At 38.8% G+C, this 72,089-nt stretch overlaps 1 protein-coding gene and 1 long non-coding RNA gene across 2 annotated transcripts; both read left to right on the forward strand.

The window, feature by feature from the left end:
* The first annotated feature begins 26,303 nt into the window (after nucleotides 1-26,303).
* Nucleotides 26,304-28,655, forward strand: LOC130461487 (uncharacterized). Its single transcript, XR_008921753.1, has 3 exons — nucleotides 26,304-26,603; nucleotides 26,733-26,834; nucleotides 28,115-28,655. It is a non-coding gene; the product is annotated as an uncharacterized lncRNA (long non-coding RNA).
* A 13,042-nt stretch (nucleotides 28,656-41,697) lies between these two features.
* LOC110777049 (uncharacterized) lies at nucleotides 41,698-42,661 on the forward strand. Its single transcript, XM_056829238.1, has 3 exons — nucleotides 41,698-41,866; nucleotides 41,965-42,144; nucleotides 42,232-42,661. Exons 1-3 carry the CDS (start codon nucleotides 41,728-41,730, stop codon nucleotides 42,525-42,527), a joined length of 615 nt encoding a protein of 204 aa, XP_056685216.1. The 5' UTR covers nucleotides 41,698-41,727; the 3' UTR covers nucleotides 42,528-42,661.
* The last annotated feature ends 29,428 nt before the right edge of the window (nucleotides 42,662-72,089 follow it).

The raw sequence follows: 72,089 nt of genomic DNA on the forward strand, positions 1-72,089 counted from the left end.
GATACGCTTCCGATTAAATTCTCGATTCCGGAATTCATTTCCGATACGAACAATATTTAATATTTCCGATTCCGGAATTAATTTCCGTTTCGAACAAATATTTAATATTTCCGTTTCCGGAATTATTTTCCGATTTCGATAATATTTCCGATTCTGACAATATTTCCGTTTCTGGCAATATTTCCAATTCCGGCAATATTTCCATTTCCAATAATATTATCCGATACGTACCATGTTTCCGTTTCCGGCAACATCTACGACTTGGATAATATTTATATTTCCGATACGATCCATATTTCCGTTTCCGGCAACATCATCGTTTCCGGAGTATTCATTTCTTGCTTTTGACGATCTCAGCTCCCACTGAAACCAAGATCCGTCGATTCCGAATATCCATAGATGGAGTATTTAATTCCATTAAATACTTGATCCGTTTACGTACTATTTGTGTGACCCTACGGGTTCAGTCAAGAGTAAGCTGTGGATTAATATAACTAATTCCACTTGAACTGAAGCGGCCTCTAGCTAGGCATTCAGCTCACTTGATCTCACTGAATTATTAACTTGTTAATTAATACTGAACCGCATTTATTAGACTTAACATTAAATGCATACTTGGACCAAGGGCATTATTTCCTTCAATCTCCCACTTGTCCTTAGGGACAAGTGTGTATTTCCTAATTCCTTTGTTGCTCGATGCTTGCTCTTGAACATAAGGTAAGAGTTGTCATCCTTATTATGTCCAGAGGTGTTTCTCGGTTTCAGAGTTCAACTGATCAAATAAACAAATAATCATAACCTATGATTCATCTGAGCACGGCCATGCATTTTACAGTTTCTAGCTCTCCGAGTGGCCTTGTACAACTTTTAAGCATCTCATCCCAATTTATGGGAGGACAATCCCAATCTTGCGATCTTGAGAGTAGACTTCGTTTGATAGGTGATTACCTGAGCGTTGCCTTTATAGCCTCCTTTTACGGTGCGACGGTTGGTCAACGTCAAAGTAACCAGTTCTCAAACAAGTAATCTCGAATCACTCAGGTATTGAGGATTTAGTGTCTAATAATTTTAATGAAATTTACTTATGACAGATTTTCATCTCTTACAGTAAAGTTTCATAGGTCTGTGCGATACTAGTCTTCCCAAAGTAAGTATCTATGCAAATGATTACGACATTGCCATGCCCACATAGTTCAAGAAACAGAACTACTAGTTATCTTGCATTCTAGTCGTCTAACGTTTTCTATGCGTCCATCTTTATAGAAAACTCCGACCAGGGACCATTTTCAACTTTTGACATTCAAGTTCACCTGATAGAGATTTCTTAGTCACGGGACTGGTCCTGACAGTCTATCTTGAATATATCGTCAAATTGAAGGGACTCATCATTTAATAAACCACAAATTAAATGGAAAAATGAATTCTATTCATTTATTGTGAATGATTAACCAATAATGTTTTACAAAGAATTAAACTCTAAAACTTTAAAACATTAAACAAGGACATCAAAGCCATTCTCCAATATGCTTGATTCCCATAGCTGCAGTGTGCGAGTTGTGCTTCGCCTGCGGCAGAGGTTTAGTCAATGGATCTGATATGTTGTCATCAGTTCCAATCTTCCTTATCTTGACTTCTTTTCTTTCAACGAACTCTCGTAGAAGGTGAAATCTACGAAGTACATGCTTGACTCTTTGGTGGTGTTTAGGCTCCTTTGCCTGTGCAATAGCTCCGTTATTATCACAATACAGGGCTATTGGTCCTTTAATGGAGGGGACTACACCAAGTTCACCTATGAACTTCCTTAGCCATATAGCTTCCTTTGCTGCTTCATGTGCAGCAATGTACTCCGCTTCAGTTGTAGAATCCGCAATGGTGCTTTGCTTAGCACTTTTCCAGCTTACTGCACCTCCGTTGAGGCAGAAGACAAACCCAGACTGTGATCTGAAATCATCTAATTTGTCGGTTTGGAAACTTGCGTCCGTATAGCCTTTAACAATTAATTCATCATCTCCACCATAGACCAGGAAGTCATCTTTGTGCCTTTTCAGGTACTTCAGAATATTCTTGGCAGCAGTGCAATGTGCCTCTCCTGGGTCTGACTGGTATCTTCTCGTAGCACTGAGTGCGTACGCAAAATTCGGGCGTGTACATATCATAGCATACATTATTGAACCAATCAATGATGCATATGGAATCCCATTCATTCGTCTACGCTCATCAAGTGTTTTTGGGCACTGTGTCTTGCTTAGAGTCATTCCATGAGACATGGGTAGGTAGCCTCGCTTGGAGTCTGCCATCTTGAACCTATCAAGCACCTTATTGATATAAGTGCTTTGACTAAGTCCAATCATCCTTTTAGATCTATCTCTGTAAATCTTGATGGCAAATATGTACTGTGCTTCTCCTAGATCCTTCATTGAAAAACATTTCCCAAGCCAAATCTTGACAGAGTTCAACATAGGAATGGCATTTCCGATAAGCAATATGTCGTCGACATATAATACTATAAAAGCAATTTTTCTCCCACTGACTTTCTTGTATACACAAGATTCGTCTGCGTTCTTGATGAAACCAAAGTCACTGACTGCTTCATCAAAACGTATATTCCAGCTCTTGGATGCCTGCTTTAATCCGTAGATTGATTTCTTTAGCTTGCATACCTTTTTAGCATTCTTTGGATCCTCAAAACCCTCAGGATGTGTCATAAACATAGTTTCTGTTAAAACGCCGTTTAAGAAAGCGGTTTTGACATCCATCTGCCATATTTCGTAATCGTAATATGCAGCGATTGCTAACATTATCCGAATAGACTTTAGTATTGTAACTGGGGAAAAGGTTTCATCGTAATCCACACCGTGGACTTGCCTGTAACCTTTTGCAACCAATCTAGCTTTGAAAACTTCAAGTTTCCCATCCTTGTCCTTTTTCAGTTTGAAAACCCATTTGCTTCCAATGGCTTGGTAGCCATCTGGCAAATCGACCAAATCCCATACTTGGTTTTCAGACATGGAGTCTAATTCAGATTGCATGGCTTCTTGCCATTGCTTGGAGCTAGGGCTCGTCATAGCTTGCTTGTAAGTCGCAGGTTCATCACTTTCAAGTAATAGAACGTCATAGCTCTCGTTCGTCAAAATACCTAAGTACCTTTCCGGTTGAGATCTATATCTCTGCGATCTACGCGGGGTTACATCTCTAGATTGTCCATGGTTCTCACCAGAAACTTCTAAAGATCTCTGAGTTTCAACCTGAATGTCATCTTGAGCGTTCTCTAGAGTTTGTTATTCGACTCGAATTTCTTGGAGGTCTACTTTTCTCCCACTTGTCATTTTGGAAATGTGATCCTTTTCCAAAAAGATACCATCTTGAGCAACAAACACCTTGTTCTCAGATGTATTGTAGAAGTAATACCCCTTTGTTTCCTTTGGATAGCCCACAAGGATACATTTGTCAGATTTCGGATGAAGTTTGTCTGAAATTAATCGTTTGACGTATACTTCACATCCCCAAATCTTAAGAAAAGACACTTTTGGAGGCTTTCCAAACCATAACTCATATGGAGTCTTTTCAACAGCTTTAGACGGAGCTCTATTTATAGTGAGTGCGGCTGTATTTAGTGCATGTCCCCAAAATTCTATTGGAAGTTCGGCCTGACCCATCATTGATCTAACCATGTCTAGCAAGGTTCTGTTCCTCCGTTCCGACACACCGTTCCATTGTGGTGTTCCAGGAGGAGTCAATTCTGATAGAATTCCACATTCTTTCAGATGGTCATCAAATTCATAGCTCAGATATTCACTGCCTCTATCAGACCGCAGTGCCTTAATCTTCTTTCCTAATTGATTCTCTACTTCACTCTGAAATTCCTTGAATTTGTCAAAGGATTCAGACTTATGCTTCATTAGGTAGACATAACCATATCTACTGAAGTCATCAGTGAAAGTGATAAAGTAGCTGAAACCACCCCTAGCATTTGTACTCATTGGTCCACATACATCTGTATGGATTAAACCCAAAAGTTCAGTTGCTCTTTCTCCAACTTTAGAGAAAGGTTGCTTTGTCATTTTTCCAAGTAAACATGATTCGCACTTACCATAATCCTCTAAGTCAAATGGTTCTAGAATTCCTTCCTTTTGAAGTCTTTCCATGCGCTTCAAGTTAATATGGCCTAATCGACAATGCCACAGATAGGTGAGATCTGAATCATCCTTTTTGGCCTTTTCGGTATTTATGTTATAAACTTGTTTGTCGTGATCTAATAAATAAAGTCAATTGACTAATCTAGAAGATCCATAAAACATCTCTTTAAAATAAAACGAACAACTATTGTCTTTTATTAAAAAGGAAAATCCCTTAGCATCTAAGCAAGAAACAGAAATGATGTTTTTAGTAAGACTTGGAACATGGAAACACTCTTCCAGTTCCAAAACTAGCCTAGAGGGCAACGACAAATAATAAGTTCCTACAGCTAATGCAGCAATCCGTGCTCCATTTCCCACTCGTAGGTCGACTTCACCCTTGCTTAACTTTCTACTTCTTAGTCCCTGTGAATTGGAACATAAGTGTGAGCCACAACCTGTATCTAATACCCAAGAAGTTGAATTAGCAAGTATACAGTCTATAACGAAAATACCTGAAGATGGAACGACTGTTCCGTTCTTCTGATCTTCCTTTAGCTTCAAGCAATCTCTCTTCCAATGCCCCTTCGTCTTGCAATAGAAGCATTCGGATTCAGAAGTGGGTTGACTGACCTTCCTCTTTTCAGACTTGGCGCCAGTTTGCTTAGTTGGGCTGGCCTTCTTGCCACCTTTCTTAGCATTCCTCTTCTTTCCATATTTCTTGAACTTTCCCCCACACACCATAAGCACATTTTGCTTATCACTTTTGAGCGTCTTTTCAGCGGTCTTCAGCATACCGTGAAGCTCAGTGAGCGTTTTGTCCAGACTATTCATACTGTAGTTCAGCTTGAACTGATCATGCCCGTTATGAAGAGAATGGAGGATGGTGTCTACAACCATTTCCTGAGAGAACTGCTGATCCAGTCGACTCATATTCTCAATGAGTCCAATCATTTTGAGAACATGTGGACTTAGGGGCTCGCCTTTCTTAAGCTTGGTCTCAAGAATTTTCCTACGAGTCTTGAATCTTTCGACCCGAACCAGATCTTGGAACATGTTCTTTAACTCACTGATGATCGTGAAAGCATCTGAGTTGATGAACGTTTTCTGTAGATCTGCACTCATGGTTGCAAGTATTAGACATTTCACATCCTTGTTGGCATCAATCCAACGATTGGGGGCTGCCTGAGTGACCCCTTCGCCTGCGGCTTCGGGCATCGCCTCTTCCAGGACATACTCCTTTTCTTCCTGCATAAGAACTATTTGCAAGTTCCTTTGCCAGTCAAGGAAGTTTTTCCCGTTCAACTTTTCCTTTTCGAGAATTGATCGAATGTTGAATGAATTGTTGTTTGCCATAATTAAAACTACAATTGAAAAAGAATAAACAAATAAATAATCTTTCACAGTTTCTCTTAATAAACTTAAATTCTAGCATACATGCATAATTCAATGTTCATTAAGCATTTTATTCAAGTTATGTGTTCCGGCAGGTGTGAATAAAATGATTCCAAGATCCTAAAACCCATTGAAGAATTAAGCACATTATGTATTTAGACTCAATTCTAAAATCTTTTAGGTAAGCAAATACCTTTTGCTAATAGTCTAGAAACTACTCTTGGTTGATAGGTATGTCTAAGAACTTATTAGGTAAACCTATCGATTTTGCCACGACATAAAAGGACTCCTTACTTATATCGTTGAGTTTCACCAAAACTAACATGTACTCACAATTATTTGTGTACCTTACCCCTTTAGTATCGATAAGTAACACCTCGCTATGGCGGAAACCTATTACTAAGATCGATGTAAAGGATATCCAAGTAAGTGTTATTTTGGCATGGCACCTTTTAACTCAATTTTTAAGTTTGGAACTTAAGGCTCTTACTATGTTGGTTAGATTTTAAGTGAACTAAAATCCTTAATCATGCAACATAATCAAGCCACAATCTCATGCATATTTAAGACATATTTAAAAAACAATAAATAACTTAAAGCATGCATAAAATAATTGTGATCTAGTATGGCCCGACTTCATCTTGAAGCTTCAACTTCAAAGTCCGTCTTGAAAATGGATTGAAAACTCCGTCTTGAATTTCACCGTGGGAGGCGCCATGTTCTTCAAATAGGATAAGCTATAATTAAACTAATTACAACTATATGATGGTACGCAGACCATTTTTGAATTGAAAAACAAATTTGGTGCTTTAGACCAATTACATTCAAATTAATGGTACGCAGACCATATTTTCTATCCTATTTGGGCCATACTACTCACTTCATAACCTGCAAAACAGTACATATACAATATATACCTTTCACCCATTCATTATCATGAATGGCCCACATAATTGGTTAGTAAAAACACATTGTATGCATCACATAAATATTTGCAGCAATTAATCAAGGGCACCAATAATCTACCAATTATTCAGTCCTTATTAATTCTAATCAAGTTGTTTAACCTTAAAGGATACGTAGACCTAATCAAGAGTTTATGACTAAAATTGCTCCCACTTAAACCAATAAATTCATATGCTTTACTAATTTTAAACATAAAAATGTATTTATAGTCTAACCGGAAACATACAAATTTAATTAAAATTTAAAGCTCATATAAATTTATAATTGAATCCATTTTATTTAATTTATTTTTCAGTTGAATTAAATGAATTTAAATTAATTCAAGGTTTAATTTTAGTAAAATAATTAGTATAAATAAAATTTATAATAATTATAATATTCAAAATTAAAATCCGAGAAAACAATTTAAATTATTAATTTTAAAATTAATTAAAATTATTTCCGAACTGAAAATTTCAAATTAAAATTCAAAACGACTCAATCGTAACACGACGAGCACTTGGGCTTGCGCCCAAGCCCCGTCGAGTGCACGAGGTTAACGCCCCTCGACCGATCGTACAACACCACGCAAGCAGGTCACACGCAACGCAGCAAGCACAGGCCACGCTGCGCGCAGCCCGCCCACTCGTCGCGCCTGCTTGCTTCGCGTCTGCTTGCTTCGCTGGGCGCGGCAGCGCGCGCTGTGGCGCAGCACGCTTGCTGCCCACACGCGTCTGCTCGCTGGCTTGCGCCTTGGCCCATCGCCCTTGCCTACTCGCCCACGCTGCACACGGCACTCGACACAAGGCAGCGTGTGCTCGTGCGCCATGGCCCTTGCTCGCTGCATTGTACCGCACGGGCGACGAGCTCCCTTGCTCGTCGTCGCGTGCCCGCACTATACAACACCCCTTAAGGGTAACACGTAGCGTCCATTTCTTTGTGCGTGCAAGATTTATGGGCGTGTTATATAAAAATTAAAATATTTTAATTCAAAATTAATGACAAATTAATAAATCATATTAATTTCATAATTTTAGGGCGAAAAATCGAAAATTTATTAATCAATTAATTTCCGATTAACATGGATTAAATCTAGGTCATAAAAATTTAAGATTTAACATAAATTAACAATTTTTATGGTGGATTTTAATCATGGATACCTATTTAAATTATTAATTAATTATGAAAAACAAATCAATTCTAAATACTATTTTTGGGAATTTTGGGTTCGGCCGAAAAATACTATTTTTGTCAAAATTTTAGAATGCCTTTTACATGCGGAATTGACACAAAAATCACTCGATTTGGATGAGTAACGAAGAAACTGCCGAAAAACTGCGTACATATAATTAAATAAACGCAATTTGCAATTAATTACGAAAATTAATCACCCCTTTAATTCTTTGCAAATTTGTAAAATTTAACCATGTTCATGCAATTTAGATTATGAAAATAATAAGAGGCTCGTGATACCACTGTTAGGTTATGATACATATGAATAAACATAAATCATGCGGAAAAACCATAAAGCCAGGAAACATATTATTTACACATAATCATTTAGCATAATTCAGATGCAAACACTTTGTAGCGTGCCCTCCCTAGCTGCGCCCGAAACGAACAAGAACAAGTCTTTAGGACTCCAAGTGTCGTCCCTCCGTAGATAGTCCACAGCACGTCCGGATCCGCCTTAAGCTTGACCAACTAGAATCGCCCTTAAGGTACTAGGATTTTCGGCTAAATAGGCAAGTGTTTGTGGCTTATTTTTGCTTAAAAATCTTACCTTTGAATACTTCAATTCTCGATGTAAATATGTGACCCTAGGCACCTATTTATAGAGTTTATGGAAAGGAATTACAATCCTATTAGAATTCAAATCTATTTAATTATAATCCTACTAGGACTCTAATTAAACAAACTTTATCTATTAGGATTAGATTTAATCATATTACGAATCCTGGTAGCCATAGGATCCGAGTAACACACACAAGTGGTGCACAAGCACCGCACGCCCGCACGCAGGCCTTGCGGCCCATGCGGAGCGCACAGCGCAAGGCCCACTGTCGCAGCCTTGTCCGTGCGCGCGCCCAAGCTTCGGCTGGGCCTGGCCTTTGCGCTGGGCCTGGTCGTTTGCTTGGCGTCTGGTTCTTGCGCTTGGCTTGCTGGGCGATGGCCCGGCTTTGTGCTGGGCCTTCGTCTGGCAGGCCTCGTCCGATGCTAATTCGTACGATAGCTTCCAATTAAATTCTCGATTCCGGAATTCATTTCCGATACGAACAATATTTAATATTTCCGATTCCAGAATTAATTTCCGTGTCGAACAAATATATAATATTTCCGTTTCCGGAATTATTTTCAGATTTCGATAATATTTCCGATTCAGACAATATTTCCGTTTCAGGCAATATTTCCGATTCCGGCAATATTTCCATTTCCAATAATATTTTCCGATACGTACCATGTTTCCGTTTCCGGCAACATCTACGACTTGGATAATATTTATATTTCCGATACGATCCATATTTCCGTTTCCGGCAACATCATCGTTTCCGGAGTATTCATTTACTTGCCTTTGCTGATCTCAACTCCCACTGAAACCAAGATCCGTCGATTCCGAATAACCATAGATGGAGTATTTAATTCCATTAAATACTTGATCCGTTTACGTACTATTTGTGTGACCCTACGGGTTCAGTCAAGAGTAAGCTGTGGATTAATATAATTAATTCCACTTGAACTGAAGCGGCCTCTAGCTAGGCATTCAGCTCACTTGATCTCAATGAATTATCAACTTGTTAATTAATACTGAACCGCATTTATTAGACTTAACATTAAATGCATACTTGGACCAAGGGCATTATTTCCTTCAACCCTAGTGTTTTAGGTGATCAGCCTAATTTGGGGCGCTAATCTAGGCCACTCCTCAGGCCGTCAACCGATTAGTCTTTTGTGACACCTTCAAAGGAGAGGATGTCCATATTAAATGACTGCATTGTTGAGTCTTGTTTGCGTTTTCACGTCTTTAATATTGTTGATTGATTTAGGCCACTTCTAAGGCCGTCATTCAATTAACCACTCGTGACGCCGCCAAGTCGGAGGTCGTCAATGTGGAGGGACTTCTTTGATTGAGTCATTTTCTTGCGTTATATGAGCTTGAGTGCTTTTCTCGATGAGTGGCTTTATTGGGCCATAATTTTATCAGAGTTTTCATAGGAGGAATATTATCGTAAAGTTAATATTTAGCTAAACAGCGAAAGTAGATTGGCCGTTTTGTAGGCGCTAATTACTGGCCGTTTTGTTGGCTCCTACAAAATTGCTAGACCGTTTTGTAGGCTTATATTACATAAAGTATTATGACTAGCCTATTGACATTCTACTCTTCAGCCACTTTTCACTATTTTAACTGGGATACCCTCGCCGGCAGTTGGTGGTTCTTCTTCAAATTTCCTTTTGCCTTGGGTCCCAGCCAGACCTTTCCTCCAAGCTGATGGGTTAAGAGTTGTGAGGTAGCAGTCTCTTGCTTGCTGTTGATCTCCGTGTATAGTCCCTATTGCCCCATCGTCACACATATACTTCAGAAGCATGAGATGGGTGACAACCACTGCCTTAATCTTGTTCAAGGTGGGGCGTCCCAAAATGACATTGTATGCTGTCAAATCTTTGACGATTAGGAAGTCCACCCCCATCTTTCGTCCATCTTTTTGCTCTCCAATTCGAATCGGCAAGTTGATGACGCCTACTGGATGTATGATGCTTCCTCCAAAGCCAATGATAGGGTAGTGGATGGTCTCTATAGTCTTAGGGTCGTGAGCTAGGCGGCTTAGGCACTCCATGCTCATTATATCAGATGAACTTCCTGTTTCTATCAAGATGCGTTTTACTCTCATGTTAGAGATCTTGATCTCGACCACGAGAGGATCGTCATGTGGGGTGGCTACACGTCCGCCGTCTGATTCACATATTTCTATCCGAAGGAATGGGTCTACTGGTGATTTCCCTGATAACATTACCTGTCCTAGACGGCGAGCATAATCTTTCTGTCCCCTCATGGTGGGACCACCAGCAGCTGGTCCTCCTGATATGACAGCTACCAAATCCTTATTCGCTGTGATTTCCTTCTGTAGCTGAGACAGGTGACTTGTTTTTCTTGTAATGATTTTTTCCCTTGCCGTGAGTGCTTCTTTGCAGGTAGTTTTTTAGGTGCCCCTTGAAGGCTAGGCCGTCCAGGGCTCTCTTCAGGCTTCTGGAATCATTGGTGTCATGCCCTATATCTTCGTGGAACTAACAATACAACTTAGGATCTCGACTCTCAGCAGGAGATTTTTGTGTTACGTACCAAAAAGCACATGAAAAGATTTTTGTGCAAATACATGTACTTAAAAAATAAAACAAAATTTTGGCTTACGGCAAAGCGGTAGATTAAAATAATAATAAACTTCACTTATTTCACCCTATTTCAAACATTACGATTCCACTCGAACGTACTTGTTTAAAATCAGCATTCTATGAAACCATTTTCTAGGCTAAGAACTACGCAAGACCTGATTCCAAATTAAATTTATTTAAGGTGGATACGTAGGCAATCCATGATTCGGTCCAACCAATTTATAAAAACGTTAAAGCCTATAGAATAACAAGAATAAGAAATGGAGTCCCTTATTGAAATTTAATTACTTTCAACCCAAGTCGAAAGAAAAATTTGAGTCAAAGGAAGAATCCAAGTCATCAAGATGCCAAAATGAGCACACATCAAAAAATAATAAGGGCACGTACCCTTGCCAGAAGGAGCACTCACACTCCTAGGCACTTAGCCAAGACTCAAAAGATCGCTTTGCCTCAATTGAATGGGGGCTAGCGCAAGCGTCCATGACCTCTAAAGTACTCGACTTGACCCTCCCTAAAGCGAACTAACTCACTTAAAGACCTTCTTTCACTACTGGACATAGTCGTTCGCTTAAAGACCTTCTTTCACCACTAGACACAGTCATGATCGCCAACAAGTAGTAAGGGCAGTAAGCTTGCAATAAAGAGGATTGTTCTACGGCATCACCCCTCGAACTCAGGGCACCCGTTCATGGTAATTCAAATGCTTGCGAATCCCCTTTGAAAAGAGAAAAAATCAGACATTGTCAATAGGACTTGGCACTTAACCAAGGCTCACCCTACTCAGACATATGACACGGGCATCTAAAATCGAAATCTGAAAGCATCATCAATGAGAAGACATAATAGCAACTGGGGGCTAAAAATTAAAATGAAAGAACTAGGGAAAGAACTAAGTATACCTTGACCTTTTGTGCAGACATACACCAAGTAAATATAAGTCGATTTGAAAACGGTTTATATTCCCGCAATTCTGGAAAATATGGCCCTAAAAGCCTAAAGCATGTGCCGCACGGGCACAAGTAAAATCTTGGCGCCTGCACCCTGGCTTCCAGCAAATCCTTAGACAGCATTCCAAAAAACATAACAGTATTTTGATTCAATCATGTAGTCCTGTACGAACCCTTCTATAAGTCAACTTACTTAGGACACTTCGGATTGTACAACAGTAGGACTCGGATTTCAAATAATTTTCAAAAGACTTCTTCGAACATAATAAAGTGTCATTAGCTTAATCTAAGTATGCGTTTATCTCGATATTGCAAGTGAGCCAAAGATATTTCTAAATATGATTATGGGTAAAGAAAGGCACCTAGATTTTGGTCAAGGCACACTTCAACATGTGACTAACTTGACCATGGCAATGTCGCACAATACGACATTTAGAAGAAAAGTAGCAAATCACTACTCGAACGTATCTCGCACTAAACGAGTCTGGTTCAAACTATTCATGATCCATGTCACCATGAATGCATAAAAACGTATGCCAAGCATTATAGCACCAAGCCAATCCCGTAGCTACAATTGGGGGCTTGAGAAAAACACTTTAAAAATGCTCGAAATGACGATTTTATCGCAAATTCTCGACGCTAATGCTATACACACGTCCTAGGGGAACAATCCTAGGGTCAATCGTGTAAAACGAATCTTAGAATGGCTACAACCCCTCCCAAATTCTAAGCACTACTTAGAATATATAAAGTCACCCCACTAACAAGGGTAACTGAAAATCGCGAGTCACCAAAACTCCGATCAAACTACTGTACATAACGCTCGCCCTACAAGTGCCCGTTACACAGTCTACCTCGTTCCAAAGCAAAAGCGAAAGAAAAAATCAAGGATAAGAACTGTCAAAATATACCCATAAATCATTTTCAACGCCCAGAGCTGGGCGACGATATCTTTAACGCCCCAGCCTGGGCGCTGAATCTTTCTGCTAGCCAAGTTTTGCCCAGATATAAAAATAAGAAAGAAACACCTATGAATCCTCGCGTCGAACGAAGTAATAAGCCGTGCAAACCCACGCAGAAGGTGCTACACTTGTTCGAGCACCTGAACGAGGCGTGATGAAGTACTCCAATGCAAAAAATAAATAATGATATCCCAACACCTGGAGAAATGTTCTAATACATGTTGTTAGGCCACACAAGCCTACATCGCACCATAAGTTCAACCATCCCACGGTAAAAGTCTAAAAAAGAGAGTAAGGCATATTGCACTAACACGGGCGCGATCAAGAGCATGTGTAAAAGAGGCAAAGACTACTTATCGCCCAAATTCAAAATGCAAGCCACACGACTTCTACATTAAGGATTAAAGGTAGCAAAACATTACCTACCACGACAGGGATAGCTCGCACCTACACGAGCGGAACCCCAAGGCATCTTTCTCGAAAGAACCTACAAAAATCGTACGCCAAAAGGAAGCATCCCAATATGCATGCTTGGGGGATCCAAGCTGCGAAACGACCGTAGCAAAATAAAAAAAATCTCAAAGCAAATGTTTGAACGATCAAAAGGGCACGATGCTTGAGCCCACCTCATGAATGGGCCTGAACCCTATCAAGCTTCTAAGCAAACTATTCAACATCAGTCATTGCTCAAAAAAATGATTCAAGCAAACTAATTAATGGACCGCACACAACGGCCATCCTATGAACGCTCGTTCGCACATACATATCATCATTCTAAGTATCGAACATTCACGAACACGTTCAAAAGAAAAAGTATGTACAAGAGCGATCAAAGTCTTACGTCTCAAGGTATGTTCCTCGGGCCATATAGACTCGCCCAACTATTTCAATAACTGTACGCCTTAAGAACCACAGTTCCTCTAAAATAATCGCCCCAAAGCGACAAACACCGTAGTCCACCAATCGGCTACGGCTTCTCGAGAAAATCATCACGTTCCAAAAAAATAAAAGAAAAAACAAAAGAGAAGAGAATACGTAGAATTTCCAAGTGAAATAAACGAGCGAACAAGAGGCCAACTGTGTCATCAAGAAATCTCGCCAGAAATCATTTTCAGCGCCCAGCGCTGGGCGCTGAAATCTTTAACGCCCAGGCATGGGCGCCGATAATTAACCCAGGCTCAAAAAAGGCCCCTGACTTCTATAGGGCCCTGCCGTATCTGTTCGACTCGAAAATTACCGATTTCTGAAAGTCGCACCTCACGGCTTTGTTAAGAGTAGCACACCACGACAAAGATCGCTCGCACTTACGAGCACAATCCCAAACACGATCAATGACATTACAGAATGCGTATCCCCAAGGAACCTCTTTGACAAGAAATGACCGTCAAGCACGAGTGCTTGGAGGCTCGCGAAAAAATATATACTCCAACAAAGAGTGTGCCCACTTATAGGACACACCTAATCAGGAAATATTGCGACCCACCAACAGGTTGTAAACACAAAAGCCCTTCTACATAGGCAAAATGAAAAGAAAGTAAGAAATTCAAAATAGGCTCGCCCACCTTCAACGGGCGGGGTCTGCGTCACTAGCCGCGCAGGTCCTTAGTTTTCGAAAAATAAAGTCTTCAAATTCAAAATAGGCTCGCCATCTTCAGCCGGCGGGGTCTACGTCACAAACCGCGTAGGTCCTTATTTTCAAAAAGCACAAACAAATTTCAAAACAGATTCGTCCACTTCTATCGGACGGGGTGTCCACCCTTAGCGGACAGGTTCGCCATCTTCAGCCGGCGGGGTCTACGTCACAAACCACGTAGGTCCTTATTTTCAAATTTCAAAAATAGATTCGTCCACTTCTATAGGACGGGGTGTCCACCCTTAGCGGACAGGCTCGCCATCTTTAGCCGTCGGGGTCTGCGTCACTAACCGCGCAGGTCCTTAGTCGCTGCAGCGATAACCTTTATCGGTTTTCCCTTTTTCCAAAAATTAAAGGATTGGTTTTCCGTTTTTCCAAAAAAGAACGATGTGCTGGATTTTCCTTCGTTTTACGTCCCATAAAAACAAGGGGGTTTTCTCGTTTAGCTAGCCCTGAAAATGAGAATCTTTAAAAAACATTTTTTACCTCGTGGTTGGGCTTGGCCAGGCCCAATTACACTTTATAGCTTTAATTTCGAAAACATCTGTAGCTACTCCCAATGACAAAGTGAGGGAGTTTCTACGTCTCTTTAGATACTTCCAATGACAAAGTGAGGGAGTTTCTATACTATCCGTTGACAAATCTCAATGACACGTGAGGGATATGTCGACACTTCAAGTGATGATCCTTAAGTCAAATGTTATCACTCGGGGGCTCGTGAGACCCTCGCAAAAGCAGGTCACCATGACTTGTGTGGCGCACTCCGTCTAATACTTTGACCATCGTCTTACTCCAAGACTCAGTCAAAGTGGGGGCTAACTGTAGACACCTACTTTTGTCCCCATTCCCGAAAGGGAAGGTTCGATGATGAGAACATAAATCTCCACTTGAAAACGCATCTCCTATAAAATAACGGATCTCCATTCCCCTTTTAATTTCACCCGAAACCTGCTATTTATAGAAACCTTCTATTTATGGAAACCTGCTAAAAATAGTAACCGCCGTAATGGGTAGTTGTTAAAAGTGGCAAGTCGTAAAAGATAGAAACCTGTCAGAATTAGGTGTTGCACTCCAACATAAATCCTAAATGAGATAGAAATTGCGAGAGAACCCTATTCCTAATACGATTCGAAAATAAGAGTTACGTATTAATTAAAATCCTAACGAGCCTAGAGTTCGTAACGGGCCCAGATGCATTCCATCATACAATTAATACGCACTAAAAGACTCGATTAAAGTCTCATACCCTCCGGATTTTAAGAATCCTAATCTGACAAATAAACGGCCTAGACCCTATTTTCAACGCCTGGCTCTGGGCGCCGAAATCTTCGGCGCCCAGCCTTGGGCGCTGAAATTACCTGGGACGTGTTCCTTCCTAATTCCTCGTGGATTAGAGTTCTACAATTCTATCTTTCCACGAACTATTTTCTATAAATAGGGCCCTAAGTTCGACGTGAAAAGACAACAACACACAATTATTATTATGAGTATTGACTATAAACCCCTAAGCCTAAGCCTCACGCTGCAAAACTGATCACGCGTTCTGTCGCAATCGATCAAAAATCGAACAGAACGTATCCTGTCCTATAATTTGAGATTCGTTAAATAAAAGGAGAAATAGCAAAGTCAAAGTGGTTAGTTTTTTGAGAACCGTGACGCACCTCTCAAGGGTGCGTCGTAATGTGTCCCTCTTCCATGGTTTAATTGCTTTCCTCGCCCTTTTATGAACTGTTAAACTAATTAAATCTGATTGTTCTATCACGCCTAATAAAGATAATATGTTGGGAAATTGGATTATCATGCTAGGTCCCTTAAAACAACCTAAATCAGATAATCGCGTTCGATCTAGTACTATATGTTGCATATTGTTAAAATCAACTCAGATTAGTTTAATAGTTAACGCATGTCCCTTCAATTATTTATGCTGAGCTAGTAAGGATATCCTGCCTCTGGAGTTATCGAAGAGCGAGTACTCCTCTCGGTAGTTACAGTCCCCCGAACCCTCAATCTCTACCTTGCGGGTGTATGTTGAGAGATCCCCACACCAGGGATCACAAGGGAACCTACGGCCGTCGTGGTCAAACATAATTGCACTCCCTTTATGTCACGATAACCGAGTTTTGTCAGTTTTTCTCATTGTCGTTAAAAACTGAATGGCGACTCCTATATTACTAGTCAATTGGGTGTAAACTCACAGGAAATCCAATTACACTTGATTTGACAAAAAGAAACGTCACACCCACGAGGGACAAGGTCACGCATTAGCCCCGTGCTTTTTCGACCCCCTCACACCATGTACCATTTACTCGTGGGACTTTCCTGTCTTTCTCTTTCTTCCCTGAGGAGTCTGTCGCTTCACCAGCCTTTCCGTCCTTGGACGCACTGCATATTTCTGTTGCATGAATAAAGGCTTCGGCCTCGTCCAAGACTTCAGCCATAGTCCAGACACTTTTCTTAACTAAGTCAAACTTGAATGACCCCTTCTTCAATCCTCTAATAAAATTATCAAAAGAGACTCCATCGGGCAGATCTGGGATCTGTCCGGCTTCTAGGTTGAAGCGCTTAACACAGCTTCGCAACGACTCGTCCTTTCCTTGTTGAATGCGTCCCAAATGCATGCTTATTTTCCTTTCTTCCTTGTATGCCACGAACCTGGTGGAGAACAAGGTTTATAGTTCATTAAAGGACGCAATTGATCCTGGGGGCAGTCGTTCAAACCATTTGGACGCCACTCCTTTAAGGGTAGTTGGAAAATATTTGCACCATGTGGCCTCATTTGTTCCTTGAATATACATGTGGTGACGGTATGCAACTAGGTGCATGTCCGGGTCTGTGGTACCGTCATAAGCTTCAATGGTGGGGGTTTTGACTTTAGGCTCTTTCGGGGCGTTCATTATGTCTTCACAAAAGGGAGTACTCATGTGTCTCAATGTCAAGTTATTCAATCCCTGTTGGATATGATAAGTTGGTTCACGGCGGCTTGAGATCATACGAGAACGCAGGCTCACTCGGTGGGGTGTTATCTGAGTTTGTCCTCGAGTAGAGGGGTAAAACGGGGGATCTTCCATAGCTGGAGTAGACACTAGAGGAAAAAACATCATAAGTTGCCCTTAAAACAGGCTTATAAGTTTCCCTTCATAAGTGCCACTTATGGGGGGGTCACTTTTATAAAATTATCAAAAATTGCCCTTAACAAGGGCAACTTATAAGCTTATAAGTTGCCCTTGTTTGCAACAAGGGCAACTTATGTGAAACTTATAAGTTGCTCTTATTGCAAACAAGGGCAACTTTTGAGTTTTTTTCTTTAAAAAATCTGCAATATAATTCATGATATTCTGCAATATAATTTCTGATTTTGCAATATAAAATTCGGCATTAAAATTTATACAATACTGTTTCATCAAATATCAGCTTGACATTCCTCAAAAATGATATAAATTTCAAATTTCCGATAATATTACCGAATTAATTCAAATGTAATTAATTAAATCGATAAATAACAAAATAATGTAAGAGTCACGGATAACTACAAGCCTGCTATATTTATTACACTGAGGGTAGTTCACAATCGTTGAAGTAAGTAGCCCACTTGTCGAACTTCATCCAACTCCTCTTTGGTAAATGGCCCCTCCCTTGAAATTTTGAAAACCTTTAAAAGAACAACGTACATGCAAACCAATAAATTAAATTAAGTTTCATATGCGAAAACAAAAATTATATTGGTCGCGAAAACAACTTTCTGAGTGTACTAAGATTCATTTCAAATTCTTTATGCACATCTAAGGCTCATTTGGCTCGATAAAGATCATATTTGGCCAAAAATGTCATTTTCGATCCCAAATATAAACAAATGAACCTAAGGACACTTTCTAAATGTTTTTCATGATTCATATGATTAGTTATATGTTTATAAGACTCATTTTAAGTTCCTTATGCACGCCTATGGGTCATTTTTGCCGATATAGGTCATTTATGGCCAAAAATGAAATTTTCGATCCCAACTACCAATAAACGAACCTCTTTCCACATTATAACCCTTTTTCATGATTCATATGATTAGTTATATGTTTGTAAGACTCATTTAAAGTTCGTTATGCACGCCTAAGGGTCATTTGGGTCGATATAGGTCATTTATGGCCAAAAATGGCATTTTCGATCCCAACTACAACCAAACGAACCTATTTCCATATTCTAAATGTTTTTCATGATTTGGATGATTAGTTATATGATTATAAGACTCATTTTAAGTTCGTTATGCACGCCTATGGGTCATTTGGGCCGATATAGGTCATTTATGGCCAAAAATGAAATTTTCGATCCCAACTACCAACAAACGAACCTCTTTCCACATTCTAACCCTTTTTCATGATTCATATGATTAGTTATATGTTTTTAAGACTCATTTGAAGTTCGTTATGCACGCCTAAGGGTCATTTGGGTCGATAAAGGTCATTTATGGCCAAAAATGGCATTTTCGATCCCAACTACCAACAAACGAACCTATTTCCACATTCTAACCCCTTTTCATGATTCATATGATTAGTTATATGTTTATGAAACTCATTTCAAGTTCGTTATGCAAGCCTAAGGGTCATTTGGGTCGACATAGGTCATTAATGGCCAAAAATGGTATTTTCGATCCCAACTACCAACAAACGAACCTATTTCCATATTCTAAATGTTTTTCATGATTCATATGATTAGTTATATGTTTATAAGACTCATTTTAAGTTCCGTATGCACGCCTATGGGTCATTTGGGCCGATATAGGTCATTTATGGTCAAAAATGAAATTTCCGATCCCAACTACCAACAAACGAACCTCTTTCCACATTCTAACCCTTTTTCATGATTCATATGATTAGTTATATGTTTATAAGACTCATTTAAAGTTCGTTATGCACGCCTAAGGGTCATTTGGGTCGATATAGGTCATTTATGGCCAAAAATGGCATTTTCGATCCCAACTACCAACAAACGAACCTATTTCCATATTCTAATTGTTTTTCATGATTCATATGATTAGTTATATGTTTATAAGACTCATTTTTAAGTTCCTTATGCACGCCTATGGGTCATTTGGGCCGATATAGGTCATTTATGGCCAAAAATGAAATTTTCGATCCCAACTACCAACAAACGAACCTCTTTCCACATTCTAACCCTTTTTCATGATTCATATGATTAGTATTATGTTTATAAGACTCATTTCAAGTTCGTTAAGCACGCCTAAGGGTCATCTGGGTTGATATAGGTCATTTATGGCCAAAAATGGCATTTTCGATCCCAACTACCAACAAATGAACCTATTTCCATATTCTAAACGTTTTTCATGATTCATATGACTAGTTATATGTTTATGAAACTCATTTCAAGTTCGTTATGCACCCCTATGGGTCATTTGGGTCGATATAGGTCATTTACGACCAAAAATGGCATTTTCGAACCCAACTACCAACAAACGAACCTATTTCCATATTTTAAATGTTTTTCATGATTTATATGATTAGCCATATGATTATAAGACTCATTTCAAGTTCGTTATGCACGCCTATTGGTTATTTGGGTCGATATAGGTCATTTATGGCCAAAAATGGCATTTTCGATCCCAACTACCAACAAACGAACTTATTTCCATATTCTAAACGTTTTTCATGATTCATATGATTAGTTATATGTTTATAAGACTCATTATAAGTTCGTTATGCACGCCTAAGGGTCATTTGGGTCGATGTAGGTCATTTATGGCCAAAATGACATTTTCGATCCCAACTATCAACAAATGAACCTAAGGACACTTTCTAAACCTTTTTTATGTTTTATATGCTTAGTTAGAGGTTACTAAGATTCATTTCAAGTTATTTATGCACATCTAAGGATCATTTGGCTCGATATAGGTACATATGACTTATAATGACCAAAACGAGCCTTAGATGTGCATAAATTTACCAAAGTAGATGAGAATGAGGATTGGAAACATAATACTAAGTGAATTAAACATGAAAAGCGTTTACAATTCCTATTTTGGTTCGTTAGTTGAGAGTTGGGAGCGAAATCGACTATTTTAGTTAGAATATGACATATAACGATCAAACGAGCCTTAATGTGCATAAATTGACCAAAGTAGATGTGAATGAGGATTGGCAACCTAATGCTAAGTATTTTAAACAAGTAAAGGGTTAAGAATTCCTATTTTGGTTCATTAGTTGAGAGTTGGGAGCAAAAATAGCTTTTATAGTCAAAATATGACATGTAAGGATCGAACGAGCCTTGAATGTGCATAAATTGACCAAAGTAGATGAGAATAAGGATTGGCAACCTAATACTAAGTATTTTAAACATGTAAAGGGTTAATAATTCCTATTTTGGTTCATTAGTTGAGAGTTGGGAGCGAAAACAGCTTTTATAGTCAAAATATGACATGTAAGATTCGAAAGAGCATTAAATGTGCATAAATTGACCAAAGTAGATGAGAATAAGGAGGGAGTATGATACAAATCTACAATATGTTCGATATAATACGATCGTAGCAATGGTAAAATGAAGTTTTTATTTGATTCAATTGTTATGTATTTGTTAGATTCAAATCTTTATGTAGATGGTGTATGACTTTTTTATCCAATGAATTAATTTGAGTATCCAAAATAAAAATGATACCTGTCAAGATAGCAATATCTTGAAGAATATCCTTTCTCCTCTCCCCAAATCCTGGTGCCTTGATGGCAGCAACATTAATAATTCCCCGCAGCTTGTTTACAACGAGAGTGGCCAGTGCTTCTCCAGTGATATCCTCAGCAATAATAAGCAGAGGTGCTCTCATTTGAGTAGTCTTCTCCAATAATGGAATTATATCTTTTATCGCAGAGATCTTCTGGTCAGTTACCAAGACTCTTGCATTTTCGAATTCAACAATTGATTTTTCAGGATTGGTAACATATTGTGGAGATATATACCCTCTATCAATCTGCAAGCCAGGAAAAAAAGATTAATGAATAAATATTTGATACAAAAAAACATTGCACTAACATTAAAAGTTTGTATATAAGATCAAACCTCCATTCCTTCTTCAACTTCGACAGTTGTTTCAAAGGAAGATGATGACTCAATGGACAAAACACCATCTGGGCCGACTTTGTCAATAACATCAGCAATCATAGCCCCAATCAACTCATCATTTCCAGCAGAAATGGTAGCAATAGCTGAAAACAGATGCAAAATCAGATGAAATCTAAATATTATTCACATTCAGGTCTTTTGCAAGTTGCAATCAATGTAAGACACCACAACCGGAAAGGAAACACCATACTATTCAACAGTTTCTAGTAGTACCTTTGATGTCCTCACGACCATTGACGGGCCTGACTCTCTTTTCAAGTTCCTCGATTAATCCTAGAATAGTTTTATCAATTCATCTTTTCAAAGATACTGGGTTAGCACCAGAGGTAACACTCAGCAGACCTTGTCTAATAATCTCACGAGAAAGAACTGAGGCAGTTGTAGTTCCATCGCCAGCAGAGTCATTTGTTTTACTGGCGACCTTTATTCAAAATACGATTAAATGAGAAATTACTGACAATGGCAGCAAACTTTAGTTTCTTACTCAGTACGAGATGTGTACTGCATCTTAGAAGAATACATGGAAAATGCATACCTCTCTAATCAAAGCAGCACCAACATTCTCCATTGGATCAGCCAGCTCAATAGCTCGAGCAATAGTAACTCCATCATTAACTACTCTTGGGGTCCCAAACTCATCCAAAACAACATTTCTCCCTGAAAAAGAATAAAATCATCATGCCATTACGAAGAATTAAAATAGTAATTGGGCAAATACGAACCCTGTACAGAGCACACAGTCAATCATATATTGTCAAGCACTCAGGTGTTACACACACTTACATGCTTTAAAGAACAAGAAACCGAACAATACCATCAAAAACAACTAAACCAGAATAATCACATCAACTCTACCTATTCTCCCTCGAGTTCACACAATAAACAAAGACAAAATCAACTAGACTCAACATTTCTCCAATCTAAAATTCACAGGAAGGGGTAGTACATAGAAGCATGTCAAGAAATAAAAACAAGAATATCTCATTAAAGTTCCAACTAACTATTGAAACTAGGTAACCAACCGAGTTACCAATGAGCCATGTTTAATCACAAGCCTTTTAGCAAATAATGGTATTCTTAGCCAAACAAGTATCAATCTTAAAGTTCTTTTTTTCCACACAATAAAAAGCACCTCTAGGTCCAAGGGTAAGCCCAACAGCATCAGCAAGTTTGTTAATTCCAGCTTGAAGAGCTGCCCTCGAATCCTGGTCAAAGGCAATTTCGCAGACGCTCTAACGACGAACCGCCTGCTTGATTGCTTATATTGCACCTTCTGTGCTCGTTGGGGAGTCGCTTTCCTCAAGTTTCCCTAAACCATAGCATAACATAGACATATATAGTGAAGTAGTGAACCATATTAAGCAGCATAAGAATAAGACAAAAAAAAAAATTCACTGATCACAATATCCTTATCCTCAAACTCAAGATTAACCCAGGAACTACTATCCTATCATTTTCATCTACAATAAGAATTCAAATTGAACGGATAACAAAATCCATGAATGCACAACAAACGAAAAAACAAAAAAGCAGCTAGAACGCATGAACAAGCCAAAGAATAACAACACACATTCACCGATCTAAAACTTCAATCTAACAACATTACATCAAAATTCTATCCTGAAAATCCCAACCAATTTAAACCCTCATACAATTGCAAGCATCAATAACAATTCAAATAGAAATTTAAAAACAGCATTAGAAAAAAAAACCAATAACAAAACATCAAAACAAATAAGAATGGGCAATTCATTCGACCATAATTACCAAATTTCGCACTGAATACAGAAAATTGCAAAACCTCACGAGTCACGGTTGCTGTCTTGCTGAATCGGGCTTCCTCAATCCTCGGTGCTCGGCTCCTCCTCTTCCTCGGTGCTCAATGCCTCGACGGCTCGCCGGTGCTCGACTGCTGAATCGGGCTTCGATGGTGCTCATCTAGAATTTAAATGATGAAAACGGTGGCTCCTCCTCTTCCTCGGTGCTCGACGCCTTGACGGCTCGCCTGCTCGGTGACTACTGACTCGGTTCCTCTTTCTCGCGAATCGTCGGTGACTTGTTTCTCTTCCTCGAACTCGACTGCTGCGGCGAAGAGAGAGAGGAAGTAGGGAGATGGGTTGCTGCGTGAGAGAGACGGGTTGCTGGGTGAGAGAGACGTTGAGGGAGGAGAGGCAGTGTTTTCTTTTTTTTTTTAGTTATTTGGTTAAAAGTTGCGCTTGTTTAGAGGGAAATTTCAGATTTTAATTTATTTTTATTTATTTGTTCTTAAAAGTTGCACTTGTTTAATAAGGGCAACCTTTGTTGAGCAACTTATAAGGTTTTTTCCTCTAGTGAGATCCAGTGTCTAATAATTCAGATTCCGCTTCAAAATGTTCCTGACGTCTTGAGGATGGCCGCAGAATGGCCGGTGGGTTCACCTGGGAAGGTGGCCGCGTGGCCTGCTCTCGCCGAGGCATAAAGGCTTGATGGCCGCTGTAGGGTTTTTTTTTTTTCCGTTCCCTACAATGGGGGGTTTGGCACGCGGCGGTTCGTTTAGAGAACCGTTGAATTATTTTTGCACCTCGAAGGAGTCGCCACCAAACTTATTTTAGGTCTCGTTTGGGAAGACCGCACAATGATGTTATGTTATGATACATATGACAATTCATAAATCATGCGGAAAAACCATAAAGCCAGGAAAACATATTATTTACACATAATCATTTAGCATAGTTTAGATGCATACTATTTGTTGCGTGCCTTCCCTAGCTGCGCCCGAACCGAACAAGAACAAGTCTTTAGGACTCCAAGTGTCGTCCCTCCGTAGATAGTCCACAGCACGTCCGGATCCGCCTTAAGATTGACCAACTAGAATCGCCCTTAAGGTACTACTTATTTTCGGCTAAATGGGCAAGAGTTATGGCTGATTTTTCTGCTTAAAAATCCTAGCTTTGAATACTTGAAAGCTTGTGTATAAATAATGACCCTAGGCCCTTATTTATAGAGGTAGGTGGAAAAGGAATTGTAATCCTACTAGGATGTGGATTTGTTAATTACAACTTTATTAGGACTCTAAATAACAAAGCAAAACTAATAAGATTAGGATTTTAATCTTCGCATGAATCCTAATAGAATTAGGATTTCCCGCACACGCATCGTACAAGCCGTGCACCTGCGCAGGCCTTGCGGCCCACGACAAGCGCATAGCCCATGTGCGGTGCTGCGTGCGCGCGCGCGCCCTTGGCTGGGCCTGGTCGAGGCGTGCGTTGCTGCGTGCGGCTCGCTGGGCGATGGCCTGGCTTCGTGCTGGGCCTTCGTCTAGCGGGCCTCGTCCGATGCTAATTCGTACGATACGCTTCCGATTAAATTCCCGATTCCGGAATTCATTTCCGATACGAACAACATTTAATATTTCCGATTCCGGAATTAATTTCCGTTTCGAACAAATATTTAATATTTCCGTTTCCGGAATTATTTTCCGATTCCGATAATATTTCCGTTTCTGGCAATATTTCCGTTTCCGGCAATATTTCCGATTCCGGCAATATTTCCATTTCCGATAATATTTTCCGATACGTACCATGTTTCCGTTTCCGGCAACATCTACGACTTGGATAATATTTATATTTCCGATACGATCCATATTTCCGTTTCCGGCAATATCATCGTTTCCGGAGTATTCATTTCTTGCCTGTGACGATCTCAGCTCCCACTGAAACCAAGATCCGTCGATTCCGAATATCCATAGATGGAGTATTTAATGCCATTAAATACTTGATCCGTTTACGTACTATTTGTGTGACCCTACGGGTTCAGTCAAGAGTAAGCTGTGGATTAATATCATTAATTCCACTTGAACTGAAGCGGCCTCTAGCTAGGCATTCAGCTCACTTGATCTCACTGAATTATTAACTTGTTAATTAATACTGAACCGCATTTATTAGACTTAACATAGAATGCATACTTGGACCAAGGGCATTATTTCCTTCAAATGACTCTATTTTTGGATAAGGACTCTAATCCTTGAAACGGATGGGTGAGATCCGGGCTCGGGAACGAAAATGCTTATTCGGAGAGCTTTAGAAATATTCAAGTACGTTGGCACAATATTGTTTCAAAAATAAACCCTAAGATTAGACTATGTGGGTTTGCAAATTAGGACAAAATAGAATTTCTAATTGTACGGTGGTCACTTTGCTTTAAAGATTGATTTAAGGAACCTAAGGCCGGTTTGTCCAAAAATATCTTCGTTAAGCGTGATGTAACCTTTGTATTTTGTTGTATTTAGCATGTTGGTGATGAAAGCGATAAAGCACATAAAGCAACATCACAATACTAAATAAAGTGCGGAATTAGTAAATACAAGACCCCCTAGAAAAGGACTAGGGAGTAGGTCCACATTGCCTAGAAATGGACTAGGCAAGTAAAGGTGCGGAATTGAAAGTGCGAAATTGAAATTGCGATATTGAAATTGCGGTATTGAAATTGCGGTATTGAAAGTGCGATATTGAAAGTGCGATATTGAAGTTGCGATATTGAAATTGCGATATTGAAATTTGTACTTGGGCACACTACAAGAAAAACCATTTATTGCAACGAGCTTTGGCAACGACTAAAATTTTGTTGTTGCAAATAATGCCAATGACAACGACAATAGACAAACGTTGCTAATGTTGTTGCGATATATGAAATTTTCATTTCCCTCCACGCCAAAATTAGCGCGGTAGTCTGTGAAAATTGGGGAAGTTATCTCACAATTACTTTCTCGTTGCAATAAAAAGTCCTATATGTACTGCAACAACAATGTTGGATGCGATTAATATTCCATAAATGGACAACAACCTTGTTGTTGCAAAATATTATAATAAAAATTAAAAATTAAATGACACAAAATATGAAATGTTCTGGAAGACCTATCTTTTATTCCCAATTGCAATTTCATCCCAAAAAACCATCGCACCCTAACTTTTCCCTCCACCGTCCTCTACCTTCCTCTCCACCCGCAGTTCTCTGTCGTTGATTCACGGCCTTCTTGAGTTCTCCACTGGTGTTTTTTCGACCTTCTCCAATTCTCCATTTTGAACTTCTAGATAAAAATCAGTTATCTCTAGTTTTTTCTTCAATGGTAATGTTTTTGTTGAGTATTTAATTTTTTTTAGCATAATGTGAAACAAATTACTCAATTATGTTAACTGAGTGGGTATTCCATTGATTTTTGTTTTGGGATTTCTTGTTTTGGTCTGATTGTTTCCAGGGAAGATGAATGAGCTAAGGTGTTGAAGAGTTCGATCTCTAGCAACTTTTTACCACACCGGTCAACAACTTGCAAACATCAGTACTTGTTTGTGAAATTCAGGTCTCAATTCTCTATCATATGTTCTCTTTCTTTGACATTGATGTTTGGTGGTTTTGTTTTAAATTATTGATTTTTAATAATGAATTTAATAGTTAGCTTATGGTCTTAAGGAGTTGATTATTTCAATTTAGTTAACTATTCATTTTATTGTGCATACGGGATTGCAAAGTTTTTAAATTGAGATTCAACAAATTGCTATTATAAACATATATATAGGTTTATTCATTAGATTTATTTTATGGATTTTTGTTGGTAATATAGGGATAAATGGGTGTGTATATAAGTTTTGTAAGTTAGAAATTTAAAGGTATAAGGGGTTGGATCTAGTTGTCGGTTGCGTGTTGTATATGAATGGTAGATTGTATGTGTGTGAAAGTTGACTGTATGTTTTTACATTTTGGCTTTATATGTAAAGAGAGGGTGCTTTGTTTGATGAGTAAATAGGCGACTGTATGAGGCTAACTGGTCTGTGGCGTATGAGAGTTGTATTGCTAGAAACTAGGTGGCTTACTCATGTGTGTGTGTGCGCGCGACACCGTATGTGCCAAGTTGAGGGTGTATTTTTGGCTAGGAATGGGCTGCTATGTGGCGTCTAGTAATGTTGTTTGTATTTTTCGGTTGACGTTAGGGGTTGTCCAGTCTACGCGAATACGAGGGTTGCATTGTACATTTGTACTACTTGATGTAAGAATCTTGTAGTAAAGGAGACTAGTGGGCTAATTGATTTGAGTTTTGACTGATGCTATTGAATGAAGTAATTTGCAAGATTGATTAGTGTGCTAACTCCTTTTAAATCTTCTATGAGTTTGCTGTTTTTTTTTTCCAGAAGTGGTAAAGTTCTAATATAATTCAAAAGAATAATAGTGAAAGAAATTGTAAGTAGACCTACATTGTCGTAGTGTGAACAGAACTAGCTTTAGATATGGTTCTTTTAAATATGTTTTATGCCCTTTTCTTCCCCTCATTTGATATGAATTTTTTAGTGACGTTTGGAAGGCTGTAGATTTTCGGTGCGGTGGTAATTGAATGGTGGCTTGCTGGTGGTAGTGGTCTTGTAGATGGTAGTGCAATGAATAGGGTGGCAGGCTAAGTTGGGTCTATTGGTAATTGATGACTTACAATAGTGGCTTGGTGGGGTTGTCGATATAATCGAGGTAGTGGAAGGTAGTAAAATTAAGGTTGTTTGATAGATATATAAAAGGTATTATTAAGTTTGTTATCCCACTTTATTGAACTAACGACATAACTGCTTTGACGTCTGATATTGTCGTGCCATCCAGGTATCATCGTGTCGCACGTAACGTCGCGTCAAGTGGACCTGTCAAGTAAGGCGACAGACGACAAGGCTTAGGCGACATAAGACCAGCGACAAGGCACTAACGACAAGGGAAGAACAACGCTCGAGCAAGTAAGTGAAGATAGGTCAAGATCCAAGCCCAGAAGCCCAACACAGGCCACGCCGTCATAAGATAGGAAAAAGTCCAAGCTTTGACCGAAGACTGCGGAGTTTGTTGAAGATGGGAAGGAGACGTGAGCAACGGCCAAGGAGAGATCCCTATCTTCCAGGGATTTTCCCAACCAATAGGGCCGTTGGCATTTGGCATATAAAAGCATAAGGAACAGCATAATGGAGGAGATACGTTAACTCAAGCACTCAAACTCTTAAGCTATCAAGTGTTTTAGCATTCATTGTTATATTCGAGATTTTCAGTATTGATTCTTAGAAAAAAGCATAAACAATCATATAGAATACTTAGTGGATTGATAGCCTCATAGCTATCCGCGGTTTTTTACCTTATTCCTGGGTTTTCCGCGTCAACACTTCTCTGTGTCGTGTCTCTTTATTTGTGTTATTAATTCTTTGCTTAGTTAGTGTCGATCCTAGCCGAAAGTCGCCTCCATACGAATTTTGGCATAAACAAAATTGATTAGAGTAAACGAGATACTCCATTAAAATTTAGTAATGGGCCGTTAGATATAGGTTAATGGAGGGAGTGGGTGAAAGAATGAAAGTTATTTAAACATTTAAAATTTTAAAGACGTTTAATTATTTTCCAAAATACTAACAAATCATAATTCTGATAAAAATATGGTTTATTTGTTTTAATTCGAGTAAATGAATATCTAAAGAGACCAAATTTCTTTGTCGTCTGGTTTATAATTTATTTTCTAAGAAACTACATTTCTTAGTTATATGGTACCTTTATCTAAGAAACCAATTGAGTGACATATATGGTTTCTTATTAGTGGTTCCTTAGCCCATTTTTGTTGTAGTGTGTGTTGGGTAAGGACAATGTAAGGTAAAACAGTTACCCAAAGTCTTATATGTGGCGCCCACACTCTCAATTGACAGTGTGGCGTGTTCACACTGTTTAACTTTACAACAGGGCCTAATTTGAAATAAGATATATTGCGATCATGGAGTAATGAGATAATCATATGTTTCCTGAATCAGCAGCAAGGCCATAATCATAGAGTATTGCTTTGATATAGGCTGTTGGTTCGATATATCCAGTAGAAACTTCGTTCCTTTTTTTCTTTAGATGTTTTTCCTTTTAGGAATTCTTTTATTGTAACTCATACTTTGATGACTAGTAACACACTAACACCTATAGGAAAAAAATACTAATTCTTTTAGGAATTGTTCCGTCAAATAGAATAATAGTAATTTATAAATAACATAATCAGTAGTGTAGAGTGATCTAAATTTTATGTTAGGTAAATGACGAATAATATACTTCGTAATAAGTAACTCAAAATAATACTAGTATGAAATAAAACTCCTTTTTGAATGAAAAAAAAATATCATCGTCCATGTACTAGTACGAGTATAATAATAACATAGAACAATATTGTAGTAACTCTAAGTATTATATTAAGTAACTCCTGTATGTCACAATAAGTAACTCAAAATAATAATATGGAAAATAAACCTTTTAAAAAATAATAGAAATATTACCCCTTAGTATTATAATATTATAATGGTAACTCTATTCATTAATAGAAAGATTCCACATAATTTAATAATAAATAAGGAATTTGTTGATTTATTATGTGCCCATTGACACATTAGAAAACCAATAAATTATATCTATTACTATTTTGGCAACATGTGCAAATTGTTCTTGTTGTTGTTGTTGAAGGAAATAATGCCCTTGGTCCAAGTATGCATTCTATGTTAAGTCTAATAAATGCGGTTAAGTATTAATTAACAAATTAATAATTCAGTGAGATCAAGTGAGCTGAATGCCTAGCTAGAGGCCGCTTCAGTTCAAGTGGAATTAATGATATTAATCCACAACTTACTCTTGACTGAACCCGTAGGGTCACACAAATAGTACGTAAACGGATCAAGTATTTAATGGCATTAAATACTCCATCTATGGATATTCGGAATCGACGGATCTTGGTTTCAGTGGGAGCTGAGATCGTCACAGGCAAGAAATGAATACTCCGGAAACGATGATATTGCCGGAATCGGAAATATGGATCGTATCGGAAATATAAATATTATCCAAGTCGTAGATGTTGCCGGAAACGGAAACATGGTACGTATCGGAAAATATTATCGGAAATGGAAATATTGCCGGAATCGGAAATATTGCCGGAAATGGAAATATTGTCAGAATCGGAAATATTATCGGAATCGGAAAATAATTCCGGAAACGGAAATATTAAATATTTGTTCGAAACGGAAATTGATTCCGGAATCGGAAATGTTAAATATTGTTCGTATCGGAAATGAATTCCGGAACCGGGAATTTAATCGGAAGCGTATCGTACGAATAAGCATCGGACGAGGCCTGCCGGACGAGGGCCCAGCACGAAGCCAGGCCATCGCCCAACAAGCCACACGCATCCAACAACACGCCAATGCCTCGACCAGGCCCAGTGCAAGGCCAGTCCCAGCCAAGGCTGGCGCGCGCGCACAAATGGGCTGCGGGCAGTGGGCCTGTGCGTCGTGCGCACAGCATGGGCCGCAAGGCTTGCGCATGGGCGTGCGATGCTCGTGCGGTGCGTGTGTACGTGCTATACGAATCCTAAAGCTATCAGAATTCGTGCATAGATTAAATCCTAATCCTAAAAGATTAAATTAATTATTTAGAGTTCTAATAGGATTCTAATTAATTAATTAGTATTCTAACAGGATTCGAAATCCTTTCCAAGGTTCTATAAATATATGCCTAGGGTCATAAATTTATACACAAGTTTTCAAGTATTCAAAGCTAGGATTTTTAAGCAGAAAAATCAGCCATAACTCTTGCCCATTTAGCCGAAAATAAGTAGTACCTTAACGGCGATTCTAGTTGGTCAATCTTAAGGCGGATCCGGACGTGCTGTGGACTATCTACGGAGGGACGACACTTGGAGTCCTAAAGACTTGTTCTTGTTCGGTTCGGGCGCAGCTAGGGAAGGCACGCAACAAAGAGTATGCATCTAAACTATGCTAAATGATTATGTGTAAATAATATGTTTTCCTGGCTTTATGGTTTTTCCGCATGATTTATGAATTGTCATATGTATCATAACCTAACAGTGGTATCAGAAGCCTCTTATTATTTTCATAATCTAAATTGCATGAACATGGTTAAATATTACAAATTTGCAAGAATTAAAAGGGGTGATTAATTTTCGTAATTGTTAATTAATTGCAAATTGCGTTTATTTAATTATACGTACGCAGTTTTTCGGCAGTTTCTTCGTTACTCATCCAAATCGAGTGATTTTTGTGTCAATTCCGCATGTAAAAGGCATTCTAAAATTTTGACAAAAATAGCGTTTTTCGGCCGAACCCAGAATTCTCAAATTCGAAGGCTAACTATGACTTTTCGGAGGTTTTAGTTTTCGAATGCAAAATTTCGTAAATTTAAGATGTTAAATTAAATATTTGCGATTCTTGTTGATAAATCTTGAATTTTTGATTGACCCACTGTATATGTTTAACAAGTTTGAATGCCTAGCCTTTTTAATTATGCAATCTAATTTGTAATTATGATTAATTTGTTGAAAATTAGAATAATTTAGAATTAATTTGATTTTCATAATTAATTATAATTTAATTAGATACCTATGATTAAAAACCACCATAAAAATTGTAAATTTATGTTAAATTTTAAATTTTTATGACCTAGACTTGAATCCATGTTAATCGGAAATCAATTGAATAATAAATTTTCAATTTTTTGCCCTAAAATTATGAAATTAATATTATTTATTAATTTGTCATTAATTTTGAATATAAATTTTAAATTTTTATGCGATTCGCTCATATAACTTGCACGCACAAAGCAATGGACGCTACGTGTTACCCTTAAGGGGTGTTGTATAGTGCGGGCATGTGACGACGAGCAAGGGAGCTCGTCGCCCATGCGGTACGAATGCAATGAGCAAGGCCATGGTGCACGAGCACAAGGCAGCAGCCCTGCCTTGTGTCGTGGGCTGTGTGCAATGGGCGAATGGGCGAGGGCGAGAGCAAGGCCGAGCAGTCGCGTGTGGGCAGCAAGCGAGCTGCGCCACAGCGCGCACTGCCTCGCGCAAGCGTGCGGAGCCTCGCGCGCAGCGAGCGCAAGCTCGTGTGCCACGAGTGCTACGCCCAGCGTCGATGCCTCGCGCGCAGCGAGCGCCAGCTCGCATACTGCTGCCTCGTGCGATGAGCCCAAGCTCGCGTGCGGGAAAGGCAGGCGCGCAGCGAGCGATGGCTCGCATGGATCGAGCGCTGGCGAGCGCGCGCAGCGAGCGATGGCTCGCATGGATCGAGCGCTGGCGAGCGAGCGCAGCGAGCGATGGCTCGCGTGCATCGAGCGCTGGCGCGCGCAGCGAGTACCAGCTCGCGTGATGCCTTGCGAAGGTGAGCAGCAGCGATGCGACGCAGCGCATGGGCTGCGCGCACATGGCCAGCGATGGCTGTGTGCGTATGGCCCATGGGCGTGCGTTGCGCGGGATTGTTGCGATGCGATTAGATCGTTTTGAAATTTTAATTTGACATTTTCAGTTTACGTAATTTTAATTAATTTTAAAATTAATGATTTAAATTATTTTTTTGGATTTTAATTTTGAATATTGTAATTATAATAAATTTTATTTATTCTAATTATTTTACTAAAATTAAAATTATGAATTAATTTAAATACGACTGAAATTAAATTAAACTTTTTGGATTCAATTATAAATTTATATGAGCTTTAAATTTTAATTAAATTTGTATGTTTCCGGTTAGACTAGAAATACATTTTTATGTTTAAAATTAGTAAAGCATATGAATTTATTGGTTTAAGTGGGAGCCCTTTTTAGTCATAAACTCTTGATTAGGTCTACAAATCCTTAAGGTTAAAACAACTTGATTAGAATTAATAAGGACTGAATAATTTGTAGATTATTGGTGCCCTTGATTAATTGCTGCAAATATTTACGTGATGCATAATGTGTTTTACTAACCAGCTATGTGGGCCATTCATGTTAATGAATGGGTGAATGGTATATATTGTATATGTACTGTTTTGCAGGTTATGAAGTGACTAGTATGGCCCAAATATGATAGAAAATATGGTCTGTGTACCATTAATTTGAATGTAATTGGTCTAAAGTACCAAAGTTGTTTTTCAATTCAAATATGGTTTGCGTACCATCAAATAGTTGTAATTAGTTTTAATTATAGCTTATTCTATTTGAAGAAAATGGTGCCTCCCACGGAGATTTTCAAGACGGACTTTGAAGTTAAAGCTTCAAGATGAAGTCGGGCCATCCTAGATCACATTTATCTTATGCATGTTTTAAGTTATTTATTGCTTTTAAATATGTCTTAAAATGCATGAGATCAAAAGCTTGATTATGTTGCATGATTAAGGATTTTAGTTCACTTAAAATCTAACCAACATAGTAAGAGCCTTAAGTTCCAAACTTAAAAATTGAGTTAAAAGGTGCCATGCCAAAATATACACTTGCTTGGATATCCTTTACATCAATCTAGTAATAGTTTTCGCTCAGCGAGGTGTTACTTATTGGTCCTAAAGGGGCAAGGTACACAAACAATTGTGAGTACATGTTAGTTTTGATGAAACTCAACGATATAAGTAAGGAGTCCTTTTATGTCGTGGCAAAATCGATAGGTTTACCTAATAAGTTCTTAGACGTACCTATCAACCAAGAGTAGTTTCTAGACTATTAGCAAAAGGTTTTTGCTTACCTAAGATGTTTTAGGATTAAGTCGACAAACTGTGCTTAGTTCTTCAATGATTTTAGGATCTTGGAATCATTTTATTCACACCTGCCGGAACACATAATTCGAATAAAATGCTAATGACTTGTTTAAATTGCATGATTGTTTTCATTTTCAAGTTATTATTCATGATAAATGTTTAGACATTGCATGCTTCAATGAATGTTTTAATTATTGTTTATAATTAAATATCTTGCACTGCGGTAAATCCTTTTAGAAAGGTAACAGTAAATTTCTTCGATTGGTAGTGAATCCAAAAACGATTCACGGAAATGAGAGTAAATGAGCAATTTAAATGTACGTTTCTTTTAATGACTTTTATGGTTGTTTTCGAGTATTAAAATCGAATGGCAAACCAATTGGTGCTTGTGAATTCAAAATACACTGTAGTTTTGAGATCATAAAGCATTGAGTTTAATACGCTCAGCTTTACCAATGGTTAACAACCTAATATCTTTGTCCATTTAATTCTCGAATGAGTCTAGTCCCTAGACATTCGAATAGATCAATGCTTAGAGAACTTTAGAAGCTTCTGGTAAGATCATCTAGTTGAAACTTAATATTCAACATAAATTAAATGGTAAGAACCTTGTTGGGGTGACATTGGACATGTCTAACAAAGTATAAAAGTCAACACTAAAGAATTCAAATTCTTAAGACTATAAGAAAGGGTACAAGAAATAGGAAAACGAGGAACAAATGAAAGGATTCCGTTTCTACCTATAAGTTTATGTTCAAAGAGAAGTGACCTAGCAATCAAACTTCCTTGGTATCATATACCGCTTGAGGTTCTTACTTCGGTAATAACTCAAACAATGGAAGCTAGGATACACTAATGACCTACAAGTGGGAAATGAAGCATGTCAAATGCTACATTAGTTGTAGGGTCATCTAGTTTGTTTTAAGTCCTTTCAAAGGCTGGAACTTAATGGCTATTTTGTTCCATAATCAACATACCTAAATTTCTGTTTTCAAACACAGAAAGACTCACATTCAAGAAAAACAAAACAATGTTTGTTGTTTGTTTGAATGAAATGGTCAATTACAGGTTGACTCAATATGCTTGATTAAAACAAACAACTCTTTAAAGAACTTTACTAGGTTCAAATCAACCCCTTGATTTGAGTTCCACTAATCTTTGGCATTGTTGCTTAGACCATATCAACAAGTTAACATTCAAAAGCTCTATTTTGATGGACTTTTGAAAGTTCATTGATTTCTAGATCAATTTAAGACGACTAGTCTTACTTGTTGAAAGTAACAAAAGATATGAACTATTGTTAGAACGCCTAGACAATAGAGTTCAAAGCTAAAGAAAGATTTTATGACTTTATTATTTCACATGGATTTGAGTGAACATAGGTTTATTTACTCAAATGTGATATAAGTTGAATCTGTTTGGCTAGTTCAAAGATTCAGAAGTATAAAATCCACTTGGCAAGAAATCATAAAGATCTAGGTTAGATCATGTTGATGATTACTTGAGACCAAATATGATCATCAATGATTGTGTGTTGTAATTTCACAATCTAGGTCCATAAGATATGGCATATCTTAGTTGGGATAATCGAAGTCAATTAGTACTTGATTCGATCAATGATGAATCATAAAGACTTTTTCCTATAATTTCTAAAACAAAATGCTCAACTACCACCAAACTAAACCAAATTCGTCAAAGCTATTGAAAAATAATTTTAGGATATCTTTTCAATTATATATATCTAAAGAGTTGCTAAACTCAGTGGGAGCTTAGTGTTTGTTATTCAACAAACTAAGGCCCAAGTCTAGATATATGTTTCATTGTGATTTATTCAAATGAGACACAAGGGTGTTGTTTCAAATGACCACGAATTTTTGAGAACATAATGTTTGTTTGCTCGAAATAATGTCCTTTTGGAGATTCGTTTCCAAAATGACAAGTGGGAGAAAATAGACCTCGAAAGTCTTCGAGGCGAACAACAAACATAAACGGACATTCCGGAGGCTTTTCGAAGTGCTTCAGAAAATCCGAGCTTATTCTTTAAAGACTTTAGAAGTGGCTTTAAAGAATAGACATCTCTTAGAAGACTTTACAAGTGCTTCAAGGAGAACAGAATATTCAAAGGACTTTCAAGTGGCTATTGATATTCTATTGTTTGATGTTCTATACCCAAGTAGGCATAGAGTTCAGGTCCACTGAATCTATGCGATTCTTCTATTAGATAGTGAAGAAACCTACAACTTGCAATCAAACTATTATCATGTAGGTTAATGAGTTTGTGACCTGTAAGAAAGCTATGACGAAACCCAGATTCCCTAAAATGGTTAGAGGCCATATATAGACTCAATGTTTTAAATGGTTAGAGGCCATAAAACATACTCAATGTTTTGATGACAAAATTGAAATTTTGTTGATTTGCAAGAATAGTTTCACACCTATTGGTTGCAAGTTTGTTTTAAGGATAAAAACCATCAAACATGGAATTGTGTTCACACACAAAGCTAGATTAGTTGCTAAAGGTTACAAGAAAATTCATGGCATGGATTGTGTTGAAACCTCATGCATAATCGTAATGCTCAAGTCTATAATTCAAGCAATGATTGCATATTGGTACATATAGCAATTGGATGACAAAACGTATTCCTCAATCAAATGTTGGAATAAACTATGTACATGGATCCAAATAAATGCTTGAAAAAGAAAGCTAGCTTATAGAATCTAAGTACAGATTTAAGCAAGCAATTGGGAATTGGAATTGTATTTTAGTGAAGCTAATAAATATTTTAGTTTCATAAAATATACATGATTCTTATAGATATATAAGAAGTTTAGTGGGAGTACGTAAAACTTAATTGGCCCTATGTGTATCACACACATATCTCTCTATTGTGAAATAACATTCAAATGCTAATGACTTAGATTTGAAATTATTCATCAATGACGGACCATGGCGAAACTTAGTACATACTGGGTATTAAGATCTGGTTACAAAGATCTTATAATATTGTTTTAGGTTAAGTAATGGAATTTACTAAATCAAACACGAAAGACTCCATTGGAGATATTCGACCCATATGAATAAATCTAAGTAAAGGATGTTTGAACTATGTATAAGCATTTACTAAGTTAAACATCAAAGAATCTAAGTAAGATTCTTAACCTATATTATATGTCAAAGAATTTAGCTGGATTTAGTATCAACTGAAACTAGATGAGCTAAAGTTACATGAATAGAATTCAAGTGGGAATGATTCTGCAAAAGAATTTATCATGTATGATATAATCTGAGGATCGCCAAAACGTATCGTATGGCTTTAGGCATAACGAACATATACCAATCTCTATTGATCTAAGTGAAGATCAACTAGATTGAGATCAAGAATACTTATGGTACTTGAAAAGGTACATAGGAATAGTTCTTACTTCAAGGAAATAAAGATATGCTAAATATTGATGCTACACGCATAAACACTGGCAAAGGATCAAGCAAGATCCCTTTGGAGTTAACCATTGACAAGGACGAGCTATAGAGCATCGTGTTTTGAAATGGCAACATGGATTGGAGACCATGAGTTGTTGCGTGGGAAATTAAATATTAATTTCTATGTTCTAAGATACAACTGGAAAGTCTTCCACATATCTGTGAACTGCTTGGATAAGCAAATCCAAATAAAGCATCACTAGCAACCTAAACAGTTGAAGTAAAAGTACTTATTGCCTAAGAAGCAATAAAGCAGAGTTGTTTATATTAATGAGTTCTTCATTGAACTTGGGAAGATCACATGTCTGTTGACTTAATGGTTCTTCATTGCAAAATGCGTAGTACCACTAATATAGCAAGAAAGACTAGATCACAAAATAAACATACTCAAAAGATCTTATCATCATATCTCGAAGAACATTCGATGAAAAGGATATTAAGATTGGCAAAGCATGATAACTAAAACTATGCAACAAGTGAGAAGCAACACTTACATTGTAGCACTGGAAATCAAGCATAGCTTTGAATTCCATGAACTGTTTTAAAGATGGGTTTGAGGCCCATGGTTGTAAAACAATGGGGTTGAACATTTATCATATATGAAATGTATTTTCATATTCCATTTAATCTTGGTTTAGTATTAAATGATGAGTCCCTTCAATTTGACGATATATTCAAGATAGACTGTCAGGACCAGTCCTGTGACTAAGAAATGTCTATCAAGTGAACTTGAATGTCAAAGGTTGAAAATGGTCCCTAGTCGGAGTTTTTTATAAAATTGGACGCATAGAAAATGTTAGACGATTAGAATGCAAGATGACTAGTAGTTCTGTTTCTTGAACTATGTGGACATGGCAATGTCATAATCGTTTGCATAGATACTTACTTTGGGAAGACTAGTATCGGACAAGACCTATGAAACTTTACTGTAAGAGATGAAAATCTGTCATAAGTAAATTTCATTAAAATTATTAGACACTAAATCCTCAATACCTGAGTGATTTGAGATTACTTGTTTGAGAACTGGTTGCTTTGACGTTGACCAACCGTCGCACCGTAAAAGGAGGCTATAAAGGCAACGCTCAGGTAATCACCTATCAAACGAAGTCTAATCTCAAGATCGCAAGATTGGGATTGTCCTCCCATAAATCGGGATGAGATGCTTAAAAGTTGTACAAGGCCACTCGGAGAACTAGAAACTGTGAAATGCATGGCCGTGCTCGGATGAATCATAGGCTATGATTATCTGTTTATTTGATCAGTTGAACTCTGAAACCGAGGAACACCTCTGGACATAATAAGGATGACAACTCTTACCTTATGTTCAAGAGCAAGCATCGAGCGACAAAGGAATTAGGAAATGCACACTTGTCCCTAAGGACAAGTGGGAGACTGAAGGAAATAATGCCCTTGGTCCAAGTATGCATTCTATGTTAAGTCTAATAAATGCGGTTAAGTATTAATTAACAAGTTAATAATTCAGTGAGATCAAGTGAGCTGAATGCCTAGCTAGAGGCCGCTTCAGTTCAAGTGGAATTAATGATATTAATCCACAGCTTACTCTTGACTGAACCCGTAGGGTCACACAAATAGTACGTAAACGGATCAAGTATTTAATGGCATTAAATACTCCATCTATGGATATTCGGAATCGACGGATCTTGGTTTCAGTGGGAGCTGAGATCGTCACAGGCAAGAAATGAATACTCCGGAAACGATGATATTGCCGGAATCGGAAATATGGATCGTATCGGAAATATAAATATTATCCAAGTCGTAGATGTTGCCGGAAACGGAAACATGGTACGTATCGGAAAATATTATCGGAAATGGAAATATTGCCGGAATCGGAAATATTGCCGGAAACGGAAATATTGTCAGAATCAGAAATATTATCGGAATCGGAAAATAATTCCGGAAACGGAAATATTAAATATTTGTTCGAAACGGAAATTGATTCCGGAATCGGAAATGTTAAATATTGTTCGTATCGGAAATGAATTCCGGAACCGGGAATTTAATCGGAAGCGTATCGTACGAATAAGCATCGGACGATGCCTGTCGGACGAGGGCCCAGCACGAAGCCAGGCCATCGCCCAGCAAGCCACACGCATCCAACAACACGCTAATGCCTCGACCAGGCCTAGCGCAAGGCCATTCCCAGCCAAGGCTGGCGCGTGCGCACAAATGGGCTGCGGGCAGTGGGCCTGTGCGCCGTGCGCACAGCGTGGGCCGCAAGGCTTGCGCATGGGCGTGCGATGCTCGTGTGGTGCGTGTGTACGTTCTATACGAATCCTAAAGCTATCAGAATTCGTGCATAGATTAAATCCTAATCCTAAAAGATTAAATTAATTATTTAGAGTTCTAATAGGATTCTAATTAATTAATTAGTATTCTAACAGGATTCGAAATCCTTTCCAAGGTTCTATAAATATATGCCTAGGGTCATAAATTTATACACAAGTTTTCAAGTATTCAAAGCTAGGATTTTTAAGCAGAAAAATCAGCCATAACTCTTGCCCATTTAGCCGAAAATAAGTAGTACCTTAACGGCGATTCTAGTTGGTCAATCTTAAGGCGGATCCGGACGTGCTGTGGACTATCTACGGAGGGACGACACTTGGAGTCCTAAAGACTTGTTCTTGTTCGGTTCGGGCGCAGCTAGGGAAGGCACGCAACAAAGAGTATGCATCTAAACTATGCTAAATGATTATGTGTAAATAATATGTTTTCCTGGCTTTATGGTTTTTCCGCTTGATTTATGAATTGTCATATGTATCATAACCTAACAGTTGTTGATGTCTTATTGTCTGCTTTGTTTATTTGATTATTTTACTATACGTTTATAATTAGTAAAAATGATTATTTTACTCATGTTGATGTAGACATGAGCAGTTAAAAATGAGTTCTTCTTTTTCCTAATACATGAGTAATATGGTTAATTACTAGAAACCAATGTGGAACACTTCTTCCAATCTTTAGTACACTTAGAAAAATAAATAAAAAGGAATAGTCGGTTTTGTTATTCATCTTGTATATTTTACGTGTAAATGATAATTGAATACTATTTTTAGATATGCCTTTGCAAGTGAGTTGATATTCATCCTCGATATATGTCTTTTTTTTAAGTAACTAGTCATTTGCTTACATGAGTCTCCTGAATATCAAGATATTTTTCAATTTTTCTTTATGATATAATATTTTATTAATATAAATGCTTTTTTTTAAATTAGGAAATGGCTTTGAATAAGGCATGGATGACACTAAGAAATCGTTCATCCTCTAATTATGTAAAAGGTATTGACGGATTTTTAAATTTTTCCTTTTCAAATGTTAGAGAAGAGGATAGAGAAACCGTGACTATTAGGTGTCCTTGTAATAAATGTCGCAACATATTTTTTAAAAACAAATGTGAGGTAAGATTAGACTTGCTTAAGTGGGGAATGTATGAGAACTACACCTTCTGGGAATTTCATGGAGAAACATCTGATAGTGCCGAGGAAAATAAGAATGAGCTTGATGATGACGATGATAATGAATTTACTATGCTACAAGATGCTTGTGGTGTAGCTGGTATGAATTTAAGGGAAGATTCGCATAATGATAATGAGCAGATTCCTCAAGGACCTAATGAAAATGCGAAAAAGTTTTATCGACTCCTAAAAGAATATGAAGAGCCACGTAAAAAATTTTAATATCTGGTTTATTAATGTGCTTTGTATTATAGTATTTTACTTGTGAAAGGAGAAGAAGCAATACGTAAAAGATGCCTAGAAGAGGAGGAGGCAAGAACACGGGTAATCGTAGCATTCCACCTCGTAGCATTGCGCCTGGAAGACTTCAAACTATTAATCAACTAGCTCGATTCAACTTGTGTAACAAGCAGGATGGAGCTCGCATAGTTGAAAAAGGTAAAAAAAACTGCAATCCATCTTAACTATCTTTTTATTGACACTATTATTTTTTATGTCAAAATTCATGTTCATTAATGAAGGAGTGAAGACAAAGTCTACGGTTGCTGTTCCAAATAAGCATAATGGTCATCCACTGGGTGAATTTGATAGAGATGTTGTTGACATTGTTTGAAGAAGTAAGGATTCATACGCCACTCCTTTTTTTTAATTCGACGTTAGAGAATGCTCGACTATTTTATGTTTCTTTCTAAGATTTAAAAAACTAGTTACCTAATTATATAGATTTGGATCGACAACGAGCAATGTCTACTGTGGTGAACAAGGAAACGGAGTGTCCAAATCTTATTCACGATCATGTAGATCATACAAGCCATGATTCGCTTAATGTTGAAGATGTTGAAACAAATGATTGTGAATCCCAAGGTTTTGTTGCTTCAATAGGTAACTATGTACTAGTAAAGATGTTCTACTTCTTAATACTTATATATCCTTGTATTTAGGTTCACAAATACAAGCATGTGCACATATTTTTGTTACAGGTCAAATGGCCAAGAGAAAGAGAACAAGTAAGTTAGCTGCTAGAGTTGCTACAGCCTTGCAAGTGAATGAAGCAGCAAATACAAAGCCGACGGAGGAAAACTTGAATCAAGAAGAAGAGCAACAAGGAAACGGAGCCTCGACTCATTCAGATGTACTAGGGTGCAATACAGAAACTCAAGGTACAAATTTGTGGCATAAAAAAATTGGATATTGGTGATGGTAATAATTATTTTTATAACAAGTTTTTGCACTTGTCATGTGACTAGCTACAAGCCAGACAAGGGGAAGAGGTAATAGAGGGAAGTATAAGAGTTACGTCGTTGATATGAAAATTAAAGGGAAAGGTTCAAAACTAACTATTGAGATTCCGGATGAAATTGATCGAGCAATTGGAGAAAATGCAAGACACTTGGTGAACGAGTGTGGGCGTATTGTGAGGACAAAAGCTCCGTTGCATGTTAAAAGCTGGAAAGAAGCATTTTCAATTGCTGGTGAAAGCATGTGGAAAGAGATACAGGTAATATATGCATATCTTCATATTCTTAGATTGTTTGGTTGGTAATACCTCGTGCCTATTTTATGTATGCGCGCACCCATTACATTTCCTTTATTTAGTTAGGCCATGCATTTCAAATCTTGTACACGTGTTGAAAATATTTGGCTGAATAAAATGTTGAATTCTGTCATGTAGGACAAGTTTCAAATTGTCGACTCAAGTCAGGAGTTGAAGATGTATGCTTTTGTTGTAGATACCATGCAACGCCTGTATAGGTTGTAGAAATGTCGGTTGCACTACTACTATAAAAGTCCCAAATGTGGAAAAACCGATGATGAACGCTTAAAAAATCCGCCTCCTGACTTACCCCTTAACCAATGGAAGTACTGTGTAAATCATTATGCATCCCCAGAATTTAAGGTAGTTAATATTTATAGCACATCTTTCCACCATTTCCATGCTTTAAATTTAATTGATTTTACCAACACATATATGTAGCTGGTAAGCACAAGGAATTCCAAAAATCGTTGGTCTGCCAAGAGATGTAAGCATACAACTGGAAATTTAGCATTTGTTGAAGTGGAGGATATATTGGTAAGACTTCATGCACCAATTAGTTAGCTAGAATACACAAGCTCTATGCATTAATATAATCACAAAACTGACTTGTGATGTGTTAGACAAAGGAGAACAAAAATGTGAAGCCTTCTGCAGATGTGATATGGCTAATTGAGCACATACATTACAATAATCAAGGCGAACTAGAATGGGCAGATGACACACGTTCTAAAGAAATTCATGTACTTGAGATAGATATATCTATTAACCTATATTTATTATTAGGTTGTTTATTATCTTTTATAATTTACTTATGTCAACATTTCTGTTTTTCGTTGCTTTTATAGGATAAACTAAAAGAATTTGTTGCTACTGTTGGAGATTCTATGACACAAGAAGAGATACTAATTCTAGTTTTGGAGCCAAGGTCAGGATACATTCGTGGAAAAGGAACTGCTTTACGCAGTTATTCTAGAGGAAAACAACAATTGGAGCAAAGAAAACTTGTCCAAAAACAACAAGAGAAAATACAAGAACAAGAACATAGGATCAAGGAGCTGGAAGATAGCCAACGAAGGCAACAACAAGAGCTTGAAGAATACAAAGCACAACAACAGGAAGCTATGGAGGCTTTTAAACAAGAGCTATTGCAGCAGCTCACAAATATATGAATCTAGTAAAGAACTACCAGGTAAATATGGATTTTTAGTTATTTGTATCTTATTATCTCCTACATTTTACTCGTATATGTGCTTAAATCATGGTGGAAAATTATAGAAGTTCTTGGGCATTTAATTGAGAGTGGTAAGTTCAATGTTCAAATTTTAAATCTTTGCTGGAAAACTTTCTGACTTTATAAATGGTAATTATCCGTGTTCATTTTATACATGGAAGAATGAAAAAATGTTCCCCGTGATTGTAATTAGTAATGATTTTTTCATAACTTTCTTCTAGTTTTGAGGTGCTAATTAATGTTGGAGGGATGAGTTTATTTGAGATGCTTGATATTAGATACTATTGCTAACTCTCATAATGCTTTACATTCTTGATTAAAAAATGTTGCATCCTACATAGAGTGAAATATTGAGTTGTGTATTATATTTAGTATTCATCTAGTACAATAAATCCATCTTGACATGAAAGGGTATGAAAGCCATTTCCCCCTTTTAGTTAATATAAACTTGTGTTAACTTTATTTCATTTACTTAGCAAAGCTAGTAAATAAGGGTTAAGTCTGAATGTTAGTTTTGTCTTCTAGGTGCAATTAGATTTAAGTTTTTAATTTCTTGTTAGATAATATAATTGTTCCAGATATGCTTTTATTATAAATGGTTGTTTATCCTTGATGGCAAAGTTAAAATAACAAGTTATGTGGTGCTAAAGGGGCTTTTAATTTCGGAACCTATAACACATGTATCTTTGGTTGACAACCCAGTCTATAACAGAAAACTTCGTATTGCTTCCACATTTGATCAACACTTGGTAAATCCTTCACTAAGACATAAATCGTACCAGTACTATAAATGCTCATGTTTTTGCTTGTATCTAAACTCACTTGATTGTCATCGAATAATAATGTACTTGTTTAATCTCCTAAATTTACTGTACATGTACTGTCTGATTTTGTGCCTAAATAATGTAGGGAATCTTCAAAATTTAATACTTGTATTCTAATATTTGTTCACACTGCAGATTTGCAATTATATTCTCACCCAGGGATGTGCTTTCTCTTCAAATTTCAAGGTCCTCTTGACATGGATATTTGCTTATGAATGTCTACGATGTAGTTTTTTGGAGCCTCCCAACAACAATTGTTATGAATTTTTGGGTATGATATGGAATGTGTATTTTTGGATGTTGAATGTCCTGGGTTATATTTTTGGATGTGGAAGGTCATTGGCTGTATTTATGGATATGGAATGTCGTTAGCAGTTTTTTGGATATTGAAGGTCCGATGTATTTTGGATATTAAAGGCCCTTGGTGAAGCTATGCCATCTTTTTTGGTCATGCTTGCACCTATGATGTATTAAACATGTTTTTAAATTTATATATAATTGGATGATATATTATAATTACTTGGTGAAATTGTATTTTGGAATACATTGAGCAGGAGGATATGATAGATTGAATGAACTTTGTTCTAATAGAAAAATGTTTTGTTACTAATAGCAAAACTAAATTTACTGCAACGACTTTAGTTGATGCCAATAGTATGATATTTTGTAACGACTACAGTTGTTTCTATAGAGTAGGGGTTATTGCAACGACAATGGTGTTGCTATAAACTGTGATTGCAACGACTTTTTCATTACAATACATAGTAATCTAATTTAGGACTAACATACATTTTGCAACGACAATTGTTTTGCAACAACATTAGTCGTTGTCATAAACATACTTTTTGCAACAAAAATTGTGGTTGCAAAATCTTTCGCTACGGGCTTACCCGCAACAACCATGCAACGACATATTTTGTTGCAAAAAATAACTATCGCAACGACTAATGTACTTTTGCAACGACGTCAGTCGTTTCCATAAATGGTTTTTCTTGTAGTGGCAGATGAGATTCGAACGCCAAGCGGCTCCTTAAAAATAAGTGTGCCCGACAAGAATTCAAAGCCAAAATTCTCAACTTGGGAGAGGTTGATCAACCCAAATGTCCTAGATTTTGCATATTGAACTTGAAATTGAAAGCTTGAATATTGAAAGGGTTGAATTTGAAAAGATTGAAACTTTGAACTTGAAATGTTTGAAATTTGAAAACTTGAACTTGTATGTTGAAATTTGAAGACTTGAACTTGTATATTGAAAAATGGAGTTTTGAATCTCAAAAGATTAAACCTTTAAATGCTAAAAGGTGTCATCTTTGATTACTCCATGCTTTAAGGTGATTCTAATTCAAAGAGATGAATGCAAGCAACTTTGAACATCCTTGAATATTGAAATTTTGTATTTTGTATTTTGAAAAAGTTTGTATTTTTTGAAAAAGCATGTATGATTGTTGCAAGTGGTGTTTTTTATGACAAAAAAGACACCAACTTGCTAATCATTTGAAATCAAAATAGCATGATTAATTGAAAGGGGATTCGGATTTACCTAGTTAAGCTTAGGCTCGAGCTCCCAATTGCTCTTGAATTTAGGACTTTTTGTATGTGTTTTGAAGAGTTTTGAAGTTTGTATTGTGAGGAGTAATGTCGAAATTACGACGTTATGTGTGTTGTGCTCCCCCTTTTTTCGATAGAAATGAGGGGTATTTATAGGAGGGAAATGGTGCAAAACGCCAGCACACGCCAGCGCCTGGCGCCAGGCCAGCGCTGGGCGCTGCTGACGTGGGCTGAATGCCGCCAAAAAGGACGGAAAGATGTCGTCCTTGATTTGTCTTGTATGGGTGTACCTTCGTACGAATAGTACGATGTTTGGCACGTAGTGTTTTCTTGGAGGTTAAGGCTTGAATTTGCGTCTAAAAATAAACCTTTCTCGGGTTTTTGAATTCCGGTTTTACGGGACGGGGCCTGGCATGCTCGGTTTTGTGGGTCGGCGCCCGAATTTGACTTGCCTTATATGATTTTGAGTGGAAAAGGCCTAGTAAGACCAATGGGATGGTCCACTAGTTGAGTTTGAACTTGGATTTTGAAATTGCATTTTGGAAGTTGTATTTTGTACTGTGTTCCGGGAGGGGAACGACCTCGGGGATTGGATTTTGGACTTTGGATTTCGGAGGTATTCTTAGCAATTGGGATTTCCGCCTGGAGTTACTCCAATCGCCTAACAAGGATAATGGTTTCATCATCATCCCAAAGGGGAGACACAAATTAGGTATCTATTTGAATTTTTGAATCTTGAATTTTGAACTTTGACACCCGGAGTTAATCCGTTGGGATTTGCTTTGCTGGGGATAAGAGCTTTTTACTGGCCCTTAAAATTTTGAACTTTGACTGACTTTCCCGGAGCTTAGGTTCGTTGGGAGTTGGGCGCCTGAGTCGTTGTATTTTTTGGACTTTGTATTCTTGAAATATTCATCTGTTTGTACTTGGAGATACAAGTGTATACCCGTATTTTCGACGGATGGTTCGATGCGACGTTTGATGCTTGGTGCGGAAGACCATAGCAGCAAAGGGCGTGCAATCAACACGGGAGACCGCGCGCGGCAGACCTGCGCATGCAGCAGGTCAGCGCTGGGCGCTGGTGCGGTGCCTAGCGCTGGGCTGCACTATATAAGTGCCCTCTTGCCGTGCCATTTTTAGGCACATTCACTTGAAATTTTTGCTTCTTTTCTCTCAAAGATCGACTAGCTTCTCCCCTTGGTCTTGTTCTTGCCTTGTCCATGTAAGTTTTTCATGTTTTTTGCTTATGAAATAACTCTAGGATTGCATGTAGTTTGATCTTCTCGTACTTTGAAATGATGCTTGTATGCTTAAGCTTCTTGAATCTTGTAGAAAACTGTTTGATAGCCACTTGAACTGTTGGAACTTGTACTTTTGAATTTTTGAACTTGTATCCACTTCGGCACGGATAGCCTAGGCGTTGATGTAGAGCATTTATACCTGCTTTGGCGTGGATAGCCTAGGCGTTGGTGTAGAACTTTGAATACCTGCTTCGGCGTGGGTAGCCTAGGCGTTGGTGTAGAACTTGTACCTTGAGCTAGAGGTCCACTGGGGATTTTGTTTTAATTTAAATTTTTTGACTTTGTTTAGGCTAGTATAGGATAGCCCCCAGTTTAGAATTTTGATACTTTGTATGCTACTTGATTTAGTATGCCTCGTCACACTCGGAGAAAGCTTGCTGAGTTGTATGTGGTTCGAGCTGCTGAGGAAGATGCTTCGGATGATGAAGCGGCTGCAATAAATGCACCAGGTGGGGGTATGGTTCCCCGGGATGCGCCCGCTTTCCTGGTGCTGGTTGGACCCCTTCCGACCTAGTGTTTCGGCCGGATTGGCACTTGTCTCAGCGGCCTCGCGCTGGCATGGTGAGTCTTGTACTGTGTTTCAAATTTGTACTTTGTGTTTGTATAGGGTTTGAGCTAACTCGTTCACCTGTAGGCCGACGGAAAGCCGTTCCGTACTTACTGGTCCTTGGTGGAGGTTCAGAGGGCCTTTAAGGCTCTCCATGCTGATGAGGAGGCTATGGGGATTTGGTCGCAGATGGGGCTGACCGATTTCTGGCGCACCATGGGAGGTTCCTCAAGGAGAACGGGGAATAAGAACCGTTTGTGGGTGTTGTTAGAGTTGTGGTGGGATACCACCAACACTTTTCACATGGCATGGGGGGAGATTACTATTACCCCTCTTGAGTTTGCTATGATTACAGGTCTTCCTTTTTCTGAAAGGAATGTGACCTTCGATTCTGAGCTAACGTGGCGCTCGGCCGCTGCTAGGGACTTGGTCGGCCCTGTTGTTGACTTGTCGGAGGATGACTCTCACGCGTCTGTGACGGTGCTTGTGGATGCTATCTGTGGTGAGGGTGTGTCCGCGGAGCAGAGGGTTAGGCTCTTCCTCCTTGTTTTGGTTAGCAGAGTGATTGCCCCGAGTAGGAACAGTCGGGTGCATATTAGCTTCTTGTTCGCCCTGAGGGGCCTGAGAGCTGTTCCGAGTTATAACTGGGGTGGCTTGGCCTATAGCCACCTCTTGTATGAAATGGGGCGGGCCTCCCGGACTGCACTGGGGAGTGACCCGAGCATGGCTGCTCTGTGGAGCGTGCTGGAGGTATTCGAGACTCCTTGTACTTTGTACTTTGTATTTGTACGCTTGTATCTTGAACTTGACTGATGTTTTGTTTGTTCCTTGAAAGATTTGGATCTATGAGCACTTCCCGACTTTTGCGCCGGAGCGTACTAGAGATGCGGCTTACCCGTATGCTGCCTCTTGGATAGGAGCGGTGCGCGTTGGTGCGTCCCTGGCGGCTTCTCGCAGAGCTTGGAGAGTTTTGCCTGCTGATAGGGTAATCTTTTGTACTGTTTTGCTTTCTTGTATTTGTATTTGTACTGTTTCCTGAGTTGTCTGCTTTGTAGGTGGTATGGCGTCCTTTTGCCAATGCAGTTGTACCTGCCTCAGCTGCTCGTGCCCAATTCCTGTCTGGGCGGCGGGTTTTGCTTCCAGGGCTGTACCGCCATATGTGGTATCTGGGGGAGCGAGTGTCCCTTCAGCACAGTTTAGGGGATAGACTTGTCCCCAAGGATCCGCCGGTGTCCATGCTGGCGTTGGATGAAGAGTTGGCCCGGCTCTATGCGGAGGCTAGGGGCGAGGCTGTTTGCCACTCTTGGAGGGAGTTTGTACACAGGAAGGGGAGCTATGACGACTTCCTGAGGAGGCTGGCTCCACCAGTACGCTTCGTACTGCCGGTGAGCTTTTGAACCTTGTATTCTTGTATGATTGTATGATTGTATATAGGAGGAGGAGGTTGATCCTGAGGACATTCCTCATGTTGATAGGATCCTCCGCTATGAGAACTCGGACGGGGAAGAGGTGGTGGAGACCATTCCTTGGGCTTCTCCTCCGCACCGGAAATCATATGATGCTGTACCCGAGCATTACGCCCCTGTAAGTACTGTTGCATTTTTGAAGCTGTTTGTAACTTGTATTTGGAAATTGATCTTGAATTTTATATGCAGGCGCCTCGGGCGAAAGTGCGTCGCTGGATGCTCTTGCTTGATTCTTGGAAGAGGCAGTGCGCCAAGCTAACCCGGAAGCTTTCTGGCCGGAACAGAGAGGCACCTCACTTGATTTTGAAACTTGTATACTGGAAATTCTAACTTGGGAAATTGATTCTTGAAATTGTATCTTGTATAGGAGCTCCGTCGCGACCGTAGAGACTCTGTTGACAGGGAGCCTCAGGCGGAGACGTCCTCGAGATAGGAGGGACCGAGCTTTGAGCTGGGACAGGGGTCCAGTGCTGGTTCTCATCAGAGGCACTCTGATGTTAAGTGGGGAGCTTCCCCTTTTGTACATGTTGATCCCACCAGGCATTCATTCGGAAGTGCTAGCGGTTCACGGCCCTTTGTTCCTCCTCCCGGCTACTACTTCGGAGGAAGTGGTCCTCAGCCCTTGGGTGCAGGTTCATGGGCTTGCTACGCGGAGATGGATAGGATGCGCCAGGCTCAGATGTATGGGTCGTATCCGTATATGCCGATGCCGCCGCCGTATCAGTATTCCTCTCCTCAGCAGGGAGTTCATCCCTCTACTGGCACGCTTCGTATCTCGGAGCAGGATCCTAGTACCCCTGGGACGGAGATGGATCAGGAGCTGGAACGCCTTAGGAGGCGTAATAGGGACAAGGCACCAGTGGTTGACGTCACTGCTGATGATGACTCAGACTGACCCTGCATGGTAGCGAGTTCCAGCTTGCCTGGGTTGATTTTGTATAGGTTGTATTGTATTGTGTTTGTATGGCTTGAAACTTGAATTTTTTGTATGGTTTGTATGGTTTGTATGGTTTTGAACTTGAATTGGTTTGTAAAATTTGAAGATTGGCCTTTGTAAGTTTGAATGCTTGAAATCGTATACGTTGTGTGTGCCTTGAAATTTTGTAGCTTTATGCATGCATGACAATTTTGCGAAATTTTTTTGAAAAACATTTGCCCATTTTTTCGGGTGTATGTACCCACTATAAGCCCCCACTTTGACTGAGGTTTTTTGGTTAGGAAAAGCGCAAGTCAAAGTATATTCAACTCTTGCTTATGCACATGCAGACTCGACTTAGGACGCCGATCTAGGACTAGAATGCTTGAATTTTGAAAAATCGACCTGAAATCTGCCCGAAGCGTTGATCTGGACTGCTTGAAATTGCGCGGCTTGCGGCTTTGGAATCTTGAATAATGGAGGTTGTACTCTGCTGTCTGAAACACTAAAGAGTGTGTACTCGGAGTCATAAGAGAGGACGGTGGCCTCGTCCTTAGATGCAGGCCCCTGCGCCTGGCGCAGGCTTGGCGCCTGGCGCCTGTGAGCTGTCGTGCAAGCCAATTCTTGTATAAATAGGGAGCTTGTTGGATCATTTCTTGCATCAATCCTTCCCTGCTATCACTGCATACTGCTTCCTCTCGAAAAGAAAATATGGCTGTGTCTTTTGAAAGTGCCTTGAACTCGTGGCTTTGTTCGCTAGGCAAGTTGGAGAAAAGGGAGCTTGATGGCATGCATCTTGGGGTGCCCGTCTCTTTCCGGTTTGTAAAATTGGATTTGCACTTCATTCTTGCTACTCTGGAGGCTTGGAACCCGAATCATCATGTCTTCTGCTTTGGAAATAATGAGGTATGTCCCCTCCCTAAGGAATTTAGTGCCATACTGGGGTGTCCCTTGATGCTGGAGCCATGCATGCCTAGTGCTGAAGAACACTTTTTCTTGAACTTTGAAAGGTATTTGGGCCTGAAGCCCCCACTTTTGAGTGCTGTTGTATATGGAAGAGGGGTGGATTTGTCCCTCTTTGTCACCTACTTTACTACGCTTGATGTTCCCAAAGTTTTCCGCTTGAGAGCCTTGAGTTTTTGTATATTTGCTCGCTTTTTCTTTTCGAAGCAGGGGTTTGGCAATGGTGATGCCTCCCTAATTGAGATTGTAGATCAGTTTGCTAATGGTCGAGACCCAATGCCCGCGTGATTGGCGAAACATTGATGGGCCTTGACATGCTGAAGTCGGACCCTTCTTCATTGCCGTCGGGAAGTCCGGTATTACTCCAAGTAAGGATCTGGAGCCTTCTTTGTATTGTTGAACTTGTACTTGTACTTGAATTTTGAATGTTGAATTTTGAAATGTGCTTCTTGTATACTCCCCAAGGTTTGGCTTATGGAGAGGCTCATGTTGGTGGCACCACCGGAGAACATAGCGAGCTATAATAGAAAAGGATTCACTGTGCGGCCCATGGTGTATGGCCGACTTTCATTGGACGAGTGGAGATGCGCACTCTCTGGAATTGAATCTTGTATAAGGTGGGTAGTTCCTTGGTGGGGAATTGCTGCTATGAAGCATGCCCCTGGTTCTACTGCTTTGAGGGTGCCAAGCCTCACAATGCTAGTCTTCTACTTGCCTGCTCGAGTGATGAGACAATATGGCTTGAAACAGGAGATCCCGGAATGTACTGAAGAGAACCCGAAACCTGTTGCGCTGAATGCAAATCGACTTGAAGTTTGGAGGCGGTATTGGATCGCCAAACCATTCTTGAGTATCCAGTTCCCACCTGAGCCAGTTGCTCTGTCTGCGGGGTACATTGTATGATGAGAGGCCTAAGCCAGAGGGACATTTCTCTCTCCGGACCAGCTAGGGTCCGAGGTTCTAGAGCTAGACGTCCTACATCAACTGACTATGAGGAAGGTGACGGGAGTGTGGCCCATCCGGTGCTTGACCGTTCGGAATCCAAAGGAGGTTCATCGTCCTCCCGTCTTGGAAGGCTTGCAAGTTCCTTCTCCCGCCGCTTGGGCAAGGGGAAGGTTGATGATTGATTGCGGGAGGAGCCAGGGGATAGTACTCAAGGTGCCAAGACTCAAGAGCATAGTCGCCCGACCCTAGATCTTTGTAGGCCAAATGTGTTTGAAATTGTATTTGAAGGAATTGTGTTTAGAATGTGTTTGGAAAGTGTGTTTAGAACATGTGTTTAGGAAGTGAAAAGGCTTTTGAACTTTGCTTCACTTGATCCTGACTTTGTATTTGAATTAGCTTTGAAGGCCTTAGGGCCAAATAAAGAGATATTGTGTTAAATTCCGCTTGAACATGCTTTGCTTTGAATTGGCACATTTGGAATGACAACAACAACAATTTTGAGTTTTGAAATTTGATTTGATTTTTAGGACGCCCTTAATTGAGGAAATTTTGAATTTTTTTTTTTGTATTAAAGTGGCCGGTGTTAGGTTATGATACATATGACATTTACATAGATCATGCGGAAACAACCATTAACCCAGGAAACATATTATTTACACATAATCATATAGCATAATTAGATGCATACTCTTTGTTGCGTGCCCTCCCTAGCTGCGCCCGAACCGAACAAGAACAAGCCTTTTAGGACTCCAAGTGTCGTCCCTCCGTAGATAGTCCACAGCACGTCCGGATCCGCCTTAAGATTGACCAACTAGAATCGCCCTTAAGGTACTAGAAAATTTCGGCACTTTTGAGCAAGATGTGTGTTTGATTTTCTCTCAAAAAACTCACTTTTGAATACTTTGAAACTTATGTATAAATTATGACCCCTAGGCCTTTATTTATAGAGTTATGGAAAAGGAATCGTAATCCTAGTAGGATGCGAATTAATTGGAATTAGAATCCTACATGAATTCTATTTAATTAATTTATCCAATTAGGAATAGACATTTAATCATACACTGACTCTTGCAGATTCAGGAATCATGCATGAGCACAAACTCACACACACACGGCAGCCACAAGGGCTGCCCATGCGTGCGAGCAGCAGCCCGCGCAGCACGGCCCACGCAGCCGTGGCCTCTTGGCGCGCGCTGGGCCTGCCTTGCGGTAGGCCTGGCCGCTGCCTTGGCTGGGCTTTGTGGCGCGCATGCTTGCTGGGCGATGGCCCCGGCTTCGTGCTGGGCCTTCGTCCGGCAAGCCTCGTCCGATGCTAATTCGTACGATACGCTTCCGATTAAATTTCCATTTCCGGAATCTATTTCCGATACGAACAATATTTAATATTTCCGATTCCGGAATTAATTTCCGTTTCGAACAAATATTTAATATTTCCGTTTCCGGAATTATTTTCCGATTCCGGCAATATTTCCGATTCTGACAATATTTCCGTTTCCGGCAATATTTCCGATTCTGGTAATATTTCCATTTCCAATAATATTTTCCGATACGTACCATGTTTCCGTTTCCGGCAACATCTACGACTTGGATAATATTCATATTTCCGATACGATCCATATTTCCGTTTCCGGCAATATCATCGTTTCCGGAGTATTCATTTCTTGCCTGTGACGATCTTAGCTCCCACTGAAACCAAGATCCGTCGGTTCCGAATATTCATAGATGGAGTATTTAATGCCATTAAATACTTGATCCGTTTACGTACTATTTGTGTGACCCTACGGGTTCAGTCAAGAGTAAGCTGTGGATTAATATCATTAATTCCACTTGAACTGAAGCGGCCTCTAGCTAGGCATTCAGCTCACTTGATCTCACTGAATTATTAACTTGTTAATTAATACTGAACCGCATTTATTAGACTTAACATAGAATGCATACTTGGACCAAGGGCATTATTTCCTTCAGTCTCCCACTTGTCCTTAGGGACAAGTGTGCATTTCCTAATTCCTTTGTCGCTCGATGCTTGCTCTTGAACATAAGGTAAGAGTTGTCATCCTTATTATGTCCAGAGGTGTTCCTCGGTTTCAGAGTTCAACTGATCAAATAAACAGATAATCATAGCCTATGATTCATCCGAGCACGGCCATGCATTTCACAGTTTCTAGCTCTCCGAGTGGCCTTGTACAACTTTTAAGCATCTCATCCCGATTTATGGGAGGACAATCCCAATCTTGCGATCTTGAGATTAGACTTCGTTTGATAGGTGATTACCTGAGCGTTGCCTTTATAGCCTCCTTTTACGGTGCGACGGTTGGTCAACGTCAAAGCAACCAGTTCTCAAACAAGTAATCTCAAATCACTCAGGTATTGAGGATTTAGTGTCTAATAATTTAATGAAATTTACTTATGACAGACTTTCATCTCTTACAGTAAAGTTTCATAGGTCTTGTCCGATACTAGTCTTCCCAAAGTAAGTATCTATGCAAATGATTATGACATTGCCATGTCCACATAGTTCAAGAAACAGAACTACTAGTCATCTTGCATTCTAATCGTCTAACGTTTTCTATGCGTCCAATTTTATAGAAAACTCCGATTAGGGACCATTTTCAACCTTTGACATTCAAGTTCACTTGATAGACATTTCTTAGTCACAGGATTGGTCCTGACAGTCTATCTTGAATATATCGTCAAGTTGAAGGGACTCATCATTTAATAAACCACAAATTAAATGGAAAAATGAATTTCTTTCATTTATTGTGAATGATTAACCAATAATGTTTTACAAAGATTTAAACTCTAAAACTTTAAAACATTAAACAGAGACATCAAAGCCATTCTCCAATATGCTTGATTCCCATAGCTGCAGTGTGCGAGTTGTGCTTCGCTTGCGGCAGAGGTTTAGTTAATGGATCTGATATGTTGTCATCAGTTCCAATTTTGCTTATCTCGACTTCTTTTCTTTCAACGAACTCTCGTAGAAGGTGAAATCTACGAAGTACATGCTTGACTCTCTGGTGGTGTCTAGGCTCTTTTGCCTGTGCAATAGCTCCGTTATTATCACAATACAGGGCTATTGGTCCTTTAATGGAGGGGACTACACCAAGTTCTCCTATGAACTTCCTTAGCCATATAGCTTCCTTTGCTGCTTCATGTGCAGCAATGTACTCCGCTTCAGTTGTAGAATCCGCAATGGTGCTTTGCTTAGCACTTTTCCAGCTTACTGCTCCTCCGTTGAGGCAGAAGACAAACCCAGACTGTGATCTGAAATCATCTTTGTCGGTTTGGAAACTTGCGTCCGTATAGCCTTTAACAATTAATTCATCATCTCCACCATAGACCAGGAAGTCATCTTTGTGCCTTTTCAGGTACTTCAGAATGTTCTTGGCAGCAGTCCAATGCGCCTCTCCTGGGTCTGACTGGTATCTGCTCGTAGCACTGAGTGCGTACGCAACATCCGGGCGTGTACATATCATAGCATACATTATTGAACCAATCAATGATGCATATGGAATCCCATTCATTCGTCTACGCTCATCAAGTGTTTTTGGGCACTGAGTCTTGCTTAGAGTCATTCCATGAGACATGGGTAGGTAGCCTCGCTTGGAGTCCGCCATCTTGAACCTATCAAGCACCTTATTGATATAAGTGCTTTGACTAAGTCCAATCATCTTTTTAGATCTATCTCTGTAAATCTTGATGCCCAATATGTACTGTGCTTCTCCTAGATCCTTCATCGAAAAACATTTCCCAAGCCAAATCTTGACAGAGTTCAACATAGGAATGTCATTTCCGATAAGCAATATGTCGTCGACATATAATACTAGGAAAGCAATTTTGCTCCCACTGACCTTCTTGTATACACAAGATTCGTCCGCGTTCTTGATGAAACCAAAGTCACTGACTGCTTCATCAAAACGTATATTCCAGCTCCTGGATGCCTGCTTCAATCCGTAGATTGACTTCTTTAGCTTGCATACCTTTTTAGCATTCTTTGGATCCTCAAAACCTTCAGGCTGTGTCATAAACACAGTCTCTGTTAAAACGCCGTTTAAGAAAGCAGTTTTGACATCCATCTGCCATATTTCGTAATCGTAATATGCAGCGATTGCTAACATTATTCGAATAGACTTTAGCATTGCAACTGGTGAAAAGGTTTCATCGTAATCCACACCGTGGACTTGCCTGTAACCTTTTGCAACCAATCTAGCTTTGAAAACTTCAAGTTTCCCATCCTTGTCCTTTTTCAGTTTGAAAACCCATTTGCTTCCAATGGCTTGGTAGCCATCTGGCAAATCGACCAAATCCCATACTTGGTTTTCAGACATGGAGTCTAATTCAGATTGCATGGCTTCTTGCCATTGCTTGGAGCTAGGGCTCGTCATAGCTTGCTTGTAAGTCGCAGGTTCATCACTTTCAAGTAATAGAACGTCATAGCTCTCGTTCGTCAAAATACCTAAGTACCTTTCCGGTTGAGATCTATATCTTTGCGATCTACGCGGGGTAACATTTCTAGATTGACCATGATTCTCACCAGATTCTTCTAAAGATCTCTGAGTTTCATCCTGAATGTCATCTTGAGCATTCTCTAGAGTTTGTTGTTCGACTCGAATTTCTTCGAGGTCTACTTTTCTCCCACTTGTCATTTTGGAAATGTGATCCTTCTCCAAAAAGACACCATCTCGAGCAACAAACACTTTGTTCTCAGATGTATTGTAGAAGTAATACCCCTTTGTTTCCTTTGGATAGCCCACAAGGATACATTTGTCAGATTTTGGATGAAGTTTGTCTGAAATTAATCGTTTGACGTATACTTTACATCCCCAAATCTTAAGAAAAGACACATTTGGAGGTTTTCCAAACCATAATTCGTATGGAGTCTTTTCGACAGCTTTAGACGGAGCTCTATTTATAGTGAGTGCAGCTGTATTTAGTGCATGTCCCCAAAATTCTAATGGATGTTCGGCCTGACCCATCATTGACCTGACCATGTCTAGCAAGGTTCTGTTCCTCCGTTCTGACACACCGTTCCATTGTGGTGTTCCAGGAGGAGTCAATTCTGATAGAATTCCACATTCTTTCAGATGGTCATCAAATTCATAGCTCAGATATTCACCGCCTCTATCAGACCGCAGTGCCTTAATCTTCTTGCCTAATTGATTCTCTACTTCACTCTGAAATTCCTTGAATTTGTCAAAGGATTCAGACTTATGCTTCATTAGGTAGACATAACCATACCTACTGAAGTCATCAGTGAAAGTGATAAAGTAGCTGAAACCACCTCTAGCATTTGTACTCATTGGTCCACATACATCTGTATGGATTAAACCCAATAGTTCATTTGCTCTTTCTCCGACTTTAGAGAAAGGTTGCTTTGTCATTTTGCCAAGTAAACATGATTCGCATTTACCATAATCCTCTAAGTCAAATGGTTCTAGAATTCCTTCCCTTTGAAGTCTTTCTAAGCGTTTCAAGTTTATATGGCCTAATCGACAATGCCACAGATAGGTGAGATCTGAATCATCCTTTTTGGCCTTTTTGGTATTTATGTTATATACTTGTTTGTCGTGATCTAATAAATAAAGTCCATTGACTAATCTAGCAGATCCATAAAACATCTCTTTAAAATAAAACGAACAACTATTGTCTTTTATTATAAAGGAAAATCCCTTAGCATCTAAGCAAGAAACTGAAATGATGTTTTTAGTAAGACTTGGAACATGGAAACATTCTTCCAGTTCCAAAACTAGCCCGGAGGGCAACGACAAATAGTAAGTTCCTACGGCTAATGCAGCAATCCGTGCTCCATTTCCCACTCGTAGGTCGACTTCTCCCTTGCTCAACTTTCTACTTCTTCTTAGTCCCTGTGGATTGGAACATAAGTGTGAGCCACAACCTGTATCTAATACCCAAGAAGTTGAATTAGCAAGTATACAGTCTATAACGAAAATACCTGAAGATGGAACGACTGTTCCGTTCTTCTGATCTTCCTTTAGCTTTGGACATTCTCTTTTGTAATGGCCTATTCCATCACAATAAAGACAGCTTGATGTGGACTTGTCCTGCTTTGATTTAGCATTGCCCTTGGACTTTCCACCTTTCTTGAATGGTCTCTTTCTAGCCTTGAGTAAATCTTTGGCTTCACAGTCCAGTACTATTTCAGCCTTTCTGACAAGGTGAATAAATTCTGCAACTATTTCTTCTCTTGGTTCACTTAGGTATTGTTGCTTGAAGCGACCAAACCCACTGTGTAGTGAATTGAGCAAGACAGAGACTGCCATCCTTTCGCTTATTGGTGTTCCTAGTAGACTTAGGCGATCAAAATATGAACACATAAGATCCACATGGAACCTCAGTGGGACGCCTACCCTCTGTTTGGTGCGAAGGAGCTGAACATGTGTTTCTTGGACCTCCATCCTATAACACCTGTTGGGAGAACTAACCTTTAGCCCAGACATTGATTCAATCAACTCATGGACGTTCAGGTCTCTGTCCTCCGTACTTCCACGACAGATATCCCTCAGATTCTTGATGAGCGTAAAAGGTTCATAAGCTACAAACCTTCTAGCCCAATCATCAGGGATATTGTTCAGCATGAGACTCATAACCTTTTTGAGATCCGCATCCCAGGCGTAAAATCTCTCAGGGGTCATGTCTCTGGCATAGTAGCTTGGCATGGGATGTGATAGTACATACTCAAGTCCATTGAGTTTGACTATTTCAACTAGCTTAGCTTCCCATTCAAGAAAATTTGTCAGGTTCAGCTTGACCATAAGCTCAGAACCCATGATGATGTTTTGATTGTTGTTTGCCATATTAAAAACTACAATTGAAAAGAATAAACAAATAAATAATCATTCACAGTTTCTCTTAATAAACTTAAATTCTAGCATACATGCATCATTCAATGTTTATTAAGCATTTTATTCAAGTTATGTGTTCCGGCAGGTGTGAATAAAATGATTCCAAGATCCTAAAATCATTGAAGAACTAAGCACAGTTTGTCGACTTAATCCTAGAACATCTTAGGTAAGCAAAAGCCTTTTGCTAATAGTCTAGAAACTATTCTTGGTTGATAGGTACGTCTAAGAACTTATTAGGTAAACCTATCGGATTTGCCACGACATAAAAGGACTCCTTACTTATATCGTTGAGTTTCACCAAAACTAACATGTACTCACAATTATTTGTGTACCTTGCCCCTTTAGGACCAATAAGTAACACCTCGCTGAGCGAAAACTATTACTAGATTGATGTAAAGGATATCCAAGCAAGTGTATATTTTGGCATGGCACCTTTTAACTCAATTTTTAAGTTTGGAACTTAAGGCTCTTACTATGTTGGTTAGATTTTAAGTGAACTAAAATCCTTAATCATGCAACATAATCAAGCTTTTGATCTCATGCAATTTAAGACATATTTAAAGCAATAAATAACTTAAAACATGCATAAGATATTTGTGATCTAGTATGGCCCGACTTCATCTTGAAGCTTTGACTTCAAAGTCCGTCTTGAAAATCTCCGTGGGAGGCACCATTTTCTTCAAATAGGATAAGCTATAACTAATTACAACTATTTGATGGTTCGCAGACCATATTTGAATTGAAAAATAACTTTGGTACTTTAGACCAATTACATTCAAATTAATGGTACGCAGACCATATTTTCTATCCTATTTGGGCCATACTAGTCACTTCATAACCTGCAAAACAGTACATATACAATATATACCATTCACCCATTCATTATCATGAATGGCCCACATAGCTGGTTAGTAAAACACATTATGCATCACGTAAACATTTGCAGCAATTAATCAAGGGCACCAATAATCTACCAATTATTCAGTCCTTATTAATTCTAATCGAGTTGTTTTAACCTTAAGGATTTGTAGACCTAATCAAGAGTTTATGACTAAAAAGCGCTCCCACTCAAACCAATAAATTCATATGCTTTACTAATTTTAAACATAAAATTGTATTTCTAGTCTAACCGGAAACATACAAATTTAATTAAAATTTAAAGCTCATATAAATTTACAATTGAATCCAAAATTTAATTTAATTTCAGTCGCATTTAAATTAATTCATGATTTTAATTTTAGTAAAATAATTAGAATAAATTTCATTTATTATAATTATAATATTCAAAATTAAAATCCAAGAAATTAATTCAAATTATTAATTTTAAAATTAATTAAAATTACGTGAACTGAAATTTTCAAATTAAACATTCAAAACGATCTAATCGTAACGCAAACACCCTACGCGTTGCACGCCCATGGGCCGCACGCACACAGCCATTGCTGGCCATGTGCGCGCAGCCCATGCGCTCGTCGCATAGCTGCTGCTGTCTCATCGCAAGCCTCCGCACAGCGCCCCATCGCACGCGAGCTATCGCTCGCAGTGCGCGCGCGAGATCGCTCGCTGGGCGCGCTGGCTCGCTCGCTGTGCGCGCGAGCCATCGCTCGCTGGGGCGCGACATCGCTCGCTGGGCGAGCGACATCGCGCGCTGCGCGCGCGAGCCATCGCTCGCTGGCGCGCGACATCGCTCGCTGGGCGAGCGACATCGCGCGCTGCGCGCGCGAGCAGTGCTGGGCGCAGCGCTCGTGGCACGCGAGCTTGCGCTCGCTGCGCGCGAGGCTGCGCGCACTTGTGCGAGGCAGCGCGCGTTGTGGCGCAGCTCGCTTGCTGCCCACACGCGACTGCCTTGGCTCGCCCTTCGCCCATGCTCATTCGTTCATTGCTCGTGGCACACGACACAAGGCAGGGCTGCTGCCTTGTGCTCGTGCACTACGCCCTTGCTCATTGCATTCGTGCCGCACGGGCGACGAGCTCCCTTGCTCGTCGTCGCATGCCCGCATTATACAACACCCCTTAAGGGTAACACGAAGCGTCCATTGCTTCGTGCGTGCAAGTTATTTGAACGAATCGCATAAAATTTTAAAATTTATATTTAAAATTAATGACAAATTAATAAATATTATTAATTTCATAATTTTAGGGCGAAAAAATCGAAAATTTATTATCCAATTGATTTCCGATTGTTATGGATTCAAGTCTAGGTCATAAAAATTTAAAATTTATCGTAAATTTACAATTTTTATGGTGGTTTTTAATCATAGGTTTCTAATTAAATTACAATTAATTATGAAAATCAAATTAATTCTAAATTATTCTAATTTTCAACAAATTAATCATAATTACAAATTAGATTGCATAATTAACAAGACTAGGCATTCAAACTTGTTAAACATATGCAGTAGGTCAATCAAAAATTCAAGATTTATCAACAGGAATCGCAAATATTTAATTTAACATCTTAAATTTACGAAATTTTGCATTCGAAAAACTAAAACCTTCGAAAAGTCATAGTTAGGCTTCGAATTTGAGAATTCTGGGTTCGGCAGAAAAATATTATTTTTGTCAAAATTTTAGAATGCCTTTTACATGCGGAATTGACACAAAAATCACTCGATTTGGATGAGTAACGAAGAAACTGCCGAAAAACTGCGTACGTATAATTAAATAAACGCAATTTGCAATTAATTAACAATTACGAAAATTAATCACCCCTTTTAATTCTTGCAAATTTGTAATATTTAACCATGTTCATGCAATTTAGATTATGAAAATAATAAGGGGCTCGTGATACCACTGTTAGGTTATGATACATATGACATTTACATAGATCATGCGGAAACAACCATTAACCCAGGAAACATATTATTTACACATAATCATATAGCATAATTAGATGCATACTCTTTGTTGCGTGCCCTCCCTAGCTGCGCCCGAACCGAACAAGAACAAGCCTTTTAGGACTCCAAGTGTCGTCCCTCCGTAGATAGTCCACAGCACGTCCGGATCCGCCTTAAGATTGACCAACTAGAATCGCCCTTAAGGTACTAGAAAATTTCGGCACTTTTGAGCAAGATGTGTGTTTGATTTTCTCTCAAAAAACTCACTTTTGAATACTTTGAAACTTATGTATAAATTATGACCCCTAGGCCTTTATTTATAGAGTTATGGAAAAGGAATCGTAATCCTAGTAGGATGCGAATTAATTGGAATTAGAATCCTACATGAATTCTATTTAATTAATTTATCCAATTAGGAATAGACATTTAATCATACACTGACTCTTGCAGATTCAGGAATCATGCATGAGCACAAACTCACACACACACGGCAGCCACAAGGGCTGCCCATGCGTGCGAGCAGCAGCCCGCGCAGCACGGCCCACGCAGCCGTGGCCTCTTGGCGCGCGCTGGGCCTGCCTTGCGGTAGGCCTGGCCGCTGCCTTGGCTGGGCTTTGTGGCGCGCATGCTTGCTGGGCGATGGCCCCGGCTTCGTGCTGGGCCTTCGTCCGGCAAGCCTCGTCCGATGCTAATTCGTACGATACGCTTCCGATTAAATTTCCATTTCCGGAATCTATTTCCGATACGAACAATATTTAATATTTCCGATTCCGGAATTAATTTCCGTTTCGAACAAATATTTAATATTTCCGTTTCCGGAATTATTTTCCGATTCCGGCAATATTTCCGATTCTGACAATATTTCCGTTTCCGGCAATATTTCCGATTCTGGTAATATTTCCATTTCCAATAATATTTTCCGATACGTACCATGTTTCCGTTTCCGGCAACATCTACGACTTGGATAATATTCATATTTCCGATACGATCCATATTTCCGTTTCCGGCAATATCATCGTTTCCGGAGTATTCATTTCTTGCCTGTGACGATCTTAGCTCCCACTGAAACCAAGATCCGTCGGTTCCGAATATTCATAGATGGAGTATTTAATGCCATTAAATACTTGATCCGTTTACGTACTATTTGTGTGACCCTACGGGTTCAGTCAAGAGTAAGCTGTGGATTAATATCATTAATTCCACTTGAACTGAAGCGGCCTCTAGCTAGGCATTCAGCTCACTTGATCTCACTGAATTATTAACTTGTTAATTAATACTGAACCGCATTTATTAGACTTAACATAGAATGCATACTTGGACCAAGGGCATTATTTCCTTCAGCCGGTCCTCGAAATGAGGTTGCCTACGTGTCCCGTTAGGGAATCAGGCCGGACGTAGTTCTGACTACCTTACAAGACCTGGATTTGGATTCTTGAATTTAAACATGGAACTTAGACATAGAACTTCTTGAGTTGATCGAGTTTGGTTAGAGATCTGAATTTTGTTCCGTCGATGTCTGTTAGTTCGACTGTGTTAGGTTATGATACATATGACAATTCATAAATCATGCGGAAACAACCATTAAGCCAGGAATACATATTATTTACACATAATCATATAGCATAATTTAGATGCATACTCTTTGTTGCGTGCCTTCCCTAGCTGCGCCCGAACCGAACAAGAACAAGTCTTTAGGACTCCAAGTGTCGTCCCTCCGTAGATAGTCCACAACACATCCGGATCCGCCTTAAGATTGACCAACTAGAATCGCCCCTAAGGTATTATAAATTTTCGGCACTTTTGAGCAAGATGTGTGACTGAATTTTTCTCTCAAAACTCACTTTGAATACCTGAATAACTCGTTATAAATTGTGAACCCAGGCCACATATTTATAGGGGTATGGAAAGAGAATTGGAATCCTATTAGGATACGAATTAATTAAATTAGAATTATAATAAAACTCTTATTTAATTAATTTATCAAATAGAATTAGGAATTTAATCATTAAACGAACTCTGCATGTTTCAGGTTTCGTATGCGAACACAAACACTTACGCGAGCATGACCCGCAAGCGTGCAGGCCATGCCCGCGCACAGCCCACACGGCCGCACGGCCCACGCGAGCTACAAGCCCACGCGAGCTGCAGCAATGCTCGCAGCCCACTGCTCGCAGCTGCGCGCGCTGCGCGCGCTGTGCGCGCTGCCACGGCCTGCTGGGCCTGGCCTTACGCTGGGCCTGGCGTGGCCTTGGCTGTTCGTGTGGCGCGCTTGGCTTGCTGGGCGATGGCCTGGCTTCGTGTTGGGCCCTCGTCCGGCAGGCCTCGTCCGATGCTTATTCGTACGATACGCTTCCGATTAAATTTCCGATTCCGGAATTTATTCCCGATACGAACAATATTTAACATTTCCGATTCCGGAATTAATTTCCGTTTCGAACAAATATTTAATATTTCCGTTTCCGGAATTATTTTCCGATTCCGATAATATTTCCGATTCAGACAATATTTCCGTTTCCGGCAATATTTCCGATTCCGGTAATATTTCCATTTCCGATAATATTTCCCGATACGTACCATGTTTCCGTTTCCGGCAACATCTACGACTTGCATAATATTTATATTTCCGATACGATCCATATTTCCGTTTCCGGCAATATCATCGTTTCCGGAGTATTCATTTCTTGCCTGTGACGATCTCAGCTCCACTGAAACCAAGATTCGTCGATTCCGAATATCCATAGATGGAGTATTTAATGCCATTAAATACTTGATCCGTTTACGTACTATTTGTGTGACCCTACGGGTTCAGTCAAGAGTAAGCTGTGGATTAATATCATTAATTCCACTTGAACTGAAGCGGCCTCTAGCTAGGCATTCAGCTCACTTGATCTCACTGAATTATTAACTTGTTAATTAATACTGAACCGCATTTATTAGACTTAACATAAAATGCATACTTGGACCAAGGGCATTATTTCCTTCAGTCTCCCACTTGTCCTTAGGGACAAGTGTGCATTTCCTAATTCCTTTGCCGCTCGATGCTTGCTCTTGAACATAAGGTAAGAGCTGTCATCCTTATTATGTCCAGAGGTGTTCCTCGGTTTCAGAGTTCAACTGATCAAATAAACAGATAATCATAGCCTATGATTCATCCGAGCACGGCCATGCATTTCACAGTTTCTAGCTCTCCGAGTGGCCTTGTACAACTTTTAAGCATCTCATCCCGATTTATGGGAGGACAATCCCAATCTTGCGATCTTGAGATTAGACTTCGTTTGATAGGTGATTACCTGAGCGTTGCCTTTATAGCCTCCTTTTACGGTGCGACGGTTGGTCAACGTCAAAGCAACCAGTTCTCAAACAAGTAATCTCAAATCACTCAGGTATTGAGGATTTAGTGTCTAATAATTTTAATGAAATTTACTTATGACAGATTTTCATCTCTTACAGTAAAGTTTCATAGGTCTTGTCCGATACTAGTCTTCCCAAAGTAAGTATCTATGCAAATGATTATGACATTGCCATGTCCACATAGTTCAAGAAACAGAACTACTAGTCATCTTGCATTCTAGTCGTCTAACGTTTTCTATGCGTCCAATTTTATAGAAAACTCCGACTAGGGACCATTTTCAACCTTTGACATTCAAGTTCACTTGATAGACATTTCTTAGTCACAGGACTGGTCCTGACAGTCTATCTTGAATATATCGTCAAATTGAAGGGACTCATCATTTAATACTAAACCAAGATTAAATGGAATATGAAAATTCATTTCATATATGATAAATGTTCAACCCCAATGTTTTACAACCATGGGCCTCGAACCCATCTTTAAAACATTTCATGGAATTCAAAGCTATGCTTGATTTCCAGTGCTACAATGTGAGTGTTGCTTTCTCACTTGTTGCATAGGTTTAGTTATCATGCTTTGCTAATCTTAATATCTTTTTCATCGAATGATATTCGAGATAGGATGATAAGATCTTTTGAGTTTGTTTATTATGTGATCTAGTCTTTCTTACTTCGATAGTGGTTCTACGCATTTTGCAATGAAGAGCCATCAAGTTAGCAGACATGTGATCTACCAAAGTTCAATGAAGAACTCATTAATATAAACAACTCTGTTTTATTGCTTCTTAGGCAATAAGTACTTTTACTTCAACTGTTTAGGTTGCTAGTGACGCTTTGTTTGGATGTACTTATCCAAGCAGTTCACAGACATGTGGAAGACTTTCCAGCTGTATCTTAGAACATAGAAATTAATATTTTAATTTCCCACGCAACAACTCATGGTCTCCAACCCATGTTGCCATTTTCAAAACACGATGCTCTATAGCTCGTCCTTATCAATGGTTAACTCCAAAGGGTCTTGCTTGATCCTTTGCCAGTGTTTATGCGTGTAGCATCAATATTTAGCATATCTTTATTTCCTTGAATCAAGAACTATTCCTATGTACCTTTTCAAGTACCATAAGTATTCTTGATCTCAATCTAGTTGATCTTTATTTAGATCAATAGAGATTGGTATATGTTCGTCATGCCTAAAGTCATACGATACGTTTTTGGCGATCCTCATATTATATCATACATGATAAATTCTTTTGCAGAATAATTCCCAATTGAATTCTATTCATGTAACTTTAGCTCATTTAGTTATAGTAGATACTGAATCCAACTAAATTCTTTGACATATAATATAGGTGAAGAATCTCATTAGATTCTTTGATGTTTAACTTAGTAAATGCTTATACATAGTTCAAACATTCATTACTTAGATTTATTCATATAGATCGAATATCTCCAATGGAGTCTTTCGTGTTTGATTTAGTAAATGCCATTACTAAACAATATCATAAGATCTTTGTAAATAGATCTTAATACCCAGTATGTACTAAGTTTCGCCTTGGTCCATCATTGATGAATAATCTCAACTCTAAGTCATTAGCATTTGAATGTTATTTTACAATAGAGAGATATGTGTGTGATACACATAGGACCAATTAAGTTTTTATGTACTCCCACTAAACTTCTTATATATCTATAAGAATCATGTACATTTTATGACACTAAAATACTTATTAGCTTCACTAAAATACATTTCTAATTCCCAATTGCTTGCTTAAATCTGTACTTCGATTTTATAAACTAGCTTTTCTTTTCAAGCATTTATTTGGATCCACAAATTCTATGACATACCATGTACATAGTTTATTCCAACATTTGATTGAGGAATACGTTTTGTCATCCAATTGCTATATGTATCAATATGCAATCATTGCTTGAATTATAGACTTGAGCATTACGATTATGCATGAGGTTTCAACACAATTCATACCATGAATTTGCTTGTAACCTTTAGCAACTAATCTCGCTTTGTGTGTGAACACAATTTTATGTTTGATGGTTTTTATCCTTAAAACAAACTTGCAACCAATAGGTGTGAACCTATTCTTGCAAATCAACAAAATTTCAATTTTGTCATCAAAACATTGAGTATGTTTTATGGCCTCTAACCATTAAACATTTGAGTCTATATATGGCCTCTAACCATTTTAGGGAATTTGGGTTTCGTCATAGCTTTCTTACAGGTCACAAACTCATTAATCTACATGATAATAGTTTGACTGTAAGTTGTAGGTTTCTTCACTATTTAATAGAAGAATCTCATAGTTTCATTGACCTGATCTCTATGTTTCTTCACTATCTAATAGAAGAATCTCATAGTTTCAGTGACTTGAATTCTATGCGTACTTTGGGTATAGAACATCAAACAAATAGAATATCAATAGCCACTTAAAAGTCCTTTGAATATTCTGTTCTCCTTGAAGCACTTGTAAAGTCTTCTAAGAGATGTCTATTCTTTAAAGCCACTTCTAAAGTCCTTAAAGAATACGTGTTCGGATTTTCTGAAGCACTTCGAAAAGCCTCCGGAATGTCCGTTTATGTTTGTTGTTCGCCTCGAAGACTTTCGAGGTCTATTTTCTCCCACTTGTCATTTTGGAAACGAATCTCCAAAAGGACATTATTTCGAGCAAACAAACATTATGTTCTCAAAAATTCGTGGTAGAAACAATACCCTTGTGTTTCATTTGAATAAATCATAATGAAACATATATCTATACTTGGGCCTTAGTTTGTCGAATGACAAACACTAAGCTCCCACTGAGTTTTGCAACTCTCTAGATATATTTTATGAAAAAGTCATTCTGAAATTACTTTTCAATAGCTTTGACGAATTTGGTTTAGTTTGGTGGTAGTTGAGCATTTTGTTTTAGAAATTATAGGAAAAGTCTTTATGATTCATCATTGATCGAATCAAGTACTAATTGACTTCGATCATTCCAACTTAGATATACCATATCTTATGGAATAGATTGTGAATTTTACTACACACAATCATTCATGATCATATTTGGTCTCAAGTAATCATCAACATGATCTAACCTAGATCTTTATGATTTCTTGCCAAGTGGATTTTATACTTCTGAATCTTTGAACTAGCCAAACAGATTCAACTTATATCACATTTGAGTAAATAAACCTATATTCACTCAAATCCATGTGAAATAATAAAGTCATAAAATCGTTCTTTAGCTTTGAACTCTATTGTCTAGGCGTTCTAACAATAGTTCATATCTTTTGTTACTTTCAACAAGTAAGACTAGTTGTCTTTAAAATGATCTAGAAATCAATCAACTTTCAAAAGTCCATCAAAATAGAGCTTTTGAATGTATAACTTGTTGATATGGTCTAAGCAACAATGCCAAAGATTAGTGGAACTCAAATCAAGGGGTTGATTTGAACCTAGTAAAGTTCTTTAAAGAGTTGTTTGTTTTAATCAAGCATATTGACTCAACCTGTAATTGACCATTTCATTCAAATAAACAAACAAACAAGCATTGTTTTTGTTCTTCTGAATGTGAGTCTTTCTGTGTTTGAAGCAGAATTTTAGGTATGCTGATTATGGAACAAAATAGCCATTAAGTTCCAGCCTTTGAAAGGACTTAAAACAAACTAGATGACCCTACAACTAATGTAGCATTGCCATGCTTCATTTCCCACTTGTAGGTCATTAGTGTATCCTAGCTTCCATTGTTTGAGTTATTACCGAAGTAAGAACCTCAAGCGGTATATGATACCAAGGAAGTTTGATTGCTAGGTCACTACTCTTTAAACATAAACTTATAGGTAGAAACGGAATCGTAAATTCCTTTTATTTGTTCCTCGTTTTCCTATTTCTTGTACCCTTTCTTATAGTCTTAAGAATTGAATTCTTTAGTGTTGACTTTTATACTTTGTTAGACATGTCCAATGTCACCCCAACAAGGTTCTTACCATTTAATTTATGTTAAATATTAAGTTTCAACTAGATGATCTTACCAGAAGCTTCTAAAGTTCTCTAAGCATCGATCTATTCGAATGTCTAGGGACTAGACTCATTCGAGAATTAAATGGACAAAGATATTAGGTTGTTAACCATTGGTAAAGCTGAGCGTATTAAACTCAATGCTTTATAATCTCAAAACTACAGTGTATTTTGAATTCACAAGCACCAATTGGTTTGCCATTCGACTTTGATGTTCGAAAACAACCATAAAAGTCGCTATAAGAAACGTATATTTGAAATTTCTCACTTTCTCTCATTTCCGTGAATCGTTCTTGGATTCACTACCAATCGAGGAAATTTACTGTTACCTTTCTAAAAGGATTTACTGCAGTGCAAGATATTTAATTATAAACAATAATTAAAACATACATTGAAGCATGCAAAGTCTAAACATTTATCATGAGTAATAACTTGAAAATTAAAGCAATCATGCAATTTCAACAAGTTATTAGCATTTTATTCGAATTTATTGTTCCGGCAGGTGTGAATAAAATGATTCCAAGATCCTAAAATCATTGAAGAACTAAGCACAGTTTGTCGACTTAATCCTAAAACATTTTAGGTAAGCAAAAGCCTTTTGCTAATAGTCTAGAAACTATTCTTGGTTGATAGGTACGTCTAAGAACTTATTAGGTAAACCTATCGATTTTGCCACGACATAAAAGGACTCCTTACTTATATCGTTGAGTTTCACCAAAACTAACATGTACTCACAATTATTTGTGTACCTTGCCCCTTTAGGACCAATAAGTAACACCTCGCTGAGCGAAAACTATTACTAGATTGATGTAAAGGATATCCAAGCAAGTGTATATTTTGGCATGGCACCTTATAACTCAATTTTTAAGTTTGGAACTTAAGGCTCTTACTATGTTGGTTAGATTTTAAGTGAACTAAAATCCTTAATCATGCAACATAATCAAGCTTTTGATCTCATGCATTTTAAGACATATTTAAAAGCAATAAATAACTTAAAACATGCATAAGATAAATGTGATCTAGTATGGCCCGACTTCATCTTGAAGCTTTAACTTCAAAGTCCGTCTTGAAAATCTCCGTGGGAGGCACCATTTTCTTCAAATAGGATAAGCTATAATTAAAACTAATTACAACTATTTGATGGTACGCAAACCATATTTGAATTGAAAAAACAACTTTGGTACTTTAGACCAATTACATTCAAATTAATGGTACACAGACCATATTTTCTATCCTATTTGGGCCATACTAGTCACTTCATAACCTGCAAAACAGTACATATACAATATATACCATTCACCCATTCATTATCATGAATGGCCCACATAGCTGGTTAGTAAAACACATTATGCATCACGTAAACATTTGCAGCAATTAATCAAGGGCACCAATAATCTACCAATTATTCAGTCCTGATTAATTCTAATCAAGTTGTTTTAACCTTAAGGATTCGTAGACCTAATCAAGAGTTTATGACTAAAAAGCGCTCCCACTTAAACCAATAAATTCATATGCTTTACTAATTTTAAACATAAAAATATATTTCAAGTCTAACCGGAAACATACAAATTTAATTAAAATTTAAAGCCCATATAAATTTATAATTGAATCCAAAAATTTTAATTTGATTTCAGTCGTATTTAAATTAATTCATGATTTTAATTTTAGTAAAATAATTAGAATAAATAAAATTTATTATAATTACAATATTCAAAATTAAAATCCAAGAAAATAATTTAAATTATTAATTTTAAAATTACGTAAACTGAAAATTTCAAATTAAACATTCAAAACGATCTAATCGTAATGCAAACACCCTACGCATCGCACGCCCATGGGCCACACGCACACGGCCATCGCTGGCAATGTGCGCGCAGCCCATGCGCTCGTCGCATAGCTGCTGCATCTTCCCATCGCAAGCCATCGCACAAGTGGTGCTCGCTGCGCGCGCGCCAGCGCTCGATGCACGCGAGCCATCGCTCGCTGTGCGCTCTCGCCAGCGCTTGCTGCGCGCGCTCTAACGCTCGATGCACGCGAGCCATCGCTCGCTGTGCGCGAGCCATCGCTCGCTGTGCGCGAGCCATCGCTCGCTGTGCGCGAGCAATTTCTTGCTGCGCGCGATAAACGCTGGGCGCAGCGCTCGTGGCACGCGAGCTTGCGCTCGCTGCGCGCGAGGCTGCGCGCGCTTGCGCGAGGCAGTGCGCGTTGTGGCGCAGCTCGCTTGCTGCCCACACGCGACTGCCGTGCCGTGCCTTGCCTTCGCCCATGCCCATTCATCCATAGCTCGTGGCCCACGACACAAGGCAGGGCTGCTGCCTTGTGCTCGTGCACCATGCCCTTGCTCATTGCATTCGTGCCGCACGGGCGACGAGCTCCCTTGCTCGTCGTCGCATGCCCGCACTATACAACACCCCTTAAGGGTAACATGAAGCGTCCATTGCTTGGTGCGTGCAAGTTATATGAACGAATCGCATAAAAATTTAAAATTTATATTTAAAATTAATGACAAATTAATAAATTAATATTAATTTCACAATTTTAGGGCGAAAAATCGAAAATTGATTATTTAATTGATTTCCGATTATCATGGATTCAAGCCTAGGTCATAAAAATTTAAAATTTATCATAAAATTTACAATTTTTATGGTGGTTTTTAATCATAGGTTTCTAATTAAATTATAATTAATTATGAAAATCAAATTAATTCTAAATTATTCTAATTTTCAACAAATTAATCATAATTACAAATTAGATTGCATAA

The sequence above is a fragment of the Spinacia oleracea genome, chromosome 5 (genome assembly GCF_020520425.1).
Source record: "Spinacia oleracea cultivar Varoflay chromosome 5, BTI_SOV_V1, whole genome shotgun sequence".
Lineage (NCBI taxonomy): Eukaryota > Viridiplantae > Streptophyta > Magnoliopsida > Caryophyllales > Amaranthaceae > Spinacia > Spinacia oleracea.

Coding starts and splice junctions, on each gene's coding strand:
- LOC110777049 (XM_056829238.1), top strand. CDS start 41,728: ATGTCTACTGTGGTGAACAAGGAAACGGAGTGTCCAAATCTTATTCAC. Junction 41,867..41,964: donor AGGTTTTGTTGCTTCAATAG/GTAACTATGTAC, acceptor TTTTTGTTACAG/GTCAAATGGCCAAGAGAAAG. Junction 42,145..42,231: donor GTGCAATACAGAAACTCAAG/GTACAAATTTGT, acceptor TCATGTGACTAG/CTACAAGCCAGACAAGGGGA.